General features: G+C 43.6%; 2 protein-coding genes, 1 long non-coding RNA gene and 1 other non-coding gene across 8 annotated transcripts; 2 read left to right on the plus strand and 2 right to left on the minus strand.

Moving 5' to 3' along the window:
* Positions 1-4425: 4425 nt before the first annotated feature.
* Positions 4426-24938, minus strand: SIGLEC5 (sialic acid binding Ig like lectin 5). Of its 5 annotated transcripts, XM_034946811.3 has the most exons (9): positions 23886-24936; positions 23419-23802; positions 22944-23222; positions 22628-22666; positions 21398-21655; positions 21026-21310; positions 20713-20812; positions 19614-19695; positions 4426-6018 (listed from the first exon to the last, which is right to left on the minus strand). In XM_034946811.3, the coding sequence occupies exons 1-9, from the start codon at positions 24070-24072 to the stop codon at positions 5827-5829; spliced, it is 1806 nt and encodes a 601-aa protein (XP_034802702.2). In that variant the 5' UTR covers positions 24073-24936; the 3' UTR covers positions 4426-5826. The 5 variants fall into 5 exon arrangements, with proteins under 5 accessions (XP_034802702.2, XP_054960430.2, XP_054960431.2 ...); XM_055104455.2 differs by lacking the exon at positions 21026-21310 and having other exon boundaries at positions 4428-6018; positions 23886-24933; XM_055104456.2 differs by lacking the exon at positions 19614-19695 and having other exon boundaries at positions 5898-6018.
* LOC117977114 (uncharacterized) lies at positions 6039-20700 on the plus strand. Its single transcript, XR_008622208.3, has 3 exons — positions 6039-6593; positions 7524-7648; positions 19670-20700. It is a non-coding gene; the product is annotated as an uncharacterized LOC117977114 (long non-coding RNA).
* Positions 24939-32990: 8052 nt separating the features above from the next.
* LOC100985404 (sialic acid-binding Ig-like lectin 14) lies at positions 32991-40659 on the minus strand. Its single transcript, XM_008966219.4, has 7 exons — positions 40285-40659; positions 39817-40200; positions 39342-39620; positions 39042-39095; positions 37344-37601; positions 37102-37237; positions 32991-36962 (listed from the first exon to the last, which is right to left on the minus strand). Exons 1-7 carry the CDS (start codon positions 40511-40513, stop codon positions 36920-36922), a joined length of 1383 nt encoding a protein of 460 aa, XP_008964467.4. The 5' UTR covers positions 40514-40659; the 3' UTR covers positions 32991-36919.
* Positions 40660-62784: 22125 nt separating this feature from the next.
* On the plus strand, positions 62785-62888 carry LOC112437917 (small nucleolar RNA U13). The gene has a single exon (XR_003026425.1). It is a non-coding gene; the product is annotated as a small nucleolar RNA U13 (small nucleolar RNA).
* The last annotated feature ends 8178 nt before the right edge of the window (positions 62889-71066 follow it).

A 71066-nucleotide genomic window follows, 5' to 3' on the forward strand; every position in this document is an offset into this window, starting at 1 on the left:
TCTTGGTGTGTCCTCTGCAGCTTTTGACCTGGTCTATTTGTGGAAATAGGAGGATCATGGAAATGGAAATGTTGACCTCTTCCACAAACCAAAAGACATAGGCTCTTCTAGAGTAAACACAAAAATTTCAAGATGAGAGATCAAAGCATGAAGATACAGAGGCAGTTTGTCCTGTACCACATCTTCAAATCTCAGACCTGCAGCTTCTATCCTGCATATTTCTCCAAGCTGTACCCCAAAATGATGACGAAGGACCTTCTGTGAAGTCACATTTCCTGCAATCCTCTTGCCCCTGTACATGCACAGCAGGGGCAACAGCAGCATCTTGGGTTTGGAGGAGGGTGAGTCTGGGACTCCTGACATCGCCTGATGAGTCTCTTCTATCTGGAGATCAAGGCAGCTACAGAAAGAGGACAGCTAGGGACTTTTCCTGGATTGAGCTGCTCCAAGTTCCTCTCTCTGTTAGGAGTCCTCTTCCCTCAAACAACTACCAGGGAAGTGAAAGCTGACCTCCTTTCACCCCAGGCCTACTGATAACCTGTTCAGTGCCCCCTGCCATCTCATTCCTCACTCAGATGTTGCCTCCTCCAGGCATCCATTCCTACCTCTCCTCAGAAAATGAATGGGGCATGCCCCACCTCTTCTCTGTTCACTTGGAACTCGGAGATCTCTCTCAGAGCAGAAGAGTCTAGGATCCCTGAAACTGAATCTTCTGCCCCTCCACCTGGTCCTGATCACACAAGAAGTCACGAGAAGGTGGAACTGAAACTCACCTGCAAGGGGGGCCCTTCATGGTCAGAGACTGACTCAGAACTGAGGCCCTGGCTCCAGCTTCACACTCGACTGTGATGTTTGTGGTTTTTCTGGTGTCAATTTGAGTTCAGAAAGTCACTGAATTTTTGTATGTCTCCTCGCTTATTCTCAGGTTTCTGATAAGCCCTTCACTCACACCTTCAGTGTGAGTTTTGACTTCTTGACAGTTCCTCCAGCCCTATGGGCCTCCCATCTTCACAGTATTTATCAGATCTCTCCCTCCTTAATGCACATCCATTTCACCCTGACATTGCCTTGCCTGTTCTGCCCTTCATGACAACTCTCTCCATCCTGTGGTCCACTGAGGCCCCAGGATCCTTTTCCTAGTCTAAACACTTACCATTCATGTAGAATGAAGGAAAACTTAGAATTTATTTCTGTGACCCCTCAGCTCCAAATATAACTTCACAACTAGCCTTCTAATAGATCCTTCATTCCTTCATTTGAGCTGATTCAGGATTTGGCACAGAGTCAGGTATGGAAAAGGATCACATATCATGTTCTGTTGTTCAGAACACCATGACAGGACAAATAAGGGATTCAAAGCAGGAGCAAATTATCAACTCACTGGAAAAGGAAGGGAGGAAGAGATGGAGCCTGCCACATAGAAGGTTTCCTGGAAGGAGTGAGGGCAGAGTCAGCCCAGAGAGGCAAGGATCCCAGGGGCCTGTGAGAAATGCACCATCTCTCTGAAGTTAAGTCTTCTCTTCCCTAAAATGAGGGGGACTTCAGAAGAAGACTGAGGAGGAGTTTGAATGTCCTCTGACCAGCACCTCTGTCCTGCAGCACAGAATGTAACCAACTCTGCTTTCCAACCTTCTTACCTCTGCATTTGAGACAGGCCAGAGTTCTGCTCCCAGGGGGCGCTCCACCCGCCATGCCCGATTTGGGGAACAACTAGCCCAGGGTTGGCGCTGTCCATGGTTCTGCACCACAACTGTGCTCTGAGTTCAGGAAACTCCCAACTCTGCCATGGACACAAATTTACAAGCACACGGTTCTGAGCTGTAGGCCAGCGGGGCACCTAAGTCAGAGAGGCTTCGAAAAGGCTGGGTCCCTTTTGGGAAGGAGAGGCCAGGGAAAGAGACTTATCGCTGTGCTTTTCCTCTCACTCCTCTTGTTGAGCTAAGGATCATTCTTTTGAATTGTAGTACCGGCCTGGCTAAGGGACAGGGAAGAACAAGGTATTTTTCTGAAGTTCCAGATTATGCTGATGTTGCTGGCTCTTGGACCACGCTTTAAGTAGCAAGTCCGTGCCTGGATCTCCTCTCAGATAAGGGTTTAGGAAAGAGATGGACATTCACTGAAGCTCCCCAAGTTCCAGACTCAGGGCTGTGCTTTTCTATATATGCCTCATTTAATATTCATAACCAACCTAAGAGAGGTTTGGTTAATAATTGTCATTTGACAGAGTGGGAAACAGAGACTGGATGTATAAGCGATTTCATGGGGTCTCACATTATTGGTGCATATATATATATGTGTGTATGTCTGTGTGTGTATATATTTTTTTCTTTTTTTTTTTTTTTTTTTTGAGACAAAGTCTCACTCTGTCACCCATGCTGGACTGCAGTGTCGTGATCTCAGCTCACTGCAGTCTCAACCTCCAGGGCACAAGTGATCCTCCCATCTCAGCCTCCTGAGTAGCTGGGACCACAGGCACCTGCCACCATGCCCAACTCATTTTTGTTTATTTTTTGTAGAGATGGGTTCTTACTATGTTGCCCAGGCTCTTCTTGAACTCCTGGGCTCAAGCGATCATCCCATCTCAGCCTTCCAAGTAGCTAGGACCACAGGTGTGTGCTTCCATGCCCATTAACTTTTTTTTCTTTTTGTAGAGACAGGGTCTCACTACATTGCCAGACTCATTCCAAACACCTGGGCTCAAGTGATCCTCCTGCCTCACTCTCCCAAAGTGCTGGGATTACAGGCATGAGCCACTGAGCCTGGTGATATTTTCCACTGCGATGTTGTCAAATCTATCAAGATTTTTGGTAAGAAGGATGAGTTTTTATTAACTTTTTGTCATAATCTCCTTAAAGAAAATTATTTTTTCTTCAAAAAATTTAAGAAAAGATGACTATCAGAAGATCAGACATTTCCTAGCTTGCAATATTTTTCCATGTTTGTGTTATCAGAAATATACTTACCATTCACAATGTGTGATCATCTGTTATGCTGAGAAATAGAACATGCGGGCACCCCGGGAATCTTAGAACCCCTCTTTGTTTCCCACCCTCCCTGACCTTCTTTATGAGTACCACCTTGCTGATATTTGGGATTATCTTTTTTCCCTGCCTTTGCCCATAAGCATAATACCTGTGTATATATTTTTAAGCAAGAATAATTGCTTTAAACATTCACACAAATGGAACAATGTGTTAATGTGTATTTTGTATGGCCAAATAGGACTGCACCAGCTTTCCTTTTATTAATGTCGGCATAATATACTTTCACTTTTGGCCTTCTCTATCCTTGTACTTTACGTGTATATGTTGTAAAGATGATATACTTGGAATCCATCCAAGTGGACTCTGTTTTTAACTGAAGCATTTATCCAATTATATTTAACATAAATATCCCATGTTATATTTTGTTTTCTGTATGTGTCACCAATTCTACATTACTTTATTTCTCCGTTTTGTTTGTTCGTTTGTTTTGTTTACTAAGTAATTTTGTTGTTGTTTGGCTTTTTGTTTGTTTGTTTTTTGAGACAAGGTCTCACTCTATCACTTGGCTTACTGCAGTCTCCACCTTCCGGGCTCAGGTGATCCTCCTGTCTCGGCCTCCCAAGTAGCTGGGACTACAGGCATATGCTACCATGCCTGGCTACATTTTTTGTATTTTTTTGTAGAGGTGTGTTTTGCCATGTTGCCTAGGCTATTCTCGAACTCCTGGGCTCAAGTGATTCTCCACCCCTCAGCCTCTCGAAGTGCTAGGATTACAGGTGTGAGCCACTGCGCCTGGCTGGTTTACTAAGTTTTTAATAGTATACCTTTAATGATCACTAGGTTGAAAGTTATATATTATGATTCTGTTCTTTTAGCCATCATGAGAAAAATTTACAGCATGCCTTATTAACCTATCAAAGTCTTTAGTAAATGAAAACCTCTCTCTCCTCCTGGATAATATATGGATATTGGGACACGTAAAATACACTTACCTTGGTACTTAACTATTGTGATTGTCAGGAATTCTAAACTATCTTTTGTTTTTATTAAAGCTCCCCCATTTACTTGCTCTGAAAGATCATTATTGCTTTCTCATTTTTGAGTTGACTTTACTGAGTATAGATTGCAAATTGATGTTAGAAATAGTATTTGCCTTCTTCTACTCTCCAGGTTGCTACAGATAATTCAGTTGTCAATTAAATGACTTTTCTTTTGAAGGTGATCCTTTTTCTCTGGTAGCTGTTCAGATTTTTTTCCTTGTCTTCAGTTTTGATTCAGCCTTACCTTGACACAAACCCAATGTAGGGATGGTCTCTTTTGACATTTGCAACCTTTCGCTGGGCCACAGACTTAACCTTCATTTCCAGAGCCACATGCAAGACCAAAGAACCAAAGCTTCCTTTTTCAATATGAGCAAATGCCCCTGGAAATTTTGGCTTAGTGATTCTGCTTACTTCTCTGGGTTCAGCCTTTCCCCAGAATTTTGGCCTAAGTTTCCATTTTCTTTTCAGGCATTCTATACTATTTAAGGGAAGGATTCTTTTTCTACTCATTTTTTCCCCAAAAGATTTTATTATTTTCAACACAAGACTTGATCAAAATTATCTAACCTGTCATAACCAAAACAGTAGTCACAATTCAACTTCTTTACAGTGATGAAAATGAGGTTTGGGTGGTAGATAGTGAGAATCAATGTCCTCCCAGTACTCCACGGGAATTATCCACTCATTTCCTCATGGCCACTTGCTAAAGTTTCTAACATTGTCATTTATCTGGGTTTGGAGATACCCTAGATAAGTAACTGGAGAATTTTTAGCTGCTTTTGGTTTAGCATTTTAAAAAATAAATTAGTTCAATTTTAGAGGAGGGAGAGTATAAGTTCTTTCTTCAGTCCACTCTTCCAACTCAAGACCACCCATTAACTCATGTTTGGAGGAAAAGATAGTGTAAGCCAGATGAAAGCAAGGAGGCATGGCTTCCAGGAGGAGGAATCTCAAATTGCAAAGACAGTGTGGTATGAACCAGCATGAAAGGCTTAAGGAAGGGTTAGGCAAGAGGAAAGTATAAATGAATAGATAGCAGGGAGATCATGAAGGACTTTACGTGTCAGGGGAGATGCTTGTGATATATTGTCTAAGGCCAGGGGGCCATGAATGGGTTTGGGCAGGAAAGAGTTAGACTCAACTCTTTGGCTGTTGGAAGGATTCCTATGGGTCTCATAAATGAAGGACTGGAGCCAATGGAATATGATGCAAGGATTGCAGGTAAAAGTGGGCAAAGATATGACTCTGGCAAGGATATAAGATCCCACATCATGAACCAAGTGCCAGGCTGAGGGGCTGGTCTTTCCTAGGGAGTCTTTGAAGAGTTTTGGGAAGGGGAGTGACACCAACATATTGCTGCCCTGTTTTTTGTGCCTGGTCATCCCCAGCCTTGAGAGAACTTGCCAGCAGGACCTTTCTATTCAAGGAAGAGAGACCAGAAAGCACTGAGCACAACGCCCTGTTCCAGGACCCATGTTGGTTGATTTCCATGTGTTGATTTCTTTAATGTTCACAACAACCTTTGAGGTAACATGCATGATCTCTGATTTACAGAATGGGAAACTGAGGCACAGAGGGATGCAGTGAATTGCTTGATGACAGTGCCAGGGCCTAGATTTGAGCCCACCTCTCTAATTCCGTCATCTGTCTTCTTTCTGCTCTGCTTGGAGCACTTAAACATCAGTTAATGTTAACATTGCCACTAGGGCTCTTCATGCTTCAGCAAGTGGTCCCTGATTTGTCCTTTCCCCCAGACAGGCTGTGGCTCCTCCAGCCAGGACTGAACTCTGGGCAAATCCTCACTTGCTTGTCTTGATCTCCGAGTACTCCGTGGTGCTTGGGGCCTCCTGGTCCTTAGGCTCCCTCGACTTCATCTCAGAAAAACTAAGGGAAGCATAATGGAGCTCCTTTTGTTCTTCCAAGGGAGGGGCATCCCCAGGAGGAGATGCTTGATCTCCGGGGCTGTCTGGCCAGGGCTTCTTCCTGGAACCCTGAGTAAAGGGGAAGGAAAGGTGTCACAGTAGGAATAAAGAGGCAGGTGTAGAATAATGAGTTCTTATATTTATATGTTGCCTTGGGATTTATTTTGAATGTAAGTTGGACTTTCTCATGCCAGAAGCAGGGCTTAGTCACCTGGACACAATTTCCAATTCTCTACCTCCTCCCAGTTCCCCAAGGTGGTTAATCCAAATGTCTGCCTTATACAACCATCTCCTTGTGACCAGCTCCCTATGGGACATACAGTTACAACCTACTTGACTTACCTCTTGACTCCTGTGTCCCTCATAGGCTGCGCAGATATACTGCAGCAACCACCTCTCAGTCACAGCGTGGCTCCACAGAACTCCTGCCTGCTAGCTCTAAAACCCCAGTTAGAACTCCCTGTGGGAAGCCTGCTTGGATTATGCCCTGGACTCTAATTAAGGCTTTGGCTCATGGGTTCTTCTCTCTCTCTCTCTCTCTCTCTCTTGCCCCCTACCCACTGGATGAGCACTTGTGTCCTGGTCAGTTCCCTCCTTTCCATTCGCCCTTCCAGGCTTGCTGTGCTGTCTTCTCTCTGGGACCTGTGAGTAATAAACTGCTTCTGTTATTTCATGTGTTTTGTTGTGCTGTCTCCTCTGTGTGCTACCCGCCCAACAGACCTGAACCTCACTTCTTTTCTGGTCAAGGCTCTCCTAGAGAATAGCTGTCTTGGTGGGAATAAACTGGACACAGGTCATAGGAAAGCTGCAAGGGAATCTGCCAGGATAAACAAGTTTGCTGTGAGAGGGGGTCACAGGCTGGGCACTTAGGCAGTAGGTGGTGTGCCAGGATAAAGGAGTATTCTGTGAAAGTCACACTGTGAACATGATGGCCAGATCTCTGGGGTTCCCACTCAAGGCAGGGCTAGAGTTTATGACCACTCCCCAAAGAGAGACCTCAACACCAAATAAGAGAAAAATACAACAAATGGTTCCCACAGGGAAGTTGGGCTGATGTGACATTTATCAATTCATCCTTTTATAATCCGCTCCTCCTAAGGACGGGCCATAGGCTGCCTAGGTCAGGGTCTATGTCTGATTTCTCACACTGTATGTGCCCAGGACCTGGCACAGGGCAGACAGGGCTGGGTTCAAATCCCGGCCCCACCTGTCCATATACATTTCCTGTGAACTCAACTATTCGCTCATTCTTTCAAAATTTTGTAATACTATGATTGATTAGACCATATTGAGGACTTACTAATCACATTGAATCATCACAAAAAAAAACCCACAACAGTATAAAAGATATTCTAATTATCCCCACCTTACACACAGGGAAACTGAGGTGGAGAGAGGTTAAGTAGCTTGCCCAGGGTTATTCATCTAATACATGGTGAGGCCAGGATTCGAACTCAGCCCTGTCTGCCCTGTTTCAGGTTCTGGGCACATACAGTGTGAGAAATCAGACATAGACCCTGACCTAGGCAGGAGGAGCGGATTATTGATGAAGCAAATGTATACCTTCGGCATAGGTTACAAGGTGTCTCATGTGCAAACCAGAAAAGAGATGGCAATTCTGATCCTGGACCCAGGTTCCATGAAAGAGAAACAAAATGGAGCAGATCCTGTCCCCAGCAAAGATGGTAACCAGATACAAGTAAGCAATTTCTTTCCTCTCCCACCTTCACCCATATCCCTACCCATCACGCTATGGAAAATATGTTGAAAGCAATGTGAGTCTTCAAACAGTAGCTGAGAAGTTTTCTTTTTGAGACAGAGTTTCACTCTGTCATCCAGGCTGGAGGGCAGTGGTGTGATTTCGTCTCACTGCAACCTCCCGTCCCTGGCTCAAGCAATCCTCCCACCTCAGCTTCCTAAGTAGCTGAGACCACAGGCACATGCCACCATGCCCAGCTAATTTTTGTAAAGACAGGGTTTCGCCACATTACCCAGGTTGGTCTCAAACTCCTGGGCTAAGCGACAGGCCCAGTTTAGCCTTCCAGAGTGGTGGGATTACAGGTGTGAGCCACCACACCTGGCCATAAAGTTTTTTAAGAGGACTCCAGAGTTAGGGAAAAATGGCTTCATTGTGTCAGAAAAAAATAGACTTTCTGGAGAGAGCTGCTTATATTAGGCACAAGAAAGATGAAATAAAATGAAAAAGTGGCTATGCACACCAGCATTATGCAGGCAAAGGAAGAAATAAAGACATATGTCTATCAATAGGTTTGCGGTGTATGAAATAAAAAGGGTGAAATTGACAACTGAAAGAAAAGGCACAGCTCAGATTAGTAAATAGGACAATGCAGTATGTTCACCCTTTCACTCAATAGCTCTTTGCTGAGTGCTTTCTTTGGGCTAGATGCCGTTCTTGTAAATGAGGACATAAAGCAGACTGAAACCACCCAAATACCTCCCCGTCATGCAGTTCCTTGTTAGACAGAAGGAAAAGTAATACTGAGTAACAGTTATAAGTGAGCTCCCTGTGAGCTTGCCACTTTACTAAGCACTCCTTGTAACAATCCGAGACGGATACTAGCATATTAATAACCCAATTTCTATAGGAGAAAACAAAAAAACAGAGAGGTTCATTAGCTTATCCAAGGTCACACAGCTTGCAAGTGGGTGAATCTAGAACCTGAATGCAGGACGTCAAACTCCAGGGACCATGCTGTGCCTCGCTTTACCATTCTGCCTATGGTATGAAAGTGTGCAGAACGGTTAAAGGTAAAATAAGGGAGAAAACAAAGCTCTCTCTACCATAGTTCTTGTCAAAAGAGTGAATTCATACACTGGCTCTGTTCTCCAAGACCTACCAATGATGGAACTAAAGATGGAGCTCCTGGGTGAACAAAACTTTACAAATCAATTCATGATCAGTCAATCACACTGATATCCCTAGAGGAAAGTTAAGGCTCATTTGAAGAAAAGGGGTGGGAGAACTGGGCGGGGGGACAGCTGGCTTGTTGAGAGGATGGGTTAGCCCAGACATACTTGAATTCTGCTCCTTTCTCTCCTCTACCCTTCCAGTGGGACAAACATAGTCTGCCCCTTACTGCAGAATTCAGAGTATGGACAGGATTATGATGTGCCAGTGTCCAAGAGGCATGTGTTGGGTAAGCACCAGAGGCCCACTGGGGTGAGGAGAAGGAGAACAGAGGTGGAAGCTCACTGGTCTTTGACATTCCTCTTGCCATTTTCTCCACTCCAAACTCCCAGGGCCGGTGGATCACAATGCAACGAGAGTCCTTGACCAATGTTGCTTCTCCACGAGGGTCTGAAGATGGAGGGATGACTTAAGCTGCCTTACTGGGGTGATAGGAAGTGGGACTGGTTAGGTGTGGTTTGGGTTCTTGAGGGGATCCACCCTGGGGCTTGTCCCAGTCATTTCTCTTTTTTTGAGACGATGCTTCACTGTTGTTGCCCAGGCTGGAATGCAATGGCATTATCTCGGCTCACTGCAACCTCCACCTCCCAGGTTCAAGAGATTCCCCTGCCTCAGCCTCCCGAGTAGCTGGGATTACAGGCATGTGCCACCACACCTGGCTAATTTTGTATTTTTAGTAGAGACGGAGTTTCTCCATGTTGGTTGGGCTGGCCTCAAACTCCCGACCTCAGGTGATCTGCCCGCCTCAGCCTCCCAAAGTGCTGGGATTACAGGCGTGAGCCACCGTGCCTGGTGTCCCTGTCATTTCTTTGGCTCAGTAAGCCTGACACAGGCCAGCATCTGCCCTTCCCTCATTCAAGAAACACTGCCAGAGTAGCCAATAACCCCAGGGGAATATGAGCTCACAGCTCAGAAGGCTGGGCACCTTTGAAGAAAAGCAAACCAACAGAACCTGATAGACCACTAGAAGCACAAGTACTAGGACGCTTTGGTCAAGAAGCTAAACTGAGCATATTACATGCACTAAAAAGATGTGGCAATATTAGCAGCATGAAAACAAGCATAAGAAACTTTGTCAATAACAAAGTGTGCATGCAAAATGAATGTGAAACATAATAAGGAATTATGTAATTGTGTACTTGATGCAAAAAGGGCCATGCGAAAATATCTGAAAAATATCATAGGAAGAGCCCAATGGATGGGATGGAGAATAGAATGACTATAATTGAGGGCAAATTAGTGAGCTAGAAGGGCCGTCAGAAGTATCCCCTAAAAGGAAGCAGGGAAAGATGAAGACTAGAACATATAAGAAAAAGGTTAAGATAGATGGAGGATAGAAATAGAAAACTGGCCAGGCGGGGTGGCTCATGCCTGTAATCCCAGCACTTTGGAAGGCCAAGGCAGGCAGATCACTTGAGGTCAGGAGTTCAAGATCAGCTTGGCCGACATGGCAAAATCCTGTCTCTAAAAAAATACAAAAATTAGCCAGGCGTGATGATGTGCACCTGTAATCCCAGCTACTCAGGAGGCTGAGGCACAAGATTCACTTGAACCCAGGAGGCAGAGATTGCAGTGAGCCGAGATTGTGCCACTGCACTCCAGCCTGGGCAACAGAGTGAGACTGTCAAAAAGAAAAAAAAAAAAAAAAACACTTGAACATTTAGATAATAATAGTTTTCAAATAAGATAAAAAAGAAATAGGCCGGGCGTGGTGGCTGATGCCAGTACTTTGGGAGGCCGAGGCTGGCGGATCACAAGGTCAGGAGATCAAGACCATCCTGGCTAAGACGGTGAAACCCCGTCTCTACTAAAAATACAAAAAATTAGCCGGGCATGGTGGCGGGCGCCTGTAGTCCCAGCTACTTGGAGGGCTGAGGCAGGAGAATGGCGTGAACCTGGGAGGCGGAGCTTGCAGTGAGAGGAGATCGTGCCACTGCACTCCAGCCTGGGCGACAGAACAAGAGTCCACCTTAAAAAAAAAAAAAGTAGAAAAGGAAAAATATTTGAAAAAAATAGTGGGAACAAAATTTCCAGAGTTAAAGAAGATGAAACACCTCAGCTGAAAGGGCCCCACGAGTGCAAGAAAAAAGATGCAGGGAATCCCATGCCTAGATACAGGACAGTGGATCTTAAGAATATCAGAACCAAAGAGAAAATTATAAAAGTTTCCAGGGAAAATGAGTGGATTACCTACAAATATGTGAGATTAAGAATGACATAAGATGTCTTAACAGCAATACTAAATGCAAGAAACAGTGGGGTGGAGTTTAAAGCGCCAAAGGAAAATCACTTTAATTTTAGAATGTATATCCTGCCAAATAAAATTCAAATGTAAGGGGATAAAATATATTTCCAGGCATATAAGTCTTCAGAAGCCTTGAGGAACCCAAATTGAAAACCCACTGGGGGGAAGAATTCAAATAAAAAGAGAGAAAGAGAAAGAAAAACAGAAAATCTGTGATAAGTATGGAATAGAAAGGTAACAAAATACCTCAACACAATGTGTAGCTGTATATTTTTTAAAAAATCAAATAATAGAAAAATGCTAAGTATGTTCATAATAACACAGAACAAAAACTGCACATTTGTAGAAAATATCAATATTGTAAAGAGTTGAAGGAAGAGAGGCCAAGAGATATAAAAGCGCACCAAAATTCTTTTCGTTAGATGTAAGACAGAGATATTAATTTTTTTTTTGAGGCGAGTGTCTTGCTATGTTGCTCATACTAGATTCAAAGTCCTGGGCTCAAGCGATGCTCCTACCTCACCCTCCCAAGTAGCTGGAATTACAGGTATGCATCACTGTGCCCGGCAAGATATTAAGCTTCTAAGTAAGAAAGGAGAAAAATGAAATATTGAAAAAGTGGAACTAAGTGAAAGTAAAAGTTAAAATAGTAGAAAGAAATCCACATATGTCAGTAACCACAATAAATACCAGTAGAGTAAACTCAACAAGGGATGTCAAATTGGATTTTTTAAAACCTGGTTATATACTGTTTACAAAAATCACTGGTAGAGCATAAATACATAAAATGTTGGGAGGATGGGAGAAAATGAAAAAGTATCAGGCATCTAACTAATCAATAAGAAACTAGAGTAGCTATATTAAGATCCACATGCCGCTTCATTCCAGCCCGCGTGAAAGAGTGAGACCCTGCCTCAAAAAAAAAAAAAAAAAAAATCCAGTCGAACAGACTTTAAAGCAAAAAGCATCATTATGAGCCGGGCACAGTGGCTCACACCTGTAATCCCAGCACTTTGGGAGGACGAGCTGGGCAGATCACTTGAGCCCAGGAGTTCAAGACCAGCCCGGTCAACATGATAAAACCCTGTCTCCACTAAAAATACAAAAATTACCTGGGCATGGTGGCGGGCACCTGTAATCCCAGCTACTCGGGAGGCTGAAGCAGGAGAATCGCTTGAACCCAGGAGGTGGAAGTTACAGTGAGCCGAGATCGTACCACTGCACTGCAGCCTGGGTGACAGAGTGAGACTCTGTCTCCAAAAAAAAAAAAAAAAAAAAGCACCACTATGAAGAGAAAGAATTACTATGTTTGATAAAATGTTCAGTTCACTGAGAAGATATAATGCTTTTCTAAAATATATGTTTTTAATTTAAAAGTACATCAAATATAAGAAACACAATTGTTAGAATTACAGTAAGAAATTGACCAATACATTATCATAATGTAAGATTTCAACACACCTCTCTCAAGTATTGACATGTTGGGAAGATCTGTTGACATCTAAAGATTTGGATTCGAACATTACAATTAACACACTGGACTGTTAATTTAAGAAATAAAAAATATACATTGTTGCCCAGGCTGGAGTGCAGTGGCACGATCTTGGCTCACTGCAACCTCCACCTCCTGGGTTCATACGATTCTCCTGCCTCAGCCTCCTGAGTAGCTGGGACTACAGGTGCCTGCCACCACCCAGCATGCCCAGGTAATTTTTATATTTTTAGTAGAGACGGGGTTTCACCATATTGGCCAGGCTGGTCTTGAACTCCTGACCTTGTGATCTGCCCACCTCGGCCTCCCAAAGTGCTGGGATTACAGGTATGAGCCACCGCACCCGGCTAAAAATATACATTATTCTTAAGCACACAGGGAAACATTTACAAAAATTCATTGTATACAGGCCACAGATCAAGTCTCAACAAATTTTAAAAACAGATATTATAAAACCATGTATTCTGACCAAAAAGCATCTACTTAGAATTTAATTATGAAAGATTTTTAAAATCTTCATACCTTTGGAATTTTTAATCACAAATAATTTAAGATTCAAAAAAGAAATCACAATGTTGTTTTAACAATATCCACAGCTGAATGTTATTCAAATAATACATATCAAAATTTGTGGAATGGGAAGAAAATGAAATTCTGAGAGAAATTTATCCCTAACTACGTTTTATAGAGAATGAAAATATATACACTAAGAAGCTAAGTATCCAGCTTAAAAATTTATCAAAGATCATCAGAATAAACCAAAACAAGTAGAAGGAAGGTGCTGAGAAAATGAGAGTAAAAATCAATAAAACAGAAAACAAAGATACAGTGAGAAAATTCTACAATCCCAAAAGTTGGTTCCTTGAAACTGATAATAAAATAGGGAAAGCAATTAACAAGATTTAGCTAGAAAAAAAGAAAGAAGTCACAAATAACCAATGTCAGGAATATTTCTAAAAGGGGAAGTAATCTCGACAAAAACAAATAATATAAAGACAAAAGAATGCCACCCATATCCTTCTGTCAAAATATATATATATATGAAACTTAGGTGAAACGAACACGTCCCTAGAATAAAGCTCGCTGAAGAATACATAAAATGATTAAATTAGGAAGATTGCACATAGCGACGCCACCAGGCCCAGGTAGTTTGATAAGTGACATCTATCAGTCATTCAGGAAACAAGTCATTTCAGTTTTATACACACTCTTCCAGGCAGTAGAAAAAGAGAGACTAGTCCCCACTTTCTCAATCTTATCTTGATGCCCAAACAAAAGAAACAGGAGGAAAAAGGAAAATGACAAGTGTATTTGACCATGCATATAGACGCAAAAGTGCTGAGCAAAAGATGATCAAACAACCTACTGGAGTATTTTAAAAAATGCTATGAACAATATGGTTTTCTCCCAGGAATGCAGGAGTAGTTTCATACTAGAAAAATCTTTAATTGTCATTCCCCATGGTAACAGATTAAGTAGGAAAAAATCCTATCAGTAGATGCATTCAAAAAATACAACAGAAGTTTAGGATAAAAACTTATTTAGTGATAGAAAGGAACTTCCTTAACCTGATGAAAGTTCACAGAACCAAGTGGCAGGATATTGGGTGCATTTCCTTCAAAATCAGCAGTAGCAAAAGATGCCCATGCTCACTATGTCTACTCAACTTTGACCGTAATCTCACCCAGCATATTGAAACAAGAAAAAGGAAAGAAGTGCTTAGGACAAAGGGAAGAGATAGGCTGTTATTATTTTGCAGATGATATAATCATCTAATTTGAAATCCCAAAACATTCTAAATAATACCCAAGACCAATGTGTGATTTTTTTTCCTTTTGTAGAGATGGAGGTCTCACTGTGTTATCCCCTGGCCTTGAACTCCTGGCCTCAAGAGATCCTCCTGCCTCAGCTTCCCAAAGTTCTGGGATTACAGGCATGAGCCACCAAACCTGGCCTAATTTGTGATTTTGTTTTAATTGAAAAAAATTTATTTAAAATACTTCAATTTCTATATACTAGTTATTTGAACTAATAAGGGAGCTTAGCAAGTTGGAAGGAAATGAAATCAATTAAAAATGAGTTTTACTTGCTGCATTTACTGAGAGAATTAAGACAATTCTCTAAATCCAGAGAGCTGACATCCCAGAGGAGGTAGGTGTCACTATGAAGAGATGCACAGTTGTAGTGAATCCCCTCAAGGAACCCAGCCGAGAAATTCAACCCCATCAATGTAGGAAAGAAAAAGGAGAAGTTCTGTGTTGCCAAATGGTGGGGAAATGAAAGGTAACTGGCTATTCTTCAAACCATCCATAGTCACAAACTGCCCACAGTCTGAGGTGTTACACAGACTTCCGTTACCAGATGAGGTTAGGTTTGCGTGTCCTCACTTCCTCATCAAAGTGATTATTCAGGACAGTGGGTCATTTGTTGAAATCTGACATCTGTTAGAAGAAAAATACATCTGCAGAGTATACATGAGGACAGGCATTTCTTGCTCAGTACCTGAAGCCCAAAAGGATGAGTTGATTCTTTAAGAAAATAGCATTACACTTGCATCAAACCCAGCTGCTTTGATTCAGCAAGCCATGACAGTTAAAAATAGGAATATCGCTAATTTTTCAGATGGTATCTATATTTCTGAAAAAGAAGAGATCAGCAGGCTTATAAATAAGATCTAAGAATTCTCCAGCTACCAAAGCAAGAAGATGCTAAAGGACACATGCAAGACCAACTTGTGATTTTTTTAATTACAAAAAAAAACCCCTCTTATATTTTTTAAATACTTTCATTCTGCATTCTGATAAGGAGTCAGAAAATGCACTTTTAAAAAGATAGCATTTACAATAGCAACAAAAACTGGTATTTAGGAAGAAAAATAACAAAAGATGTGTAAGACCTGTGTGAAGAAACTCTACATTATCTCTTTTAAACGCTTAAAAATATTTAAAGGAATAGAGAGAGAAAGACCTACTGTCATGGATAAGAAGGCATGAATTTCTAAACAAATTTTTTCCAGATTGAGCTATAGATTCAAGATTCAATGTATTTTTTGGAATTTGACAACCTGATTCTTTTTTGTTTTGTTTTGTTTTGCTTTTTTGTTTTTTGTTTTGTTTTGTTTTGAGACGGAGTCGTGCTCTGTCACCCAGGCTGGAGTGCACTGGCGCGATCTCTGCTCACTGAAAGCTCTGCCTCCCAGGTTCACGCCATTCTCCTGCCTCAGCCTCCCGAGTAGCTGGGACTACAGGTGCCCACCACCACGCCTGGCTAATTTTTTTTTTTTTTTGTATTTTTAGTAAAGACGGGGTTTCACCGTGTGAGCCAGGATGGTCTCAATCTCCTGACCTCGTGATCCACCCACCTCGGCCTCCCAAAGTGCTGGGATTACAGGCGTGAGCCACCGCGCCCGGCCTTGACAACCTGATTCTAACATTAAAGTGAAAAAAAAAAAAGGACCAAGAATGGTCAAGATACTATTGAAGGAGATTAAGGAAGAGGTTTTGCTGTACTCTATATCAGGACTTATTTTTGAATTTATAGACAGTGATGACTCAGGGACAGTAAAATTGACTATTGGAATAGAATAGAGACCACAGAAAGAGACCCACAAATATATAGAATTTTAATACATGGCAGAATTGGCATGTTGCTCAATGGAGAAGGGAGAAGGACTATTCAGAAATGAAGGAGAAACATATATGGATCAACACTATACACCATACACAAAAGTCAACCCCAGATAGAGTGAGTACTTAAATGTCAAAAGAAAAGCATACTCTCTATGTCCATCAGTTCAATTTTTTTTAATTCTTAGATCCCACAAATATGTGAGAACATGCAATGTTTGTCTTTCTGTGCCTGGCTTATTTCACTTAACATAATGATCTCCAGTTCCATCCATGTTGTTGCAAATGACTGGATCTCATTCTTTTTTATGGCTGAATAGTACTCCATTGTGTATATGCACAACATTTTCTTTATCCATTCATCTATTGATGGACACTTAGGTTGCTTCTGGATTGTTTGCAACGCAACGGATCAATGCTTGAGGGGATGGGTACCCAATTCTTCATGAAGTGTTTATTTCACACTGCATGCCTCTATTAAAACAGTTCATATATCCCATAAATACATACATTTAATATGTACCCACAAAATTAAAAATAAAAGCATAAAACTTTTAGTAGAAACTATATTTGAATATCTTTCTAATCTTAGGATGGGTGAAATTTTTTTTAATGAGATCCAAAAGGTACTCAATAGAAAAGAGAGGATTTGTGAATATGATTATATTACAACTAGGAACTTATGTTCATTGAAGATCACTTTAAGAAGTGAAGACAAGCTATGCATTGGGAGAAGATATTTATATTTACAACACATACAATGAGAAAAATAGTGTAAAAATGTATAAAGCCCTCCAACAAATTCATTAAGAAAAAGTCAAACACCCAATAGGAAAATGGGATCCAGATGTGACCAGGTGTTTTATAGAAGATGAAAGCAGAGAGAGATTTTTCATCTTCACTGGTAACCGAGGAAATGCAAATCAATACCATAGTGAGATAGTAAAATAGCCTCCAAAACTGCGAAAACTGAGAAAAGCAAGTGCTGGAAAGATTACAGAACAACAAGATTTCCTAGGCATAGATGAGAGTATAAACGGATATAATTGCTTTGGAAAGCCATTTTTCATGACCTTGTAAAGATGCCCGTTCACATGCCCAGCAATGCGGCAACTCAATCTTTAGGTAATGCTAAAGAAAATCTCTTGTGTGTTAGTACGGTGAGACAAGGATAAGAATGTTCAGAACGGCTCAAATGGAAACAACTCAAGTTTAGCTTAGGTGATAGATACAATCACAAAATATAATATTATAAGCCGTCACACTTATAATCCCAGCACTTTGGGAGGTCAAAGTGGGTGGATCAAGACCAGACTGGCCAACGTGGTGAAACCCCATCGCTACTAAAAATAAAAAATGAGCCTTGCATGGTGGTACACGCCTGTAATCCCAGCTACTCAGGTGGCTGAGGCAGGAGAGTTGCTTGAACCCGGGAGGTGGAGGTTGCAATGAGCTGAGATTGCACCACTGCACTCCAACCTGGGCAATAGAGTCAGACCCTTTCTCAAAAAATATATATATTATAAGCAGGAAAAATGAATATAACTGCAACTTTATACAACATGGATGAATCATAATACAATGTTGAGTCTACAAAGCAAGTCCAAGAAGTGTGCATGGAACATGATACCCTCTGTAGATTCATAAACAATTAAAACTAAATAGTGGTATAAGTCTACATATATGTGACAACACTGGGAAGACAAGATTCACAACAGTGGTTACTGGGAATGGATCAGGGAGCAACACAGGTGGATATAAGTTATCACCAACGTGTTAGGTCTTAGGTTGGATGGTGGGTTTGCAGTTATTTATCATATTATGAACCAAAGTGAAAAAGTAAAAGTAAATGATGCTTGTTCCAGTCATGATAGCTTGGTCATGAACTAAGCATTTTGGACAATTCATTCGGGGCAACACTAGATCAATTTTGTAAAAGAGGAGAGGAGACACGCTGGACAGAAACAGCATGAGAAAAAACTGCAGGTGCTAAAGAAGGCCCAGCCCCTGTCCTTCAAGAATTCCACAGATATTGGCCAGGCGCAGTGGCTCACACCTGTAATCCCAGCACTTTGGGAGGCTGAGGCAGGCAGATCACCTGAGGTCAGGAGTTCGAGACCACCCTGGCCAACATGGTGAAACCCCGTCTCTACTAAAAATACAAAAATTAGCCAGGTGGTGCATGCCTGTAATCCCAGCTACTTGGGAGGCTGAGGCAGGAGAATTGCTTGAGCCTGGGAGGCAGAGGTTGCAGTGAGCCGAGGTTGCGCCACTGCACTCCAGCCTGGGTGACAGAGCAAGACTCCGTCTCCAAAAAATAAAAATAAAAAAGAATTCCACAGATATGATGAGTGGGTGGAGACAGGTAAAGGCAGTGGTGATGTGTGATGGGGACGGGGATGCATGTAGGGCTGTAAACACAGAAGAGAAGGGGTAGATGTCAACAGGAGGGGAAATGACTAGAGTAGCAGATACTGAGATTAGAGCTGGAAGGATTAGATGAGGTAGTCTGGTGGAAACGGGGAAGGAAGGGTGGAAGAAACTATACTTGCAAGGGCTCAAAGTCGTAGGACAGCAGGTCTGTATGGAGACAGAAGGCCAGCGTGGCCAGGCCACGGGGCAGGATCAGAGGACAGAAACAGGCTGAAGTGGCCACCTGGTGTGGGGCAAGGAATGTGGGCCTGATTCTCTAAGCAACAGGAACAAACAACAACAACATTGAAACTCCAGGCTGCCTGGGAAGTAATAGTTTTGGGGCGATGATTCTGGCAGCCTGAAGTTTGGGATGAGAGATGGAGGCAGGGAGGAGGTGAGGCAGGCTCTGTGGTCGGTAGAGGTGGGGAGGGAAGATGAGCAAAGGACAAGTTAGTTTTACTTTTAGAAAGAAGGTTGGTGGCCGGGCTTACGTGTGTAATCCCAGCACTTTGGGAGGCCGAGGCGGGCGGATCACCTGAGGTCAGGAGTTCAAGAACTGCCTGCCTAACATGGCAAAATCCCGTCTCTACTAAAAATACAAAAATTAGCCGGGCATGGTGGTGTGCGCCTGTAATCCCAGCTACTTGGGAGGCTGAGGCAGGAGAATCGCTTGAACCTAGGAGGTGGAGTTTGCAGTGAGCCAAGATCGCACTATTGCACTCCAGCCTGGGTAACAAGAGTGAAACTCCATCTCAAAAACAAACAAACAAACAAACAAAAAACAAAGAAGGTTGAATGGGACATAATGATTTCCTGGCTCTGGGATATGAAGGGGGAGAACAGGAGAGAAGAGAACTCCCAGGTGATGAGGGAGGAGTGGGTTTGGCAGAATGCTGAAGAGCTCAGCCTGGACTTTCCGAGTGGACATGCACATGAGAAGATCCCCAAACCACTCACCGAGCTGACGGTACCCATAATGGGATCTTCATCATCCATTTTCTCTGTTCTCCCAGCTGCTTGCTTCCTGCGGGCTTTCACTCTAAGGAAAGAAACCAGCACAGTGCAGCTGGGACCACCCAGGCACGGGTTAGCAGGTTGCCCCATCCCATGCTAAGATGGTGAAAATGACAATGAAGCCATCCAGGCCCCGGAACTGAACTCGGAGACCTTCCTGACTTCGGAGTGAGGGCTCCATCCTCCTGGATAACCAGGGATTTGGTCAGGGTGGCCATGGACTGAATTTCCATCATATAGACCTCCTCTTACACACAAAACCGTGGCAGGAATGGTCATAGCAGTGTTATGCATCATAGCCAAGAAGCAGAGGCAACCCAAATACCCGTCAACAGCTGAACCCACAAATTAAATGTGTTCCATTTATATAATGGAATATTATTTGAAAACAAAAAGGAATGAAGTATCGATGCATGCTACTACGTAGATGAATCTTGAAAACATTAGGCCGAGTGAAAGAAGCCAGCCACAAAGGACCACATATCGCGTGATTCCATTCACACAAAGTACAACTGCAACTTCAGGACAGACAAATCCACAGAGACAGGGAATAGGTTAGGGCTGGGGAAAGAAGCAGGAGTGATAGCTAAGGGGTGCAAGGTTTCTTTGTCTTCGTTTTTCACTTTAGGCTAATGAAAATGTTCTAAAATTGATTTTGGTGACAGATGCATAACTCTGTCAATATACTTAAAGCCATTGACTCGTACACTTTCAGTGGATGAATTGTACAAAGCATGTATCTCAATAAAGCTAATAGAAAAGGAAAAAAGAAAGAAGACCTCTCTGGCTTTTTGTTTTGTTTTGTTTTTCTTTTAAGACAGGGTCTCTCGCTCTGAGGCCCAGGATGGAGTGCATTGGCACAATCCTGGCTCACTGCAGCCTCAACCTCCATGATCAAGTGATCCTCCTGCCTCAGACTCCTGAGCATCTGGAACCACAAGCACACATCATCACCTCTGGCCTTAGCTCTGTGTTTCTGAGATTCAGTCTCTCCTACTCCCTACAAACACCACCCTGTACCTTCCCTGGGACCAAGACTTACATTAAAAAGAAGATGAGGCACAGACAGATACAGAGCAGGGCCATGACACCAGCACCACCAAGGGCTGCAGGAACCACTCCTGTCCCGAGGTTCGATCTCCCTGCAGAAAAGAGGGGCGTGCAATAACTCACTCCCAGGACTCAGACTCTTGTCCTCCCACCTGCTGGGCAACTTGCTCCAGGGCCCTGCTCAGACAGGAGATGAAGAACCCTGTCTCCCCACCACCAGTCCAGCCTCTCTCTCCCACCATCCATCACTCTGGGATCCATGCCCCTCCCCTCAGGCCCCTGCCCCCTGCAATACGCCCCCTGACCTTGCAGCAGCAGGACAGAGCCGCTCTGGGACCCATAGCTGTTCCAGGCCTTGCAGCTGACTTTGAGGTCGGAGCTGAGCCCCCCGTGGAGGATCAGGGAGCTGTTGGCCCAGGGCCCAGCTGAGCTGGAGTTGACCTTGAATGAGCCCTGGCTGCTGTTCCCCTCCAGCGGCTTCTCCCCAAGCCACCAGCACAGGGAGGGGGCCGGCCGGGCTCGAAAGGAGCAGCTGCAGTGCAGACCCTCAGCCTCCCAGGAGCAGGAGGGGCCCAGCAACTGTGGGAGGGCTGTGGGGAGGGAGGACAAAACTCAGCAGGGGGCCTCTTCCTTCTTTAATACCATGCAGTTCCTGCTCCAGCTGCCCCCACACTCACAGTAAACTGAGAGATTCAGAAAAATTTGCAGGAAGCCCAGCGGGTGCTGAGCGCGGCAGGTGAAGCCTCCTTCTTCTGCAGACCTTACTCGACGAAGCTCCAAGATCCCGGTATTGGAGATGGGGGTGGCGTTCAGGGCAGGGGAGCCCTGGAACCAGCTGAGGTGTGCAGGGGGGTTGCTGGGAGCATCACAGAGCAGCCGCAGAGCCTGGCCCTCTAGGACCGGAAGGTATGAGGTGTTTTGCAGGATCTCTAGGGCTTTGGGGAGAGAAGGGTGGGGAAAGAGAGATGGGGCCAGGGAGGCTGACAGTCCCTATCCTTCCCTCCTTCCCAGGATCCAGAAGACATCTCCCTCTCCTCCCCTGGCCTATGCTGGCTTGATTGCACCCTGGTTTAAAGGCTGGGCCTTTGCACACTCAGGAAACTGACCAAAGTGTCTGAGTCTCATGCCTCCAGAGGAGGCTCAATATCTCACTGGTACATGCCTGGACTGTGGTGGAGAGAGGACAGAGAGCCCCCGGTGGTGTTGGGAAATACAGTCTGCTAATGTGACAGGAAATAAGACTGAGGATGCAGGAGTGGAAGGGTGAGAAAAGAACCACAGAGCTGGGCTGACTGAGATGAGAGGGGCATGGAGTGGTCCTTGGTGACTGTGGAAAGAACCAGACCACAGGAGGGATGGGAGATGGGTGGGGTCTAAAGTCTGTTCATTGCTTTGAGCAGAGTGCATGAGTGTGCACCTGTGTGCGTGTGTGTGTGCGTGTGCGGGTGTACATACGTGTGTGTGTGGGTGTATCTGCATATGTGTGTGGTGTATGTGCGTGTGTGCATGTGTGTGTATGTGCGTGTGTGTGGTGTATTGCATGTGTATGTGTGTGGTGTATATGCATGTGTGTGCGTGTGTATGTGCGTGTGTGCATGTGTGCGTGTGTATGTGCGTGTGTGCATGTGTGTGTGTGTATGTGTGTGTGGTGTATTGCATGTGTATGTGTGTGGTGTATATGCATGTGTGTGTGTGCGTGTATATGTGCGTGTGTGCATGTGTGCGTGTGTATGTGCGTGTGTGCATGTGTGCCTGCACATGGGGCTCACAGAAGGTGGAAGCCAGAAGGCAGTAATTCTCATTCTTGCTCTTCCCAAATCTGATTCCATTCAAGCTCTGATTCTCTACCTCTGCTCAGAGACAGACCCAGAGGCAGGTCCCAGCTTCAGAGAGGAGGTCTCTCCTACCTATGCCGTTCCTGAAGATGGTGATGGTCTGTGGAGCATCTGGGATAAAAAGATATAACCTTGGCTTCAGCAGTGAGGAGTGAGATGGGCATGGGCCCAGGAGGTACCCAAAGAGGAGCCACAGAAACCCACCAAGTGGGGAAGGCTGTCCTGTCTCACTCCCCCCAGATCCCAAGGCTTAGATCCACACACAAGGTTTCTCAAGTTATTGTTTTGTTTCTCTCTGTCTTCCTTACACACACACACACACACACACACACACACCCCTCACTCCCACTGCCCTTGGGGACTCAGCTGTGTCCCCAGCACCACTCACAGGAGACATTGAGCTGGACAGTTCTCTCCGTGGTCACCTGAGCTCCTTGGCGTTTCACCTGACAGGTGAGGTTGGTGCCATGGTCCTCGGGCCTGGGGGTGAGGGTGAGCTCCGAGGAGCGGGTGGTCTCGGGGTCCAGGGGGCTGAGGGCATTCCCCGTCCAGGAGAATGTGAGAGGTCGTCCCGCTTCACAGGATCCTGGAAGGCTGCAGCTCAGCTTTGTGGGGCGGCCGGACTCCAGAGGCTCCAGAAAGTGGATGTCGGGTTTCTCTATCAGGGCTGAGGAGGAGACAGGGAGATACCTGGGCCCCAGGGGCTTGAGGACGTAAGGTGTGACCCCGAGAGTGGCCAGGCCTCAGGCCCCGACCTACCCCAAGTCCTACACCTCCTCCAGCCGCCCCTGCCCAAGCCCTGTCCCTGTTCTCATACGGGGTTCTCCACGTCCCAGGGTCCTCTCCTAGGGCCTCTGCCATACCTGTCACCTCCAAGTTCAGCTTATTCTGTTGGTAGCTATGTTTTACATCCCTTCCTCTCTCCACGTGGAAGAAATAGCTTCCCATGTCCTCCATTCTGGCATCTCCGATGCTCAGGGAGCAGTTCTTCTTCTGGACATCCCCAAGGAGGCGGAATCGGCCCCGGGTCCCTGGCTTCACTCTTCTGTCTGGGTTGTTTGTGGCCACAGCCTCAGCGTAGTATGGGCTCTCCCCGTCCCGGAACCAGTAGACGTAGAGTGGGGGAGAGGAATACCAGGATCTCCAGGGGTAAGAGAAGGAGCAGGACACAAGGACGCACAGGCCCTCCTGCACCGTCACCGACTTCTGCACTTGCAGCTCGTAGCCTGGCTCCTCCTGCGGGGACCCTAGGGGGGCACAGAGGCTCAGCTGCAGCTCCAGCCCCCCCTTCTCACCCCCGTGCCTGTCCCTCCTCCCTCAGCTCACTCACCCCCCCACAGCAGGGGCAGCAGCAGCAGGGGCAGCATGTCTCCATCCGCCAGGGCCCCAGCCCAGTCCCAGGTCCCGCTGTCAGGGAAGGAAATGCCCCAAATGTGGGGTGGGGCTGAGAAAGCCCCGAGAGGAAGCCGGTGGGTGAGTGAGAGCTGTCGCCTCGCACAGAAGGAGAACTTGGGCATCACGTGCTGTTGGGGTGAGGCGGGGGCTGGGAAGCCATTCTGCTCCCACCCCCACTGGACGCCGCTGGTGAAGATACTGAGGCCCCCAGACGATGTGAGGCTTGTCCAGCTGAGGATCTGGAGGTGATCACCCCTCAAATGATGTTTCAGTCATGAGTGAGATCCTCAGGGGGCTGAATGCAGAAAGAAAAGAGAAACAAGGGCTTGTCCTGGTGATGAGGTGAGATGTCAGAACCACCCTCCACCTAAAAACCATGAAACATTCTGGAAATACATAATTTTAAATTTGATTTTAAATGTTCAAAGTGACCAGGCATGGTAGCTCATGCCTGTAATCCCAGCACTTTGGGAGGCTGAGGTGGGAGGGTTGTTTGAGCCCAGGAGTCTGAGACCAGCCTGGGCAACATAGCAAGGCACCATCTCTACAAAAAATAAAAACTATTAGCTGGTGTGGTGGCACACCTATAGTCTCAGCTCCTCCGGGGCACTGAAATAGGAGGATTCCTTGAGCCCAGGAGTTTGAGGTTGCTGTGAGTCATGATCGCACTACGGCATTCCAGCCTGGGCAACAGAGTGAAACCCTGCCTTAAAAAAAAAAAAAGTTCAAAAGGGCTGAAAAAAAATTTTTTTGACCCAAATTTAGTGGAGGGTCAGAACATGAGAGAGCTGAAGCACTCTTATGTTAAGAAGATTCTTGGGACACAGCACAGTCCAGTTTGGGTCTCGATGGACCTGAGGGTCTTGTGGGACAGCAGTGAAACACAAGCCCCTGCTAAAGCCTCATCCTATTAAGGAGCTACAGAAGCAAATCTGCCACTGTGAGGCTGATGAAGCTCAATCTTCAATGCCCTCCCTTGCAGGATCCACTTTTCAGATGCCCAGGAGGGGCCCACGCAATGTGTGGAAGTAACCTGCATTGTTACTGCTCTTTTATGAAAGAAATTTCATAATAGTTTCCCAAAATTTAACAACATATTAAAAAATGTTACACATTCCGATTAATGTGTTGTGAGAATAAAGACAGTTTCTTAAACTATCAATGATCAAAGCAAACGTCAACCACCCATGCCAGAAGAAATACCGACTTCTCTTTCTATTCTATCTATAAAAATTATATTATAAAATTATTCTCCAATATTGGCCAGGTATGGTGGCTCACATGTGTAATCCCAAGCACTTTGGGAGGCGGAGGCGGGTGGACCACCTGAGATCAGGAGTTCGAGACCAGCCTGGCCAACATGGTGAAACCTCATCTCTACTAAAAGTACAAAAATTAGCCAGGCATAATGGCGCACACCTATAGTCCCAGCTACTCCAGAGGCTGAGGCAGGAGAATCACTTGAACCCAGGAGGCAGAGGTTGCAGTGAGCCAAGATCACGCGGTACTGCACTCCAGCCTGGGTGACCAAGTGAGACTCTGTCTCAAAAAAAAAAAAATTATCACCATTATGAAGGCAATCAAAGAATATCAGTCAAAAATATAAGGAAAAAGTATGCAGGTGTAGCAGACAGGTAGACTATACTATTAATAAAAATAGTATGCCATTTTTCTGAGTTGTCTCATATTTTGACATTTTAGATTTTGTGATTTGATGTGTTTTCTCAGTCCAAAAATCATCCTATGTGTGCCAAATTTCGTATTTTTGTATTTTTTTTCTAAAGAGTCACAAAGACTCTCTTCTTAACCAAACTTATGAAAGCTCCTCTGAACCCTTTTTTCAACTAGGCTTTGTCCTTGGGACTGCCTTGTCCAGCTGTAGCAAGAATCCTGCTAAGTCGGTTTTGCAAGACTCTTGATATCTGATCACCTTCACTATCTGATCAAATTCCCTAGCCCTCACCCTTGGTATCTGATCATGCTGGCCTGCTTTCAGCAAGAATCCTGTTAAGTCAGTTTAGAAAGAATCCCGGTATCTTCAGTGTCTCCTCTTAGTAGTTTTCCATCCACTGACACACACAGCCAGCCTCCCTCACCTGCTGCACTATGCTTCTTGCCCATAAACCCCCCTTGTCTTTGCTGTATTCCGAGTTGAGCCTGACCTATCTCCATTATTGCACTAGTCTTTTTTTTTTTAATTGACTTCTGTTTTGTTTTTTTTTTCTGAGACAGGGTCTCACTGTGTTGTCCCAGCTGGAGTACAGTGGTGCAACCTTAGCTCACTGCAACCTCCCCCTCCCAGGTACAAGCGATTCTCCTATCTCAGCTTCCTGAGTAGCTGGGAGTACAGGTGCATGCCACCATGCCCAGCTTATTTTTGTATTTTTAGTAAAGATGGGGGTTTCACCATGTTGGCCAGGCTGGTCTCGAATGCCTGACCTCAGGTCATTTTCCCACCTTGCCTCCCAAAGTGCTGGGATTACAGGCATGAGCCACTGTGCCTGGCCTGCACTAGTCTTGATACCTGTCTCAGTCATCCTGAATAGTCAATGTTAACAGGTGTCAGAATAATTTTTTCTTTTTTCTTTTTCTTATTGCAAATTCTGAACTTTATTCCTCATTTGAACTGTGAAAGTAATTCATCATACCGGCTAGTAGGATCTAAAGATAAAGACTCGATTGTGTAGGAAAATGGCATTTTTATCTTTACATTAAAATCTTTATATTAAATTCCCTCTCCTAAAATACATAGTATGGCTTCTGTTTTCACATCAGCCTTAACTAATTAAATCTCAAGAGATGAATAAATGAGCATTGGGTGATTTCAGATCCCTTTATGATATAATTCATAGCCAACTAGAAATTCTCTTTAGAGAATTTCCCAAACAAGATAAAGGGTGTCTTCAGCAAACATCATATACCTAATGAAGTAGCTTCAGGTCCTAGCATAATAAGGCAATAGAAATAAGCAAAAGGTACAGCAATTACAATGAAATTTTAACAGAGGTCTTTATCAATGACATGATTGCACATATAGAAAAATCCAGGCTAAGCGCGGTAGCTCACGCCTGTAATCCCAGCACTTTGGGAGGCTGAGGCAGGCGGATCACGAGATCAGGAGATCAAGACCATCCTGGGTAACATGGTGAAACCCCATCTCTACTAAAAATACAAAAAATTAGCCGGGCGTGGTGGTGGGCGCCTGTAGTCCCAGCTACTCGGGAGGCTGAGGCAGGAGAATGGTGTGAACCTGGGAGGCGGAGCTTGCAGTGAGCGGAGATCACACCACTGCACTCCAGGCTGGGTGACAGAGCGAGACTTCGTCTCAAAAAAAAAAAAGAAAAATCCAAAAGTATATACAGATACATTTGAAGCCTTAATAAAATATTTGCAAGACAGCCAGAGATTAATCAAATTACAAAATCAGTTGTCTTTCCACATCACAGTAATAAAAACGGAATTTTATAAAAGATGCCATTGACAAAAGCTTCAAAAATTATGATATAATTTATCAATATCAAAAATTATGATATAATTTTTGAATATATAGAATATATCTAACTATTAGAGATGTATCTAACAAAAATATGTATATGTCACCTCTATGGAGGAAATTATAAATCTGTATTCAAGGACATTAAAGATGTAAATAGGCTGGGCGCAGTGGCTCATGCCTGTAATGCCAACACTTTGGGAGGCCGAGGCATGTGGATCACCTGAGGTCAGGAGTTCAAGACCACCCTGGCCAACCTGGTGAAACCCCATCTCTACTAAAAATACAAAAATTAGCTGGGTGTGGTGGCAGGCACCTGTAGTCCCAGCTACTCAGTAGGCCAAGGCAGGAGAATCACTTGAACCTGAGAGATGGAGGTTGCAGTGAGTCGAGATTGCACTATTGCACTCCAGCCTGGGCGACAGACCAAGACTCCATCTCAAAAAAATAAATAAATAAAAAATAAATAAATCAAGATGTAAATAAACTGAAAAAGAGGCCATGTTGATGAGTTTGAGGACAATATTGTATGAATGCCAATTTTACCCAACAATCTACAGCATCAAAGGAATATGTCATACAATCTCCCGGGTGATTTTTGTGCAATTTGGTAACTCTATTGTAAAATTTATACTGAAGTAGAAATGTTCAAGTATGGTCAAGGCAACCATGAAGAACAATGAATGGCTTTGCAAGATAAAAAGATGTATCATAACATTACAGAAAATATGACCATTTCAGACGGGGCGCAGTGGCTCACATCTGTAATCCCCGCACTTTAGGAGGCCGAGGAAGATGGATCACTTAAGGTCAGGAGTTTGAAAGCAGCCTGACCAACATGGTGAAACCCTGTCTCTACTAAAAAATAACAAAAATTAGCTGGGCATCATGGCATGTGCCTGTAATCTCAGCTGCTCAGGAGGCTGAGGCACAAGAATTGCTTGAACCCAGGAGGTGGAGGTTGCAGTGAGCTAAGATTGTGCCACTGCATTCCACCCAGGGTGACAGAGTGAGACTGTCTCAAATTTTTAAAAATGTGAGAAAATAGGCCCATTTCAATGGTTCACACCTGTAATACCAGTGCTATGGGAGACCGAGGCAGAAGGATTACTTGAGCCCAGGAATTCAAGACCAGCCTGGTCAACATGGTGACACCCCATCTGTACAAAAAAACACAAAAATTAGCTGGGCATGGGTGGCTCATGCCTGTAGTCTCAGCTACTTGGGAGGCTGAGGTGGGAGGATCACTTGAGCCCAGGAGGTGGAGGTTGCAGTGAGCCAAGATGGCAGCACTGCACTCCATCCAAGGTGACAAAGTGACACAGTGAGACCTCATCTGAAAAAAAAAGTGACAATTATGTATTGACCAAGTGGAACAAAATTGAGTGCCTGGAAATAGACCTCAACCACAGGAAACATCAAGTGTGATAGAGGAAGTGGCAAATGATAAATTTTTCTTTTTATTTATTTGGGGTTTTTATTTATTTAATTTTTTTTGAAACAGTGTCTCTGTCACCTAGGATGGAGTATAATGGTGTGATCAGGGCTCACCACAGTCTCTATTTCTCTGGGCTCAGGCACTCCTCTCATCTCAGCCTCCCAAATAGCTGGGACTACAGGAATGCACCATTATGCTTGGCTAATTTTTTAATTTTTTGTAGAGACAGGTTCTCACTATGTTGCCCAGGCTGGTCTCAAACTTCTGGGCTCAAGCGGTCCTCCCACCTCAACCTCCCAAAGTGTTGGGATTACAGGCATGAGCCACTGGGCCCGGCCAACTTTTCAAAAAATATCTGTGGGCAAAACTTAATGCAATCAAGTTTGCAGTAAGTTTGCAATGAAATTTGACTCCCAGCTCATGCATAAAAGTCAAGTACAGGTAGCTTGAAGGTCTAAATATGATAAAGAAAACAATAGAGCTGTTAGAAAATAATATAGCAGGAAATCGCCATGAATTTGAGGTAGGAAAGGATTTCTGAGCAAAACATAAATTACACTATTTATTTATTTGTTTATTTTTATTTTTATTTTTATTTTTGAGACAGAGTCTTGCTCTGTCACCCAGGCTGGAGTGCAGTGGCGTGATTTTGGCTCACTGCAACCTCTGCCTCCCAGGTTCAAGCGATTCTCCTGCCTCAGCCTCCGGAGTAGCTGGGACTACAAGCACACCCCACCACGCCCAGCTAATTTTCAAATTTTTAGTAGAGACGGGGTTTTATCATGTTGGTCAGGATGGTCTCGATCTCCTGACCTCGTGATCCACCCACCTTGGCCTCCCAAAGTGCTGGGATTACAGGTGTGAGCCACCACGCCCAGCCAATAACACTATTTATAAAGAGAAAGATTGAAAACTTGACCCCTGGCCCAGACACTGAGCTCTACCTCTCTGAGGTCTTGCCTCCACAGGACCTGCACATCCAAAGGTCTTTTCTCCCCAGGACCCTGACATCCTACTCCAGCTCCCATAAGCCATGCTAAGGAGGCTGATTCTCTCCATGTTTCTCTGGCTTCCAAAGGGGAAAACTGAAGGGCACCTGCAGAGCACCTGAAGCCCAGAAGTAAAGGTGACCACTGAGACAAGGAGTGAGGTAGCAGTCATGGGTCTCAGGTCCCTGAAAGGAGAAGGCAGCACCTTTTTGAGAGAAGGTAATGGGTGTTTCCTCTCCATTTGGCTCCAGGGTCCCTTCGGAGTGATGAGTAACTCCATGTGTGGTCCCACCCTCATCTCCACCTCTTGTTGCTCACTCTTGGAGAACTTGTGCCCCTGTCACTCTCACAGTGACTCCTTAGGTAAAAGGTTTATGTTATACCACATCCTCTTAAGATATATCTCCCACTAACTCCCATCTGGAATCCCCCAGTACTCAGAGAAGAGTTATTGTCCTGGGAGCAACTGAGGAGGTGACATTGATCTTGGGAATTATATTTTTTATTTTCACCCTCTCTTTGTGATCACTAGAGAACAGTTACCACGTGCCTGGCTGCAGTGAGTTTTAGGATTCCAGGATCCCAGGTGTAGGAGAATGTACAAAACATTAGGTCACTTGTTTCCTTGGGTGAGAGACAGAGATACCTGTAGGGCCAGCCCCAAACCCCACCTGGTCCTCTCAAGCATTTGTCCCACTCAACACTAGAGGCATCTCTCAAGCTGGAGATCCCAGATCTTGCCCTGGGACAGCTTCATTCCCCCAACCCCCATCCTCTGTGCTGTCTATTAAGTGCAAGAAACAGATGAGGTGAGAGAAGAGGAAATTGCAACCAGAAGCCACAAGATATAGACAGAAGGGCAGAAAAGGAAATTTCCCCACAGCCTCTACCAGGAAATCTGGGCCCCCCAAGGGCAAGGAAGAGGCCAGGCTGGCCCACCTCGGGGGCACAATGCCCATTCTAATAAAAGTAAAGTAACACAAAATACAGAATTGGATGAAAGAAGGAAAAAAAGATTTGAGGTAAAGAAATTACCATTTTCACATTCAAGAAGGGCTACAGAGTTTGCCTCAAGAGAGAAGTGTGTATATAGTTTATCACTACTTTGTTTTCAAATTAAACTGGTGATAATATTTTTTATTGAGATGAAACTCAGACGAAAAAATTACTAGTGGTAATTTTGGATGTATAAACTTTTGAAGGATGAGGTGAAGAGGAAGCTAAAATGATGCTGGATAAAAAAAGGAAGATGAACGTTAAGGCTCCCCCTTGTGGAGGATAGAGAAAGCATTTTTAAAAGTTCTGGATTCAGTGGCAATGAGATGAGGATTTGGGGGATGATCTCTTGGACTTAACAACGTGGTACTAGGACACAAAATCCAGTGAAAGACTTTCTGTGGTGGGGATGAATGGTGAATTTTTGCAACACGATGTCTAGCATCCAATTTAACCTACTTCTTATCCTGAAGAGCCATTCCTTTCTGCTGCTCCCAAACCTTGAATGAAGAGTGCTACCCAAAATATACTTGTACAAAGTGCTGGGAAAGGCAGGAAAGAAGTCTTTGTTCTCACGTTTGGGGAAGGGATACCAGCTTGCATATGTCAATCACCCATCACCCTCAGGAACTCTCCCACATATTGTGGTAAGTTGGCAGCTTTGGGTTCTCTGTGATTATTAAGCATGAGAGATCCAGTTACTTTCTGGGGATCTTAAAATCTGAACAGGATGCAAGATTTGGGAATTACTGGTTTGTACCATCAAAACTTAAATCTGCTCTTAAACTCTTGGAATATATCAGCCTGGTGCAGTACAATTTTACCAAATTCAAAGCAGGAGAGGAGGAGCTGAGAACAAAGTTACAACCTGTGACTGAGTTGATGGTATGATAAATTGAGGCAGGAATTATGTGGAGGCAATTATGAAGGACTCCAACTAGGAGAGGTGTGGACTGAGAGAACACTCTGGTAGCTATGAAGTCTTTACTTTTGATTGGGCATCCATTGGATAGATATATTCAGCTTACATTTCTATTATATTTGATTGAAAGTGTTGACAAAAAAAGTTTTATTTTGGTAAAATAATGCATAACACAAATTTTAACATTTTAACCACTTTTAAATGTATGGTTCAGTGGCACTGAATATATTCATCTTGTTTTACAACTGTCACAACCATCCATTTCCAGAACTTTTTCATCTTTCCAAACTGAATCTGTGTACTCATTAAACACTGACTCTCCATTTCCTTCTCATCCCAGCCCTTAGCAAGCGTCATTCCACTTTCTGTATCTATGCATTTGACTATCTAAGTATCTCATATAAGTAGACTCTTATGACATTTGTGCTTTTCTGTCTGGTTTATTTCACCTAGCATAATGTCTTCAAAGTCATACACATTAAAGCATTTGTTAGAACTTCATTCCGTTTTAAAGCTGAATAAGATTTTATTTGATGCATACTACATTTTGTTTCTCCATTTATCCACTGATAGACATTTATGTTGCTTCCATGTTTTGGCTATTGTAAATAATGCTGCTGTGAACATTGGGGTACAAATATCAGACTCCCTGCTTTCAATTCTTTGGGGTACCTACTCAGAAGTGGAACTGTGGAATTGCTGAATTACATAGTAATTACATGCTTTGTTTTTCGAGGAATTTTCATACCATCTTCCATAGTGACTGCACCATTTTACATCCCACCAGCAATGCACAAGGGTTCCAATTTCTCCAAATCTTCACCAATATTTGTTATTATCTGGTTTTGTTTTGTTTTTTAATAGTGGTCATTCTAACGTGTATGAAGTGGTATCTCATAATGGTTTTGATTTGCATTCCTGTAATTATTACTGTTTATAAAATTGTATAAGTATTTATGTGTTGGAAATTATAAATTAGTTTTCAATATTTCAATATTGAGAAGTGTTAAAATAATATGAACTTACTCAACGTACCTTTCAAAATTGGAAGATCTAGCACTCCCCTTATGACAGTGATTAACTGGGGATGAACAAGAACTGCCTCTTTTACTTTGCCACACTTTCTATTCTGTACTGTGGTGGTTCAAGCTATCTCTTCCAACGAAAATTACCCAAACAATAAAGAGGGCAAAAACATAGGATGGAAAAGATAAATTGTTTTAGTCCATTTGGGCTGCTATAACAAAATACCTTAGGCTGGGTGATTTATAAACAACAGAAATTTATTTCTCATAGTTCTGGAGGTCAGGAAGTCCAAGATCAAGGTGCCAGCGGATTCAGTGTCTGGAGAGAATTATTTGCTTCCCAGATAGTATCTTTTCGTGGTATCCTCACATGGCAGAAGAGGAAAACACACTTCCTTCTGTTTCTTTTATGAGAACACTAATCCCATTCATGAAGGATGGCACCATTATGGGTTAATCACTTTCCAAAAAGCCCCAACCTTTTAATACCATCACCTTGAGGTTTAAGATTTCAACATATAAATTTTGGGAAGACACACATTTCTATTATAGCATAAATAAAGTATATCAAGAGTTAAAGCATATAGAAAAAAAGCAAATATTGCACTCTCTTTGCTACATGCACTTAGGGAAATTAAAAGAAAAACACCTGAAGTTTATAAAAGTTAAATTCATGAAAAAGAATGAAGAAATTATAAAAGCAGCAAGACATAAACAGATATTGCCTTAAATGGAACCACAATAAGAAAATGATGACTGAATTGTCATGAGAAACTCACCCGCCCTCCAAAGTGGAATGACATCTCCAAAAGGTTAAAAGAAAAATGCAAAGCTAGAATTCTACATTTTGGAAAATTATCCTTCAAAACGAAAGAGAAGGAGTCGTGCTTTTATTATGAAGGAGTAAGCTCCTAGCAGAGTGAACTCACCACAACACAACAAAACAAACAAACAAAAAATCCTTACAAGTTATAAGCTTTGAATGGGGGAAAAAAACTACTTGGGAAATGGGATAAAAGAAAATAGATTCTGGAACGGGAGTCAATATTTGGGGAAAGGCACCAACAAGGAATAAATAGCTTTATTCCAATGGTAGGTCAGAGCTACAGTGCAGAAAGTGGCTGCTAAAATTCTAATACAACTCCTTCCATCTGTCTGGACTGAGAAACAAGGGACGAAGCCCAGGGCAACTAGGAACACTGAAACAACAGGTAACAATTCTGGAAAGGGAAGAGCTAGGGAAAAGGAACTCCAGCTTCTGAGTATAAATGCTTTCCATTTCAAATATAATGAGGTGAGGCTAGGACTTAAAGGATGTGAAAATGCATACTATGCAAATACTAGTCAAAAGAAAACTGGAATGGCTATGTTAATAGCAGACAAAGTACACTTAAGAGCAAAGAAAATCACAGGAACAAAAAGTGATGTTACATAATGTAAGACAGTTGATTCAGCCAACTGCGGTGGCTCACGCCTATAATCCCAGCACTTTGGAGGCTGAGGCGGGTGGATCACCTGAAGTCAGGAGTTCATGACCAGCCTGACTTACATGGTGAAACCTTGTCTCTACTAAATACAAAAAAAACTAGCCAGGCGTGATGGTGCGTGCCTGTAATCCAAGCTATTTGGGAGGCTGAGGCAGGAGAATCACTTGTACCTGGGAGGCGGAGGTTGCAGTGAGCCAAGATCGCGCCATTGCACTCCAGCCTGGGCAAAAAGAGCGAAACGCTGTCTCAAAAAAAAATTTTTTTAAGCTGATTCTTTAAGAAGACATGAGAATTCTTAATATGTATGCACCTAACGACAGAGTTTAAAAATACATGCAGCAAAAACTGATGAAACTGAGAGGAGAAACTGACAAATCCAACATTAGGATCAGAGACTTCAACATTCCTCTCTCAGTAATAGACTGAGCTAGTAGACAAAAAAGTTACCAGCTATAAAAGTGAACACCATTGAACAACTATGTCTAATTGCCATTTAATATTCGTCCCATAACAGGGCAATACACATTCTAAGCACACATGGAGCATTCACCAAGATAGACCAGTGTCATCAAGCAAACTTAACCAATATAAAAGACTCTCACGGTTGGTGAAAGTGAAAGTTAGTTCAGCCATTGTGGAAGACAGTGTGGCGATTCCTCAAAGACCTAAACACAGAAATACCATTCGACTCAGCAATCCCATTCCTGGGCATATACCCAAAGGAATACAAATCATTCTATTACAAAGACACATGCATGCATACGTTCACTGCAGCACTATTCACAATAGCAACGACATGGAATCAACCTAACTGCCTATCAGTGGTAGACTGGATAGAGAAAATGTGGTACATATACACCATGGAATACTAAGCAGCCATAAAAAAGAATGAGATTATGTCCTTTGCAGGGACATGAGTGGAGCTGGAGACCATTATCCTCAGCAAACTAACACAAGAAGAGAAAACCAAATACCACATGTTCTCACTTGTAAGTGGGAGCTAAATGATGAGAACACATGGATACATAGAGGTGAGCAACACACACTGGGGCCTTTCAAAGGGTGGAAGGCGGGAGGAGGGAGAGGATGAGGAAAATAACTAATGGGTACTAGGCTTAATATCTGGGTGATGCAATAATCTGTACAACAAACTCCCATGACACTTTACCTATGTAACAAACCTGCACTTGTACCCCCTGAACTTAAAAGTTAAAAAAAAAATCATATCAAGCATGTGTATTTATTAAAATGGAACTTAAAAAGAAAGTAGTAACAATTTGTTTAAAAATAAAAAACCAGTAAAATCTGCAATCACTTAGAAATTAAACAACACACTTCTAAGCAATCCGTGAATTCAAAGGAAATCTCAGGGGAAAGAAGGAAATATTTTGAACTAATATAAAAATACAACATAACAAAATTTTTGTGGTGCAGCGAAAGTGATTAAAGGGAAAATGCAGAACCAGTGGATACAGAAGGCTGACTGTACGATATTAAAAGCAAAAAAAAACCCACCAAAACCGAGAATGAGCTATTGATATGTGTAACAACATGGATAAACTGGGAAAACCACACTGAAGAAATGAAAGCAGACCCTAAAGCAAATATGTTTGGTTCCAGTTATACGATGCACAGAACCTGACAATACAGGTATTGCCTTCTCATATATGGAGAGAAGGAGAATCACTTGAACCTGGGAGGCAGAAGTTGCAGTGAGCTGAGATTTTGCCATTGCACTCCAGCCTGGGCAACAAGATAGAAACTCTGTCTCAAAGAAAAAAAAAGACATAATTTTTGTCTACAAACTCTCACAGAGGCATTAAAGAGTAAAATCAGTTATGTTGTATTGTTTCATAAAAGTTTTACTTATTTTATAACAATTGTATTGGATAATAATCACAATGAGGTAGAGTTTTAACTGGAAAACAAATGCTGCCTCTCTGTGCCTATATGGATAGGGAAGCTGAGGAGACCAGAAATTCAAGTGTTAAGAAGGTAACTTTTGGCAGCCAGGCACGGTGGCTCATACCTGTAATCCCAGCACTTTGGGAGGCCAATGCAGTGGATTGCTTGAGGTCAGGAGTTCGAGACCTGGCCAACATGGTAAAACCCCATCTCTACTAACATACAAAAAAAAAAATTAACTGGGTGTGGTGGCAGGCACCTGTAATCCCAGCTACTAGGGAGGCTGAGGCAGGAGAATTGCTTGAACCCCAGAGGTGGAGGTTGCAGTGAACGGAGATTGTGCCACTGAACTCCAGCCTGGGCAACAGAGTGAGACTCTGTCTCAAAAAAAAAAAAAAAAAAAAAGGTAACTTTTGGATAATGGGTAATGGGGGTATAAGACCGAAAGTACATTCCCTTCACAGGGCTGGAGATGGAGGATGGAGAGGGAAGAGAAGGGCAGGTGGAGAGGGGATGGGGTGCAGATGGGGATGCAGGTGTGGTGGGGCAAGACTCACAAGCAGAGGGGAATAAGTAGAAGGGGTATGGGGCAGGAAGGAAAAGAGGGGTAGTCAGTGGGATGTGAGCTTCCAGAAAGAAGCTGACAGTGATGTCCTGCATGTGTCCCACAGGGCTGAGTGTCCACACCTCAGATCTGTCTTGAGCGGGAGGGGCTCAGCCAGGCCTCTCAGCCCTGCTCTGCTGGGGGCCTCCACACCTGCAGAGCCAACATGGGCCTCAGATCAGCACCAGCCACTTCAGTTCTAATTCCAGGTGGGACTGAGCTGTCCTGCCCCAGGACAGCTCAGCCCCACCTGGAACTCAGGAGCTTCCTGGAGACAGGCAGTCCGGCTCACCTGGTATAGTAGATCCAGGTGAGGCCATAGGTGAGGAGGAAGCCAGCCCCCATGAGAGCCCCCCTGATCAGGGTGAGGACGAGGGGCCAGGAGCCCTGCTGTTTCTCAGTTACACATATGCAGGAAGAGGAGCTTCCTGGGAGAAAGGAGAAGGTAAGGTGCTGTTACCAGGCCTCAGTCCCTCCCACCAACCTGAATACCTCACTGGGCTGTCTACCCTCAGCACCTGTCCTGCAACTCACTCTGCACAGAAAGGATGAAGGACAGGTGCTGGGAGCCCAGCGGATGCTGAACCCGGCAGGTGAATTCCCCTCCCTCTCTAGCTCCTATGTTAGGCAGCTCCAGGGTCCCAGACATTGAGGTCTGGGAAGGATTGAGGGCTTTTCCCTCCCGGAACCAGCTCAGTGAGGCAGGGGGGTTGCTGTCAACTGTGCAGGCGAGGAACAGGGACTGGCCCTCCTGGATGGGCACCGACATGCCATTGCTCAGGATCCGCAGGGCTGGGAAAGAGAAGCACAGCCAGGTGAGTGGAGCCGGGAGGCCCAATTCTCCCTCACTCCTCCCACTGAGCTGCAAGAAGAAAGACAAGACTGTGTGGTGAGTGCTGAGAATGGACTAGTCATGGGTGAAAGGATGAGGACTTGGTGATCAGGTCAGGCTACCAGAAAGAAGGTGGCTGAGCTGAGAAAAGACAGATGAGGAGGAGTTCTCACATTAAGGAGAAGTGGATGGGCAGCTCAGGTGCAGACGTGCCAAGAACTGAGACAGGCAGACGAGGAAAGAGGCTCCTAGATGCGCAACCTGGCAGGGAGGACCCAGAGCTCCCAAGACACGATAATGGAGGTAGAAGCAGGCTCAGATCTTTTGGAGCATTGGGTGCCAGATTAAGGGCCTTGGGCTTTATCCTGGAAAGCAAGAGGGGGCTATAAGCAAGGGAAACAGAGTTAGCACTGGATCTAGAAAGATCCTGCTGGAGCCAAGTAGGTCCCGGACTGGAGAGAAGTGGGATGGGAGGCAGGGAGGCTGGGAGGAGGCTGGGGCAATGGGCCAGGGTTGAGCACGAGACTTGAGCTGGGTCTGGAACCAAGGGGATGAGGAGGGAAGTGATGATTGGTGAAGTAAAGGTGTTAAGACTTGCGGACTCACGGAACAGCGGATGAGAAAGGGTGCTGTCTACAGCGATGTCCAGAACAGCCCTGGGATCAACAGGGAAGGAGGAGCCGAGAAGCATCCGAGGGAGGCGGCTAAATGTGCAGATCTGTGCCTCAGAGAAAGGGCTGGATATAAAGTTGTGGGAGGCATCAGGACAGGGTCAAGGAGAGATCGGATTACTCAGGAATGTGGAGGGGAAGAACTGGGTTCTGGGACAGAGCTGTGGGAGGTGGGAAAGTCGAAGGCTCCCAAAAAGGACGATCAGTTAGAGATGAAGCAGGGCATGCATCAGAGGACATGGGAGCAGGCAGAAATTCAAGAAAAGGGAACAGCGTGTCCTGAGTACTCAAACTCACAGAGACAGAAAAGTAGAATGGTGACTGCTTGGTGGCAGGAGGGGGAAGTGGAAAGTCGCTGTTCAGTGGGTACAAAGTTTCAGTTTTGCCAGATAAAAGGAGCTCTGCAGTTTGGTTTCGCAACAATGTGAACACATTTAACACTGCTGAACTGTACTCTTTAAAATGGCTAAGATGACAAATTTTGTGCTATGTGTATTTTCTCACAATGAAAAAATAAATCTGAAAAAGAGAGCAGAGAAAAGGGAGAAGCCAAAAGAAATACTAGGTCTGTTCGTGCAAGATCTTAGTGACTGGGATTGGGGGGTTGGGAGCAGGAGGGACCCAGACCCAGGGGCTGAGGGGTGAGGGAGGGTCTCCTCTCCCAATGCTGAACCCTGAGCTAATAGAAGGCTCCCATCACAGCCCCAGAGGGAAGAGGGTCTTTCCTACCTGTGCCTGTGCCATTTCTGAAGAAGATGCTGATGGCGAGGTTCTGTGGAGCATCTGGGATAGAAAGATACAGCCCCAGCTTCAGAGGTGACAAGAGGGATGGGCGTGGTCCTGGGAGGGACCCAAGGAGGGGCCACAGAAACCCACCAGGTGGGGACGGCTGTCCTTCCTGCCCACACACGGGTTTTCCCTGGTTATCATTCTCTTTCTCTCTCTCTCTTCTACACACACACCACACACACACACACCCCTCACTCCCACTGCCCTTGGGGACTCAGCTGTGTCCCCAGCACCACTCACAGGAGACATTGAGCTGGACAGTTCTCTCCGTGGTCACCTGAGCTCCTTGGCGTTTCACCTGACAGGTGAGGTTGGTGCCATGGTCCTCGGGCCTGGGGGTGAGGGTGAGCTCCGAGGAGTGGGTGGTCTCGGGGTCCAGGGGGCTGAGGGCATTCCCCGTCCAGGAGAATGTGAGAGGTCGTCCCGCTTCACAGGATCCTGGAAGGCTGCAGCTCAGCCTTGTGGGGCGGCCGGACTCCAGAGGCTCCAGAAAGTGGATGTCGGGTTTCTCTATCAGGGCTGAGGAGGAGACAGGGAGATACCTGGGCCCCAGGGGCTTGAGGATGTAAGGTGTGACCCCGAGAGTGGCCAGGCCTCAGGCCCCGACCTACCCCAAGTCCTACACCTCCTCCAGCCGCCCCTGCCCAAGCCCTGTCCCTGTTCTCATACGGGGTTCTCCACGTCCCAGGGTCCTCTCCTAGGGCCTCTGCCATACCTGTCACCTCCAAGTTCAGCTTATTCTGTTGGTAGCTATGTTTTACATCCCTTCCTCTCTCCACGTGGAAGAAATAGCTTCCCGTGTCCTCCATTCTGGCATCTCCGATGCTCAGGGAGCAGTTCTTCTTCTGGACATCCCCAAGGAGGCGGAATCGGCCCCGGGTCCCTGGCTTCACTCTTTTGTCTGGGTTGTTTGTGGCCACAGCCTCAGCGTAGTATGGGCTCTCCCCGTCCCGGAACCAGTAGACGTAGAGTGGGGGAGAGGAATACCAGGATCTCCAGGGGTAAGAGAAGGAGCAGGACACAAGGACGCACAGGCCCTCCTGCACCGTCACCGACTTCTGCACTTGCAGCTCGTAGCCTGGCTCCTCCTGCAGGGACCCTGGGGGGGGGCACAGACGCTCAGCTGCAGCTCCAGCCCCCCTTCTCACCCCTGTTCCTGTCCCTCCTCCCTCAGCTCACTCACCCCCCCACAGCAGGGGCAGCAGCAGCAGGGGCAGCATGTCTCCATCCGCCAGGGCCCCAGCCCAGTCCCAGGTCCCGCTGTCAGGGAAGGAAATGCCCCAAATGTGGGGTGGGGCTGAGAAAGCCCCGACAGGAAGCCGGAGAGTGAGTGAGAGCTGTGGACGCGCACAGAAGGGGAACTTGAGCATCACGTGCTGTCTGTCGGGGTGAGGCGGGAGCTGGGAAGCCATCCTGCTCCCACCCCCACTGGACGCCGCTGGTGAAGATACTGAGGCCCCCAGAGGGGCTTGTCCAGACTTGTAAGTCTAGACTCCTGAGGTCACCAGGTCCCATAGCTGCAGCACTTTCCTTATGCACCTTTGTCTACATAGGAAGGAGAACACCACTTGGCCAGCTCCCTGGGAGTCAGGGCCTCGGGACCCTCAGCGAGATGGGAGAATAAATCCTTTATGACATGATAGGAGCTGTGGTGAGGGAAGCGCACGCTGGGGGTTTCAGGTGGGGAAGACTTTCCTCTTTCCAGAGGGAAGGCAAGTTGTCAGGGACAAACACATCAGGTGGACATGACCGGGTCCTTAGCAGTCAAGAGAGATGTGGTCCCCACCACCAGTTGGATTTGGGTCCCTCATCTCATCCTTGTCCTTGTCCCAGGCAGCGTCAGACCCCAGCCCTGATGTTGACAGCCAGGTGAGGCTTGAGAGCCGGGCATTTGAAATGTGGACGTTGAGGACATGGAATACCAAGTGTGAACCCAGACCCCTCACCTACCGGCTGTTGAACTTTACAAAAGTTACCTACCCTCTCTGTGCCTCAGTTTGCTCAGCTGAAAAATACAGACAATAATAGAATTGCTGTGTGGGGATTCAGTGAGGTCTCATGTGTAAAGTGCTTAGGACGGTGTCTGGCCCCGAGAATTCGTTCATTCAACTGATGCTTCATGGGCACCTATGGTGCACCAGGCCCCCTGTTTTAGGAGCTGGAGATACAGCAAAGGATAAACTCTTAGGATGAGAAGGTAAGTCAAAAATCCTAGTGGGGGCTCCTCTGGGCACACTGCTTATGCATACCCCTGCTCCACGAAGAACAGTAAAAAAAGAACGCCGGGCGCAGTGGCTCACGCCTGTAATCCCAGCACTTTGGGAGGCCAAGGCGGGCAGATCACGAGGTCAGGAGATCAAGACCGTCCTGGCTAACATGGTGAAACCCCGTCTCTACTAAAAATACAAAAAATTAGCCGGGCGTGGTGGCGGGCACCTGTAGTCCCAGCTACTGGGGGGGCTGAGGCAGGAGAATGGCGTGACCCGGGAGGTGGAGCTTGTAGTGAGCCGAGATCACACCACTGCACTCCAGCCTGGGCGACAGAGCGAGATTCCATCTCAAAAAAAAAAAAAAAGAAAAGAAAAGAAAAAGAGAAAATAAAATAAAAATCCTAGAGGGAAGACAAACATTTAATATGAAATTAAAATACAGTCTGCTAAAGAATAATATATTCTAATAAAAAATAAAAACAGGAACACAGAAGAGGAATCAGTGAGGACTGATAATTTTTTTTTTTTTTTTGAGACGGAGTTTCGCTCTTGTTGCCCAGGCTGGAGTGCAATGGTGTGATCTCAGCTCACTGCAACCTCTGCCTCCCAGGTTCAAGCGATTCTCCTGCCTCAGCCTCTCAAGTAGCTGGGATTACAGGCATGTGCCACCACACCTGGCTAATTTTGTATTTTTAGTAGAGATGGGGTTTCTCCATGTTGGTCAGGCTGGGCTCCAACTCCCGACCTCAGGTGATCCGCCTGTCTCAGCCTCCCACAGTGTTGGTATGACAGGCATGATGATAAAATTTTTTACAACATGGCTTGGGGGGCCACTTGGAGGAGATGACATTTGAGTAAAGATGCGAAGGGCGTGTGGGAATGAGTCCACTGGTATCCATTCCAAGGGAACCGCACATTTAAAAGTCCCAAGGTAGGAACACACGTGGTGTGCTTGGAAAATAGCCATATGCCAGCATTGAGGGGTGATCAGTGGGGAAGATGGTAGGAGGGTAGGTCTGGGAGGTGTCCTGGGTCCGATCATGAAGAGATTTGGGAGCTCTCATAAGAAGTTCACTTTTTTCTTGTCCAGCTGGAACCATGGAGGATGTCAAAGAGAGGAAGAAGAAAAAGAAGGTTCCTGCTGTGCCAGAAACCCTTAAGAAAAAGTGAAGCAATTTCACAGAGCTGAAGATCGAGCGCCTGAGAAGGAATTTTGCCCAAAAGATGCTTCGAAAGACAAGGAAGAAGCTTTTCTAGGAAAAAGCAAAGCACTATCACAAGGAATATAGGCAGATGGACAGAACTGAAATTTGAATGCAAGGAAGGCAAGAAAAGCTGGCAACTTCTATGCAACTGCAGAACCCAAATTGGCCTTTGTCATCAGGATCTGAGGGGTCAATGGTGGGAGCCCAAAGGTCCAAAAGGTGTTGCAGCTTCTTCGCCATTGTCAACTCTCCAATGGAAGCTTTGTGAAGCTCAATAAAGCATCAATTAACAGGCTGAGGATTCAGAACCACATATCGCATGGGGGCACCCAAACCTGAAGTCAGTAAATGAACTAACCTACAAGCGTGGTTATGACAAAATCAATAAGAAGCAAATTGCTTTGACAGATAACACTTTGATTGCTTGATAAATATGTAAATATAGCATCATCTGCTATATGAGGATCCAATTCATGGAACCTGTACTGCTGGAAAATGATTTGAAGAAATAACTTCTCGTAGCCCTTCAAATTATCCTCTCCACAAGGTAGAATGAGGAAAGAGACAACCCATTTTGTAGAAGGTGGAGATGCTGGCAACAAGGAGCACCAGATCAACAGGCTTCTTAGAAGAATGAACTAAGGTGTCTACCATGATTTATTTTTCTAATCTGGTCAGTTAATTAACAGTACCCACTTTCAAACTGAAAACAAAAACCTGACTTTTGCTGAGTGTATTAGCCAGGGTTCTCCAGAGAAACAGAATCAACGGGATGTGTCTGTGTGTCTGTGTGTGTGTGTGTGTGTTTATTATAAGGAATTGACTCACACAATTATGGAAGCAGAAAAGTCCCAAGATCCTCAGTCGGCAAGCTGGAGACCTGGGAGAACTGACGGTGTAGCTCCAGTCCACAAGCTTCCAGGCTGGAGATCCAGGAAGAGCCAAAGTTTCAGCTCTAGTCCAAAGGCAGGAGGAAACTCAGGTCCCAGCTTGCAGGTAGTCAGGCAAAAGGAGTTCCCCTTACTCATAGGAGCGCCAGGCTTTTTGCTCTATCCAGGCCTTCAACCAACTGGTCAAGGCTCACCCACCCTGGGGAGGGCAATCCACTTTACTCAAAGTCTACTGATTTAAATGTTAATCTCATCCCAAAACACCCTCACAGGAACACCCAGAATAGTATTTGAGCAAATACCAGGGCACTCTATGGCCCTGTCAAGTGGAGACCTAAAATTAACCATCACACTGAGCAAATTGTGAAGACAGGGGTTGAACAGAGAAGGGGCAGGATTTTATTTGTTTTTACCTGATCACTCTGCTTGCTTTCCTGAGACTAGACTCTGCTGAGCCATTGCAATGCTTGGGAGGTGAGAGGAGGGTGCTCAGGTCTGCAAGGACACAGTGGATGTGGTGAGAAGAGGGGGAGTTAACAGTATTTGTCAACAGATTGGACACACATGGGAAGAGAAAGGAAAGGGCCACAGATAATGCTTGTTTTTGACCTGAGATGTTGCAGGCTTGAAGCTGCCATTGAGAGAAGAGGAAAAGACTTCAAGAGAAGAATCGGGAGCTCAGCTTGGGACACGTTGGGTTAGATGTGCTTATTAGACATACAAGTGGAAGGAAAAGGAAAGGGGTTAGATCTGCGGGTCTGGAATTTAGGAAAAATAGGAAAAAGTTCTGGCTGGAGACAAAAGTGGGGTCATTCATGTTCAAAGAGTGTCTGTAGTCATGAGCCTGAGTGATATCACAAAGAGCATGAGTTAATTTATTTATTTATTTAAGACATGGTCTAGCTGTCACCCAGGCTGGAGTGCAGTGATACAGTCATAGCTCACTGCAGCCTCAACTTCCCAGGCTCAAGCAATCCTCTCACCTCAGCCACTTGAGTAGCTGGGACTACATGTGCACATCACCACGCCTAACTAATTTTTTTTTTTAAGTAGAGATGAAGGTTCCACTATGTGCCCCACGCTGGTCTTGAACTCCTGGGCTCCAGTGGTCCTCCGGCCTTGGCCTCCCAAAGTGCTGGGATTATAGGTGTGAGCCACCATGCCTGGCCAAGGCATGAGTTCAAATGAAAAAGGGACAGAGACCATCTCCAGGGCTTCCATGATCTGGATATCACACCCACTTTCCCACTGAAAATAACTAAAAATACAGGGAAGATAATTAATGCAAATCTTCTTAAAACCATGGAAGGGCTGACAAGAGAGAAAAGAATTTACAGTCAAAACTGTAGGAGATGGCGGGAACCAAGAGAGGGAAGCAGAGCACCAAAGTCACACGTGCCCTCCGGGAATTTTGAATGTGGGGAACTTGAATTTGGGGTTTCCTAGACCTGAGGATGAGAGTCAGACTATGCACCAGGTGTAGGGGAAGTGCAGGGTTCCTGGTCACTCTCTCTTTCTGCACACCCCCAGGCTCTGTCTAGGGAAATGAAACTCAAGTGCAGCCAACCCCACTCTCCGCCCCCATCCACCCTCTGACTGCTGCCCCATTCAATGGCAGGGAGGCTAGAAGCATCTCTAGGCTGGAGGAGACCCAAGTCCCTGCCCTGGAATCACCTGATTCTCTAACCCCATACTCTGATTCATCTACTAGGAGCGGGAACGCAGAAGAGATAAGTGAGCAGGAAGGAAGTTGCATTCAGAAGATACAACACATAGACATAAGCACTCTGATTCAGTAGAAGAGGAAGTTTCCCCATGATGTCTCCAGCCTGGGTCCCCAGCCACCCTTCTGAGAGTATCTGAGTTGATGTGGAAATATGAACACAACGCCACGCTCTTGGTGTCAGATCTCCAGCTCCAATGCTGAGTCCAATGTACAAATCTTGTAACCCTTGGCAGACTTGCCCTCATCTTCACTTCCTCCTCTACACTTATGGGTTTTCAAAGTTCGAGGGAAAGGCAGAGGTCTCCGATGGCTCTGATCTCCTATGCAGTGGTGTTATTATTTGTTTGCTTGCTTATTTGTTGACTGCCCACAACCCAGTTCTTCACCCATAGCCCTATTTTATTTTCCTTTGGAGAACTACCACTATCAGCCCCATCCCTCACTTCAGTGGGGAGTCTGTGAATTGTGCAGGGAGCACTGTCCAATCGACATAGCTCATCACCAACAATGCTGCGGCCAATTTTAAGAACAAGCCCGTGTCCAATTGCCTCTAAAGATCCAAGTTCCAGGATTTTTGCCACACCTTCAGGAAAAATAGCTGTTCAGTTTCTCCCGGCATCCCTGGGTGGAAGAAATGTAAGCCTGCAGCTGCCTGAGAGCAAAGTCAACAGAGGAAGGAAGAACTCTAGGGTTAACAAACGAAAAAAAAGGATTTTAGAGACATCAACCAATTCTGGAACCTGCTGTGCCTGAAGCCGGTGTACTTCAGAACTTTTCGGCTAAGTGGGCCAATGCTTGGCTTTTATTTCCCAATAGGCCCATTTGAGCTAGATTGATCTTGCTTGCACCCCAAAGAGTTCTGCCTGATATAACCTCTCCCCTAACCACTGTGTTCCACATCCCCTCACCTACTCTGCGTCAGACCCTGAAGCTGCCAAAAGCCTCCCTGTGAGACTTGACCTCAATTTCAGAGTTCACAACCCTTCCATGACTTCTGGGAAAGATCCTGACATGTGCCCCTCCCTTTTAACAAGACCCTCTGTGACATCCATCAACATAAAGTCAATTACCAGGCCTGGTGGCATGTGCCTATAGTCCTAGCTGTTCTGAAGGCTAAGGTGGGAGGATTGCTTGAGCCTAGGAGTTCAAGATCAGCCTGGGCAACGTAATGAGACCCTGTCTCTACAAAAAATTTACAAATGAGGATTAATAACTTGAATATGTAAGGAGCTCAAACAACTCTAGGACAAAATCTAATAATCCAACCAAAAACTGGGCAAAAGATCTCAACAGATATTTCTCAATAGAAGACATACAAATGGCAAACAGGTATATGAAAAGGTACTTGGCATCATTGATAATCAGAGAGATACATATCAAAATTAAAATGAGATATCATCTCATCCCAGTTAAAATGGCTTATATCCAAAAGACAGGCAATAACAAATTCTGGTGAGGGTGTAGAGAAAAGGGAATCCTTGTACACTGTTGGCGGGAATGTAAGTTAATATAGCCACTGTGAAGAACAATTTTGAAATTCCTCAAAAAATTAAAAATAGAGCTACCATAAGATCTAGCAATCCCACTGCTGGGCATATACCCAAAAGGAAGGAAATCAGTATACGGAAGAGATATCTGCACTCCCAAGTTTATTGTAGCACTGTTCACAAAAGCCAAGACTTGAAAGCAACCTAAATATCCGCCAACAGATGAATGGATAAAGAAAATGTGGTGCTTATACACAAGGGAGTACTATTCAGCCATGAAAAAGAATAAGATCCTGTCATTTGCAATAACCATGGATGGAACTGGAAGTCACTATGTTAAGTGAAATAAACCAAGCACTGAAAGACAAACTTTGCATAGTCTCACTTATTGAAAGAAACTAAGAATTAAAACAATTGAACTCATGGAGATAGAGAGTGGAAGGACGGGTTACCAGAGACTGGGGAGGATAGAGGGCATGGGGGAGGGGAGAAGGTGGGGATGGTTAATGGGTACAAAAAAATTGGAAAGATGAAATGAGACCTCGTATTTGATAGCACCACAGGGTGATTATAGTCAAAAATAATTTAATTGTATATTTTAAAATAACTTAAAAAGTATAATTGGATTGTTTATAACACAAAGGATAAATGCATGAGGTGATGGATACTTCATTTACCTTGATGTGATTGTTACATGTTGCATGCCTATATCAAAATATCTTGTGTAACCCAGAAATATATACAACTACTATGTATCCACAAAAATTTAAAAACTTAAAAATTAAACTAAAAATTAAAATTAAAAAATACAAAATTAGCCAGGTGTAGTGGTGCATGCCTGTAGTTGCAGCTACTCAGGAGGCTGAGGCAGGAGGATTGCTTGAGGCCAGAGGTCAAGGCTGCAGTGAGCTATGATCGTGCCACTACATTCCAGCCTGGACGACAGAGAGAGATGCAACCCTGTCTCCAAAATTAATTAATTTATTAATTAATAATTAAAATAATCAAAACCAGTTGTAAAAATAAACAAAGACCAACTACATGAGAACAAGGAAAGGCTATGTATTCAGGTCTTGCTATGACAAGGGAGTCAGCCACCATTATTTGTGTTTTGGCAGAGACTCACAGGCAGGCAGTGGAGTGGGAGAGCTTCATAGTGGGGAAAAGAGAAAACTTCAGGTGTGTCCTGATTGGAGGCTATTGGCCTGGGGAAGCTGTAGGTGAGCCAGCTAGAAGCAGGTAATCCTACATGATTGGGTTAAGAAACCATATCCACTTTCTCTGATTTGGTCCTAAGTAGAAAGTGGGGACAGAAATTAGGGAAGCTGTCAGTTATTAATCAAGTCCCAGCCATTTAGGGCCAATTGTTACAGGGATTATTGTTTAGCTTCCTGGACAGGTTACCAGAGACAAGTCTGGCTTATAGAGAGTAGCCTAGCTGCCTGAGCTGGTGACTGTGGATGATGGGCTGGTTTTTCAGGGCTGGTTGCTGCAAATTAGGGGTCAGAGTTCTAGTTTTATATATTATCTGGCCATTTCTGCATGTATATTCAGGCTCTCACAGGGTAGGAGAGCAATTTTCCACATTCGAAAAGAGATACAAAATTTATTTCAGGGAGAAGACCTATATACTTGTTTTTCAAAACAAATTGATCACCTTTTTGGGTGTCTAAACAGTAAGCCCAGGACTAGCCTGGAGGGTGAGCTGAAGAACAGGCTAAATTTTCTCTGCATAATAGAATAATGTGAATCCTAAGATTGTGGCTGAGAGAGAAAAGACAGCAAATGTCCTGGTCTTGATGGCAATGGAAGTGGTGGGGACAGGAGCTGGTGTTCTCTTTTGATAGATGGGACCCCAGCAGCCTGGTGACAGCAGACATACAGCCGGTACCAGGTTCTGTGGCGTGGAGATGGATGGTGGAGATTAATGTCCCATGTAGGTTGCTCCGTTAGGGCTCCCCCTGCTGGACCTGGTGAACTCAGCATTTTTGACACGTCTTTTGGGACCATTCACTACTGCTTTCCCCAAACTTTCTGTATGTTTTACACAATATCACTGGATTAAGAGGACCGAGGAATGCAAGAAGGAAGCGTTTGTTCCCATGTCAGGAGGAAAGAACATCACTGTGCAAATGACAATTAGGAGAATACCGTTATCTACCGTAATCTTCCCAAATAATGTACAGGGTGGGAAGTTTGGGATTCACTGTACTTCTGCGGCTTGGGTTCCATTTATTTCCTTTAGACTTTAAAATCCTGGAAGGGTGCAGCATTGGGGGATCTCTGGTTTGCACCCTGCACAATGCAAAATTCCTTGAGGATATCAGTTTGGTATCACCATCATGTGGACATCATTGAAGGTAGGGAAGGGGAACAGAGAACAAAGGCAGAGCCTCCCCACCCCCCTCCCCAGGCCCGCGTCTGAGAATGTGAAACAATGTTGTGAAGCTGAAGTATGGACAGGAAATGATGAAGGACTCCAACAAGCATGGGTATAGACCACAGGAAGGATGGGATACATGTTTGAACAGTGGTGGCATCAAGGCTGAAGAAGACACCAGGCACTTGTAAAGAGTCTCTCTCCTGAGGCAGGTGGATCACTTGAGGACAGGAGTTCGAGACCAGCCTGACCAACATGGTGAAACCCTGTCTCTGCTTAAAATACAAAATTACACTTTGGGAGGCCAAGGCGGGCAGATCATGAGGTCAGGAGATCGAGACCATCCTGGCTAACATGGTGAAACTCCGTCTCTACTAAAAATACAAAAAATTAGCCGGCCGTGGTGGCGGGTGCCTGTAGTCCCAGCTACGCGGGAGGCTGAGGCAGGAGAATGGCATGAACCCCGGAGGCAGAGCTTACAGTGAGCCGAGACCGCGCCACTGCACTCTAGCCCGGGTGACAGAGCGAGACTCCGTCTCAAAAAAAAAAAAAAAAATTAGCCAGGCGTGGTGGTGCATGCCTATAATCCCAGCTACTTGGGAGGCTGAGGCAGAAGAATTGCTTGAACCTGGGAGACAGAGGTTGCAGTGAGCCAAGATCGCACCATTGCAGTCCAGCCTGGGCAACAAGAGTGAAATTCCATCTCAAAAAAAAAAAGAAAAGGAAGGTCCCTCTCCCCTTGACTGGGCTTCCAGTGAGCAGGCAGTGTCTGGCTCCTCTTCGCATTTTGTTTGACTGGGATGGTTTGGAAATATTTAACTAATTTACACCACTAAAATATTGGTCCAGGCACGGTGGCTCATGCCTGTAATCCCAGCACTTTGGGAGCCGAGGTGAGCGGATCACCTGAGGTCAGCAGTTCAAGACCAGTCTGGCCCACATGGCGAAAATAGCCGTGTGTGGTGGCACACGCCTGTAAATCCAGCTATTTGGTAGGCTGAGGCAGGAGAAGTACTTGAGCCTGGAAGGTGGAGGTTGCAGTGAGCATGCCACTGCATTCCAGCCTGGGAGACAGAGCGACACTTTGTCTCAAAAAAAAAAAAAGAAAAAGAAAAGAAAAGAAAAAGAAAAAGAAAAAATTGGAAGATAATCTCACACTGACATGAAAGCCCCGACTTTCTTGGAAAATAGGAAGATGTGGTATCCTCACATGTAGCAATCAGCCGAGGCTGAGCAAGAACCAATCACCTTTACTTTGCCGCACTCCCCACCATGGGCTATCATCTCCCTCTGCTAAAGCCAAAGTCCAGGTGCGATTTGTCGGAATACTTGCCCAGTTGTTTTCCTTACACAAATCCACTTCCCTCATTTGCCGTAACTGCCTTGACCATGTAGAGGTTTGATTCAGGGGCACTGGACCTACCAAACAAAAGATATCGGATGTCTCTCTTTTTGGCTCATCAGCAGAGGTCAAGCTCCCTTGAGAAAGAAAAGGAAACCAAAGCCCAAGGGCTCCCCCTGCTGGACGCAGTGAGCTCAGCATTTTTGGCACATTACAGACGTTAAACTTGAAGAGACACATTCCCAAAGCATTAATGCGCAAGGCCAAGCCTCCAACGGAAATGTACAACAAAAAAAAAAAAAGAAGAAGAAGAAGAAGGAAAATAAAATAGAATAAGACTTCTTGTCTCTGCTCGGACATAAGAAGAACTTCGAAGTTGTCACTTTTGTTCTTACAACAAGAAAAGGCTGAACAAACTGAGAATCAACAGCTTTTCTTAGACACGTCTAAAGAACTGCAGTAACACAGTGAATTACCATCCCCAAGTCTGGAGACACTGGCAAATCCAGAGAGTTACTAATGAGATCCATTCACACAGGGCGGAAGCTGCTGGAGTCACTAACTTGGTGAAGACATTTGCATGGTAATTCTGACAAGTTGCTGCAGGCTGGGTAACAATTAGCTCAAGAATGATAAATTTCTACAGGTGTCAGTCTTAGGAGTCCCCACACTTTCGTGGATTTTACCTCCAGTAACTCTACCAGTGAAGAGCCCAGAAAGGCCCCCTAGCCCATAGCCCTGGTAGGGAGAAGGAAGAGTAACTGTTGTTAAGTATACCCAGAGCATTCTCCCCAACACAGGCCTATTCTCCAGGGATAAAGAATTTATTGGTACCTTCTCCCACCTGGAAGAAGGGATTTCTCCTGGCCGGGCATGGTGGCTCGTGCCTGTAATCCTAGCACTTTGGGAGGCTGAGTTGAGAGGATCACTTGAGGCCAGGAGTTCAAGACCAGCCTGGTCAGCATGGCAAGAAACCCCATCTCAAAAAAAGAAGAAGGAGAAGGAGGAAGGAGGAAGGAGGAGGAGGAGATTTTCTCCTGAATCCAGCACAGCACATTCTAGACTTCCTGTCTCACCTGAAATGAATGGAGAGAAGCTGAGAATCACTTGTGAATGCCATAACCCAGAGGCACAGGTCCCCTAAAAGACGGATATTTAATCGCAGCGTGTTTAATAATGACTTGCAAAGCTATACAGACCCTAATTCCTAGAACCTGTGAGTGTGACCTGTGGCAAGAGAGACTTTGATGGTGTGATTAAGATTCTCAAGATGGGGAGATCATTTTGAATTACCTAAGTGGACCTTCAATGTAATTGCAAGGGTCCTTAAAAGACAGGCAGCAGGGCCAGGCGCGGTGGCTCATACCTGTAATCCCAGCACTTTGAGAGGCTGAGGCGGGAGGATCACGAGGTCTAGAGATCGAGACCATCCTGACCAACATGGTGAAATCCTGTCTCTACTAAAAATACAAAAATTAGCTGGGCATGGTGGCACGCACCTGTAGTCCCAGCTACTCAGGAGGCTGAGGCTGAGGAATCGTTTGAACCTGGGAGGCAGAGGTTGCAGTGAGCCTAGACTGTGCCACTGCACTCCAGCCTGGCGACAGAGTGAGACTCCGTCTCAAAAAAAAAAAAAAGAAAAAGAAAATATTCATCCCTTCCCAAGACAAAGCACGAATATTCCTCCCCTTGCTCTTAACGTCCAGCCCCTTCAAGAATGATACCCTATATCTGTAACTTCCCAGTTCTCAGGAGCTGAGAAGTTGATTTGTAAGCCCAGCTCCCACTTCCCCAGTCCTGTAGCTGTTGAATGAAGCCTGCACTGCTCAATACTCACTGTCGGTTTCACATATTAGCTTCATGACTTGGAACAGGAAACATTCCCCTTTCTAGGGTGACCAGGACCCCCAGTAACAAGATGGGTCTAGGAAGGAAAAGCACTGTGCACTCCCAGGCCCCAGCACCTGGGCTCCTGATTTGGGGAAGAATTGACTTCTTTAAATTATCAAATGTTCTGATCAGGCACGGTGGCTCACGCCTGTAATCCCAGCACTTTGGGAGGCCAAGGCGGGTGGATCACTTGAGGTCAAGAGTTCGAGACCAGCCTGGCCAACATGGTGAAACCCTGTTTCTACTAAAAATACAAAAATTAGCTAAGCGTGGTGGCACCTGCCTGTAGTCCCAGCTACTCGGGAGGCTGAAGCAGGAGGATTGCTTGAACCTGGAAGGTGGAGGTTGCAGTCAGCCGAGATCATGCCACTGCACTCCAGCCTGGCAACGGAGCAAGGCTCCGTCTCAAAAAATAAAAAATTAAATAAAAATTTTAAAAAATTATCAAATGTTCTAACTCATCAGCATGGTGTAGCTTGCCATTATTCAGGACGTTAATTTCTCTCAACAATGTGCTCCAGCTTTCAGTGTAGTGGTCTTGGAACCATTTTGTTAGTTTCACTTTTAAGAATACTGTGATTTGAGGTGCTATTGTAAAAGATACTGTATCTTAAGTTTAATTTTCCGATAGTTGCTACCAGAGATATAGAAATGATTTCTGTATGTTGACTTTGGATGCAGCTGCTCCGCTAAATTCTCATAGTTATATCCAATTGGAGGATATTTTGGATTTTCTATGTATGTTATCTTGTCATTGAAAACAATGATGTTTTGCTTCTTCCTTCCCAATCACTGTGCCTCTTATTCTTCCTGCTTCATTGATACCGCTGGTAGTTTTATGACAATGTTGCATAAAGTGGTAATAACAGATATCCTTGTTTTTCTTGATCTTAGGGGAAAAGTGTTCAATTTTCACTATTCAGTATAACTGGAAGTCCATGCCACATAAATACAGTAACTTCAGTGCCATTCACCAATAAAATTCTAGTTCATAGTTGTATTCAATGTATATATAGTGTTTTAATTTTTTTATTTTAAGAAACAGTCTCGCTCTGTTGCCCAGGCTGTAGTGCAGTGGCACGATCACAGCTCATTGCAGTTAACTCCTGGACTCAAGCGATCCTCCTGCCTTAGCCTCCCAAAGAGCTGGAATTACAGGTGGGAGCCACCAGAGCACCCAGCCATTTAAAAAATATTTTTAATTCATGGATCACAGTTTAAAATTTGGAGCTCTCTCCCAGTAATCTGAATGCCTAACTTCTCTTGAAATAACTGACTATCTTGCATGCCCATGTAACAGCAATTAGCCCAGGGAAGCAGGAGCTTCCCCTCTTTACTATGCTGCATTCCCCACCAAGGGCTATGGTCTCCCCTGAGCTGAGGCCAAAACAAGTAGACTGACAAAGCTTTGTCAATATCTTGCCCCATTGTTTATCTTTTTGTTGTTGTTGTTGTCATTTGAGACAAGGTCTTGCTCTTGTCTCCCAGGCTGGAGTGCGGTGGCACGATCATAGCTCACTATAGTCTCCAACTCCTGGGCTCAAGTGATCCTTCCGCCTCAGCCTCTTGAGTAGTTGGGACCACTGGTGTGTGCCACCATGCCTGGCTAATTTTTTTATTTTTTGTAGAAGTGGGGTCTCACTGTATTGCCCAGGCAGGTCTCAAACTCCTGGGCTCAAGTGATCCTCCCGCCTCGGTCTCCCAAAGCCCTGGGATTACAGGTAGAAGCTACCATGTCCCACCCCCATTATTTATCTTACCCCAGTCCTACTTATTTTCTATACCTGCTTTTCTCTTGTAGAGACTCGACTGTGTAATTCCTGGGAAAACAGATGCACTGAGCCGTTAAATAAAAATTCCTCTAGCTGAAATCGCTTGAACCTGGGAGGCAGAGGTTGCAGTGAGCCGAGATCGCACCACTGCACTCCAGCCTGGGCCACAGAGCGAGACCCTGTCTCAATATATATATGTATATGTGTGTGTGTGTGTGTATGTATATGTATATGTATATGTATATGTATATGTATATGTATATGTATATATTCCTCTAGCCAGGCTGGGTGCAGTGGCTCAAGCCTGTAATCCCAGCGCTTTGGGAGGCCGAGGCAGCAGGATCGCTTCAGCCTAGGAGTTCGAGACCAGCCTTGACAATATAGTGAGACCCCCCCCCGCCCCCCCACCCCTCTCAAGAAAAAAACAGTTCCTCTAGCCAAGGGTTTACTCTCTGACTTCATTTCTCACGGTGGATCCCGCTCAAGCAGAGTCCGGGAGCCAATCCATGTCCAATTGTGCCCCCTGCTGGACAAGGTCCACTTGTTCAGAGGAAACTTGCGGAGAGATGGAGAGCTCCAGTTGAGATGCTCCAGCTCCCTCTGCCAACACAGTTTAATAACAAGTAATAAAGTAGAAAAACAATATAGCATAAAAATAATTGAAAAATTATTTTAATTAATAGTATGAAACAAAAGAGATGGTAGATTAGCAGCTTGCTGCTAATAAGGAAATTAAATTTTCTGGTAAAATTATAATAAGCAATGGTAAGAGAACAGAATAAAAATAAAATGAGAAAATCTAGCAGAAATAATTAAGGAGAAGATGATGACGATGAAAAAATAAAATTGAATTAGAGGCGTGAAATATAATACTTGGCACACAGAAAACAAAAGCCAGTGGTTCAGAGTCCAAGTTCAGGAAAATCGCACAGGATGAAAGGGAAAGAATCAAAGAATGAAGTAATGAAAGGGAAGGTTCTCCGAAGGAGTCAGATTATCAGGAGAATTCTTCATTTAACTTCTTGCTAATAACTAGAAAACTCGGGATAAATTGATGATTTTTCAGGAACATGTAAATTACAAAAAATATTCTCAAGGAGAGACGTATTAAATCAATTGACAATTTTAATATACACAGACAGGATCATATTAAATTATTTCAAGCTATCAACAGACAATTCTGATATAATGTAAACGAAAGAGAAAAATAAAGAGCTTCACAGTTGTTTGTACAGAGCGAGCATCACATAACATGAAAACCTAACAAGGTAATACAGTTAAAAGGAAAAGTATATAGACAAATCTCCCTATGAATATTGACATGGAAATTCCAAATATTTGGAATTTAGCGATAAAAACCTCCAGTAATTTTTTTTTAAATACCAGCTGAATGTGGAGGCACAGCCTACAGTCCCAGCTACTCGGGAGGCTAAGGCGAGAGGATTGCTTGAGCCCAGGAGTTCTAGGCTTCAGTGAGCTATGCTGGGGCCACTGCACTCCAGCCTGGGTGACACAGCAAGACCACATGTCTTTCTGAGGTCTTGGAGGCTAAAACGCACACACACACAAAAACTCATATCCCTTTAAAAATAAATAAACAAATAAATAAGCCATGTTAAAATGGATATTACCTAAGAATAATGAGATGATTGGATATTAGAAAATCTATTAAAATAAATTGTGTATAGATTAAAAGAGACTATGATATCATTTTGTTAGATGTCGAAAGGGCATATCATAAAATATAGTACCTTTTCCCCCAAAATTCCCTTATATAAGATTATTTGCTTAATCTAAGATTACATATTTATAATCTTAGATTTATATATATTATATTTAATCTTAGATTTATATATATAATCTTAGATTTATATATATTATATTTACCTACCTGTCTACCTAATCTACAAAGCCAAAAGCAGTTAAATGCTTCTGTGTAAAACATTATGTTGCCCGCCACCCCAGGACGTAGTGCTACGATCACTTCTCTTTGGCATCTTCACTCATTCCCAAAGCAATCTCATCCAGTCCAAAGGTTTTAAATACTGTCAAACATTGATAAGTCCCAAATATACATCATTCTAGTCTTCAGTTTGCAGCTTTAGATCCATACATTTAATTGCCTGTTTGGATATGTACTCTGCGTCTCAAATTCATCGTGTCCAAACCTTACTCTGGACGCCCACTCCAAGCCTGCTCCTCCTACATTCTTCCTCATCTCAGTAAATGTTAACTCCATTTTCCAGCTGCTCAGACCAAGGATCTTGGAGTCTTTTTTATCACTCTTCCTTCTCTTACACCCTGCATCCAGTCAGAAATCCTCTCAGTTCTACATTCAAAATATACCCAGAGGCTGGGCACAGTGGCTCACGCCTGTAATCCCAGCATTTTGGGGAGCCAAAGTGGGTGGATCACTTGAGGCCAGAAGTTCGAGACCAGCCTAGACAATACGGTGAGACATTATCTCAAAAAAAATTATGTACATCTATATCTATAATCCAAATATATATATATATATTCAAAACTACTTCTTCTCTTCCTCCTCCTGCTCGTTCTTCTTCTTCCTCTTCTTCTCCTCCTCCTCATTCTTCTTCTTCTTGTTTTTTTGAGATGGAGTCTCACTCTGTCACCCAAGCTGGAATGCAGTGGCATGATCTTGGCTCACTGCAACCTCCGCCTCTCAGGTTCAGCGATTCTCCTGCCTCAGCCTCCCAAGTAGCTGGGATTACAGGCATGTGCCACCACGCCCAGCTAATTTTGTATTTTTAGTAGAGACAGGGTTTCACCATGTTGGCCAAGCTAGTCTTGAACTCCTGACCTTGTGATCCGCCTGCCTTGAACTCCCAAAGTGCTGGGATTGCAAGCATGAGCCACCGCGCCCGGCCTCATTCTTCTTTTCTCCTCCTCCTCCTCCTTGTTCTTGTCCTTCTTCTTCTCCTCTTTCATCATCTCCATCCTCCTCTTCTTCTTTCCTCACCTCTTCCTTTCTTTTTCCTCCTCACCACTTCTTTTCCTTTTCTGATCAATAGAACCCTGAAGCCAACAGGTGGGGCAGAGCAAGACAGATAGCTGCGCAGAGGTCATCTGGAATGGGGAGCTCCAAGCAGATTGAGGAGGGTATCTACCCAGGGATGTCAGAGGGGAGTGTCAGAACCTGCGGAGGGAGGGCACTTACATGTGTTTGCACACAGGGATGGCCCCTTATGGGTGTCAGAGCTTGAACAGGGTGAGTGGAGTCCTTTTCCAGAGGGCACCCCAGTAGTGGGAAGTGGGACCAAGCAGGATGAGGAGCCAGTCATGCTGGAGAGGAGCAGTGGCTGAGATGAGGGACTAGTTACACTCAGGAGACTGACTGAACAAATGAGTAAATATATCATGATTAATGGGAAACGAGTTTCTCATTCTCAGAGAAGGGATTTACACATATGGGAAGGCAGAAAACTACAAAGACCCATGTAGTACTGGATTGCAACTAGAGGTAAAGGAGTGAATTCATAGATTTCAATCTGTTTCATGAATGAAATAACACGTGAATGCAAATGAGAGACCAATTCCAACAAAGTCAGGATCAAGACAATGGCACCCAACAATCACAATGATTATTTAACATTCTAACAGTGGGGTTCTTGGTTGCAAAGGAAACCAATTTGGGTTAACTTAAGCAACAAAAAAGAATTCAGTCATAAGACCTTGGGCAGCTGACAGATTCGATGAAAAGGCTAAAGTACCAAGTTTAGAAAGTGGGTCAGAACCCAAGGAAACAATGAAAGAAGAACTATCTCCAAGTTTCCCTAGGGACAGCCCAGTTCAGTGCCATCAAAATGAGTACTGAGCCCTTCTTTATGTCTTTATAAAGTCTCAGTGTAAGTTTAGTCAGATACCTGCATGCTAGCCACTAGGTTTCCAGGAAAGTATGTATCTAGATTTTAGGTCCTTAGAGGTGGGAAGGAGGACTTCCTATCATGATGGAACCCCCTAATAGAGAAATGTAGTTCAGCTGTGCACTGCAAACAATGCTCCGAGAGTGCTAGCCCAATGCAATTACAAAACAGAACCATATAAATGGTATCAACCCTGGAAACGATATATCTTTATTATTTGCAATTAGCAGGATTATATGTCTGGGAAATTCAAAATTAACTGGGAAAAGGATTACAGGCAACACAGTAACTCATTAAAGTATCAGTTACAAAAGGGTTTTACAATTTGTTACTATTGACATTCTGAACTGGATAAGCCTTGGTTGTGGGAGGACAGAAGAGATGTTCAGTGCATTGTAGGATGTTTAGCAGCATCCTTGGCCTCTATTCACTAGATACCAGTAGCACTCCCTCCCCTACCAAGTTGTGACAAATAAAAATGTCTTCAGACCTTGCCAAATGTCCCCTGGGGGGAAGGCAAAATCACCCCCATTTAAATTGGGTTCTGCAATTAATTTATAAGAATCAATAACTTTCTTACATTAAAAAACTAACTAATTAAAAGTTATAATGAGGCCAGGCAAGGTGACTCATGCCTGTAGTCCCAGCACTTTGGGAGGCAGGAGGAGTGTTTGAGCCTGGGAGGCAGAGGTTGCAGTAAGCCAAGATTATGCCACTGCACTCCAGCAGGGGCGACAGAGCGAGACTCTGTCTCAAAAAAAAAAATTATAATGAAAAAATCATTCTCGTTCATATTTAAATCACCTCAAAATCAGATTAAATCCATCTGAAATGGCTTTGTGTATGGTATGAGGTAGGGATCTAACTTTACTTGTTGATTCTTTACAAGATCCTGATTAGTGTATTTATCTTATATCTTGCCAAATCAAATAACTTGATTATTTTTCTAAATTTAATTTTGTTTTAAGTTCCAGGATACATGTGCAGGACATGCAGGTTTGTTACATAGCTAAACATGTGCCATGGTGGTTTGCTGCACCTATCAACCCATCACCTAGATATTAAGCCCTGCATACATTAGCGATTTATCCTGATGCTCTCCCTCCCCTGGCGCCTCCGACAGGCCCCAGTGTGTGTTGTTCCCCTGCCTCTGTCCATATGTTCTCATGGTTCAGTTTCCACTTCTAAGTGAGAACATATGGTGTTTGGTTTTCTGTTCCTGTGTTAATTTGCTGAGGATAATAGCTTCCAGCACCATCCATGTGTCTGCAAAAGACACAATCTCATTCCTTTGTATGGCTGCATAGTATTCCACGGTGTATATTTACCACATTTTCTTTATCCAGTCTATCATTGATGGGAATTTTGGTTGACTCCATGTCTTTGCTATTGTGATTAGTGCTGCAATGAACATACACATGTATGTATCTTTATAATAGAATGATTTATATTTTTTGGTATATACCCAGTAATGGGATTGCTGGGTCAAATGGTATTTCTGAGAACTTGATTATTAGTTCTAAGGTTTTTCTGTAAATTCTCATGTGGTTTTTTTAGGTAGATGTTCATGTTGTCTACAAAAATGACAATCTTATCTTTTCATTTCTCACATTTATACCTTATTTCAACTTTCTCTCTGGCTATCTTTCCTAACACCACAAATGCAATGATAATTGTGGTAATAGTGGGACTCTGCCTCATTCCTAGCTTTAGAGTTTCATCATTATGACCAATGAGTGCCTGAGTACGGCTAGTGTGACCAAGTAACTTAATTTTCAATGTTGTTTCACTGTAATTAATTTAAACTTAAATGGGCTTGGCAACCTGGCCCATCTAAAAATAAATAAAATTGAACTTCTATCTCATTTCAGAGTATATACAAAAATACATGCCAGGCTTAAATATACAAAAAGAAAAGACATGAAAGAATTTGAAGAAAATGTAGGAAAGAGGCCAGGTGTGGTGGCTTATGTCTGTAATCCTAGCAATTTGGGAGCCTAAGGTAGGAGGACTACCTGATCCCAGACGTTCAAAAGCAGCCTGGGCAATATAGGGAGACCCTGTCTCTACACAGAAGAGAGAGAGAGAGAGAGAGAAAGAAAGAAAAAGAGAGAGAAAGAGAGAGAGGGAGGGAGAAAGAGAGGAAGGAAGGAAGGAGGGAAGGAAGGAAGGGAGGGAGGAAGGATGGAAGGAAGGAAGGGGCAGGGAAGGGAAGGGAAAGAGAAAGAAAGAGAAAGGAAAGGAAGGAAGAAAAGGAGGAAACGAGGGAGGGAAGGAAGGAAGGAAGGGAGGGAGGAAGGGAGACGATGTGGCTGTGATGGTAACTTTCTGAGCCAAGAGAAGAAACCCAGAAGCTGTGGAGAAAAAGAGTGGTCATAAATGATTATGTGAATATAAAAAAATTTTGTATGGTAAAATGTACCAAAAACAAAATCAGTGCACTAAGGGGTCAGGGATGGTAAATTTTTCAATATATATGGCAGATAAAAGCCAAGATCTATATTCCAGCAAGAACTCTTACAAATTGAATTTGTTTTAAAAAAGACAAACATTCCAATAGAAAACAAGCAAAGAATGTGATTAGAGAATTCACAGAAAAGCCAATCCAAAAGGCTGAACATGAAACAACTGCTCAAATTAACCAGCGGTTTGAAAAGTGCTTATTTGAGTCAAAATAAAATGTCATCTTACACCTATGAACTGGAAAAATTATAACACCCTTAAGCTGGCATGGATTTGAGGAAATGTGAGCACCTTTAAGTTGGCATGGGGGTGACGAAAAGAGTACCCTTACATGTAGAAGCAATTTGGGATCATCCATTAGCAATACTCCCACACATTCACTTTATCTCAAAATCCACCTCCTAAGAATCTACCTTATTGAAACAAAAGCAGCACTACAGAAGGTAAATATACAAGTAGGTTAGTTGTTGCATTATTCGTGGCAGCAAAACTGGAAATAACGTTAATGCCCATCAGTCTGATAATGGCTGAGTAACTTTGGTTTGCCAACACCACTGAGTACAGGACAAATGTTTAAAAATCACAACAAATTGAACAAAGATGCAGCTAGGTAAAATCAATTTCCCTTAAGCCAGATATGAAAGAGATTTGCAAAAAATGTAAAACAATGTCAGTCTTTACATTGATTTTCATTTTTGAAAATGTAGGCATTTTTCTTTAAATATATTAATTGTGTTAACAATTAACATATAACATGCATTGGGGCCGGATGTGGTGGCTCACGCCTATAATCCCAGCACTTTGGGAGACTGAGATGAGCAGATCGCTTGAGCTCAGGAGTTGGAGACTTGCCTGGGCACATGGTGAAACTCCGTCTCCATGAAAAATTTAAAAAGTAGCCAGGTGTGGTGGCACACACCTGTAGTCCCAGCTACTAGGGAGTCTGAGGTAGGAGAATCGCTTGAGCCCAGGATGTGGAGGCTGCAATGAGCCGAGATCTCGCCACTGTACTCCAGCCTAGGCGACAGGGTGAGACTCTGTCTCAAAAAAAAAGGTCGGGGAGGGGTTTATCATTGTTATTTAAAATAAATATATAAATATTTTGAAAATAATTCTCATTGAATGAAGATTATAAGGGAACTATAAATGTAACTAGAAAAATATTAGACAATTCAATAGAAAAATTCACTAATGATCTGAGTTTATACCTTAGTCCATTCAGGCTGCTGTTAAGAAAGTAGCACAAATAAACAAAATACCACTTTGAAACAAGAGAAATTTATTTCTCACTATTCTGGAGGCTGGGAAGTCCAAGATCAAGTCACTGGCAGATTAGGTGTCTGGTAAGGGCCCACTTCCTGGTTTGTAGAAATGAGGACTTCTGGCTGTGTCCTCACATGTTGAAGGGGAACTCTGGGGCCTTTTTCTTAAAGGTCCCAGTCCCATTCATGAGGGCTTTACTGTCACTGCTTCATCACCTCTGAAATGCCTCATCTCCTAATATCATCACATTGGTGATTCAATTTCAACATATGAGTAGAGAGGGACACACACATTAATAGCAGCAAACTTCACAAAAAGAAAATCCGAATGACCACGAATTATATAAAAGGATTCTGAATAATTTATTATTTTTAAAACATGGTGAAATTAGCAGTATTGCACCAATATTCATCTCCTGGTTTTGAACATTATGCTGTGGTTATATAAGAGAGTAACTTTAGGGAAGTTCAGTGAAGGGTTTGCAGGAATTTGCTGTACCATTTTTACAACTTTTCAAAACACTAAAATTAGCTCGGCATAAACAGTTAAAAATGTGGAGGAGTCAAATTTTAACATTTTACATTAGAGTATGGGAACAATGATTTCTCAGTACTTTTAGCTGTTACTTTTTTCTCTGTTCACCTTACTGCGCAGTTCTGGTATTAAATAGATGCTCACTTTGCCAGCAAAAGGTCCTAGTGTTGGCTGGGTGCGGTGGCTCACGCCTGTGATCCCAGCACTTTGGGAGGCTGAGGCAGGCAGATCACGAGGTCAGGAGTTTGAGACCAGCCTGGCCAATATGGTGAAACCCTGTCTCTATTAAAAATACAAAAATTAGCCAGGCGTGGTGGCGTGTGCCTGTAGTCCCAGCTACTCAGGAGGCTGAGGCAGAAGAATCGCTTGAACCCGGGAGGTGGAGGTTGCAGTGAGCCGAGATCATGCCACACTATACTCCAGCCTGGGCAACAGAGCAAGACTCTGACTCAAGAAAAAAAAAAGGTCCTAGTTTTAGTGATGTTGCCAAGTTATTAAGGTTCCTTCCTCACTAATCGAAACTAATACAAGGAAAGGATTACTTCCTCTTTGGGAAATCTGGTCAAGCTGATGATCCAATTTAATTAAAACAATACCACAAATTGAATCTTTGTTTACTGCTTGAAAAGCTACTTTCTAGATCCTTTTGTAGTTCATAAGTGTGAGGACTGGGTTTTCAGGCTCGTGTATAAGATGTGCCTCCCTCACTCCTTGTTACAACATCGGCATATTACTCATCTGAATGGAAAAAAAAAAGCTTCTGAATAGTTTCAGAAGTAGATGTTAAGATTCATCTTAAAGTAGTCATATAGGTCAAGAAATGAAACATACACAATATTTCAGAATCCCCTGCATGTGGCTTCCCCAGTAATAATCCATGCCTCCCTCCAGAAGTCAGTAACATTCTAATTCTAACTTTTTGATAATTTTGCGCTCACTTTTCTTTTTATTGCTGTTAGTTATGTAGTTTTCTTTTTCTTTTCTTTTTTTTTTTTGAGATGGAGTTTCACTTTTGTTGCCCAGGCTGGAGTGCAATAGTGCGATCTTGGCTCACCGCAATCTCCGCCTCTTGGGTTCAAATGATTCTCCTGCTTCAGCCTCCTGAGTAGCTGGGATTACAGGCATGCACCACCATGACCAGCTAATTTTGTATTTTTAGTAGAGAAGGGGTTTCTCCATGTTGGTCAGGCTGGTCTCCAACTCCTGACCTCAGGTGATCTGCCTGCCTTGTGCCTCCCAAAGTTCTGGGATTACAGGCATGAGCCACTGTGCCCAGCATAATAGTTTTCTTTTAGCTATTTTTAAGATTACACATTTACATGTATGGAACAAGATTCCATGTATTCATTTGGTTTTGCAAATTTTTATAATATCACATTGATGACAATATTCTATGTACTCATATAGCTGTATTTCATTTTTTTCATTGCTGAATAGTATTCCATTATGTGGATATACCACACTTCATCGATCCACTTGCCTTATAAGTGGGAGCTAAATGATGAGAACACATAGAGGGGAACAACACGCACTGGGGCCTACTGGAGGGTGGAGGGTGGGAGGAGGGAGAGGATCAGGAAACATAACTAACGAATACTAGGTTTAATACTTGGGTGATGAAGTAATCTGTACAACAAACCACCAGGACACAAGTTTGCCTATGCAACAAACCTGCACATATACCCCAAACTTAAAATAAAAGTTTTTAAAAAGTGTATTCAAGAGTTGAGATTTAGCACAATTAATAGCTTTTACTGTTTCATCAAGTGCAATCTTAAATGAAGCTGGAATTTTCCTTAACAGTGAGTGCGAAGTGATAAAGAGTACAACTTCTAGCACAATTTAGTGCTATTACCTTGCTTCCTGCTAAGGTTACAGCCCTTTTATGTACCATTGCTTTTGCACCAGCAATGTAATGTCAACACAGAGAAAAAAGCAAATAACATCTGTGTATTATTACTAACATAGTTTTGACCTTGAAGATGCCCCCTGAAAGAATCTTGGTATCTCCTAGTAGAACCCTGTCTCTAGAGGATGCATCTTAGAGGAACTTCTGTATATATGTCTGTATGCCTGTATACAGATGCTCCTTAACTTATGGTGGAGTTTCATCCTGATAAATCTGTCATAAATTGAAAATATAGTAAGTCAGAAGTAATTTTCTACTTAATATTTTCCATGTATGATGGGATTATACTGAATGTGTACTCAGTATACTGAGTACTGAATGTGTATGGCTTTTGCACTATCATAAAGATGAAAAATTATAAGTTGAATCATCATAAGTCAGGGATGGTCTGTATGTAAGTGTGTGTATATATCTCCTACTTCAGTAGATAATGCTAAAAAATTTTCCCAAACAATTGCATGAATTTACACTCCCAAAAGTGTACAATATGAGAGTTACCACTGCCCCACATCCTTGCCAACCCTTGGTACTTTCCATTTTTAGCAATCTGATGAGTATGTAATGGTATCCACTATGATACTGATTGGTTTCTACCCCTAAAGAGGTCAAGGACCTTTTCTTATACAATTGGAGTTCATTGGATTTTCTTCTTATAAAGTCACTTTTGAAGTGATTGGCCAATTTTGCTATTGGATTGCCTGATTTTTTTTTCTAATTGGATTTGTATATTCCTCAGTTGATGAGAATTGTTATGGATAAAGGTAGAATTTCATCAGACTCATTTCCACCTTCCATGGGATGGTCATATTATGTTTTTTTCTTGTATTTGAGCTTGTGATAAATACACTAAATGAGTTTCTAATGTTAAACCACCCTTGCATTCCTGACATAAACACATCTTGGCTATGATGCATTATCATATTTATATCTAGCTCTATTTAATTTGCAAACTTTGGCTTAATATTTGTGCCACTATATGCCTAATTAAGATTTGCCTATACTTTTATTTTTTTATATTGTTGAGTTTGGGTATTAATTTTATAATTAGCCACAGAAAATGAGCAAGAGTTTGAATAGGAATAGAGTAATTTCTTCCTTAAGTTTTGGTACAATTTGCTGGTATACTTAAAGTTTAGCCATCTTGACCTAAAGTTTGCTTTGTGGGATGATTTTTACTACTGATTCTTCCGAATAGTTTTAGAACTACTCAGGTTTTCTACCTGTTTTCTGAGGCTATTATACTAAATTACATATTTTTATTAATTTATCCATTAATCTAAATGTCAAAGTATGTGAAATTGTTCAAAATATTATCGTATATTCTCAATGTCTGCAACATCAGTGGTTATGTCCTTTATTTTATTTCTGACATTAGTTACATGTGCCTTCTCTCTTTTCATTGTATTTAGACTCCCCAGAGGCTTATCAATTTTATTACTTTTTCACCAAACAAGTTAGGGCTTTGTTGATTCTGTTGTATGCATTTTAAAACATGTATTATTTAGTACTTATTTTATTATTTTCTTATGTCTACTTTCTTGAGTTTTTTTATCTCTTGAGAAGAAAGATTGAATTCAGTTTATCTTATTTCAATTCCAGTAATATGATTTTAAGCTATTCATATCTGTCTTAGTCCATTTAGTCTTGCTAAAAAAGCAATACCTGATGCTGGGTAATTTATACAGAAAAGAGGTTTATTTGGCTCACAGTTCTGCAGGCTGTATAGAAAGCATGGAACCAGCATCTGCTTCTGGTGAGGCCTCAGGCCGCTTCTACTCATGGCAGAAGGTAAAGGGGAGCCACCACGTGCAAAGATCACATGAGGAGAGAGAAAGCAAGAGATAGGGACAGTGGAGGTGGCAGGTTCTTTTTAACGACAGCTCTTGTAAGAATTAATAGAGCAAGAACTCACTCATTACCAAGAGGACAGCACCAAGCCATTCATGAGGCACCCACTCCCATAACCCAAACATCTCCCATTAGGTTCCATCTCTAATACTGGACAAAATTTCTTAATTTTCAACCTTTCAAGAGTTCAATAATATTTTTGTTTCAGATCTCCATCTTAACAACAAAGTGATCAGAAAATATACTTTTTGTGATATAAATCCCTTAAACTGTGTTGAGATTTTCTTAATGGCTCAGTCTCTGATCAAGTTGTACAAATATTCTGTGTGTGCTTTAATAATGCATGTATTGTTGCTGTTGTGAGTGTACTGTTTTGTCTTTTGTTTAAGTCAATTTGTTAATGATGTGTAGATTTTCTACATCTTCACTGACTTTTTTCATCTGTTTAATTTACTCATTAATGAAAGAGATATGTTAAAAAATTTCCCACTATGATTATGAATTTGGACATTTTCTGTAGTTCTGACAACTTTGGATTTATATATTTTGAGGCTGCATTATTTAGTGTATACTAATTAGGTTTTTAAATGTTCTGATGAAATTATTATCATTGTGATATGATCATCATTACTGGTAAGTATTTTGCCTAAATAAATTTTACTTTAGCTGATGTCAATATATCTACCCAGGTTTATTTTGGTTAGTATTTGCTGCATTATATATAAATTTTCATCTTTTTTCTTTGACATTCCTGTATCACTATGTTTTAGATGTGTCTCTCGTAAATGGCATACAGTTGGATTTCTTTTGGCCCAGTCTAGCAAACTGATTTTAACTGAAACCTTACATTACATTTAATGCAATTACTAATATATTTGAATTTAAATCTATTATTTTTGTACCTGCTTTGTGTTCTGCGTTTTTTTTGTTGTTGTTGTTATTGTTGTTTTTTGCCTTTTCAATGATTCCTTTTTTCCTCTTTCTGGCCTACATTTGGACTGCTGGAGTAATTTCTATTCTTCTTAGTTCATTTCTTTCCCACAAGTTTAGAAGTTTTGCACTCTATTGCTAAGTTTATTAGTTATTCTTTAAAAAATATATAATACACAGTTAATAAAGTCTAAAGTTAGTGACCTTTTAAAGCTTCTCCAATATAAGATAGGACATTAGAACCCTTTACTCAATTTGCACATTCCAATATATTACTATTTTCTTATTTTACATGTGTCTTATACTTAAGCCTCTTACTCATTTTTATTGTTATGATTACTCAAATTATTACTAATGGTGAAATAACAGAGAGTGAAGGTGGAGGGCAAAGCATTGGGAAATTAAGTGGCACTCAGCCACCTTGGTGATAAAGGTTATTATGAAGACTGTGTGGCAGACAGGCTGCCTCTGACCAACTTGAAGACCAAACAAAAAGGAAAAGATAGCTGGGCACGGTGGCTCACGCCTGTAATCACAGCACTTTGGGAGGCCGAGGCAGGTGGATCACGAGGTCAGGAGTTCAAGACCAGCCTGACCTACATGGTGAAACCCTGTCTCTACTAAAAATACAAAATTTAGCCAGGTGTGGTGGCGCACACCTGTAATCCCAGCTACTCAGGAGGCTGAGGCAGGAGAATTGCTTGTGAACCAGGAGGCAGAGGTTGCAGTGAGCCAAGATCGCACCACTGCACTCCAGCCTGGGCAACAGAGTGAGACTCCTTCTCAAAAAAAAAAAAAAAGAAAGAAAGAAAGATAAATGAGTCCTTGCATGCCCAATTTAAGAGATATGTTAGAAACATCAGAAAGCATCTATGGCTACCTTAAAAGAATCCCTTATCTTTTTTACCATGCCAGCTAAATGCACAACCCCTCCAGTTCCCACACATTAAACAAGAAAATAATTTTAAGGCCTATAAAGTACAACTGTGGGCCTCATTACCCAGAAGCAGGTGACTTGATGTATTGATGAAATGACCTACCGAAGGCAAGTTATAGTGCCATCTGGCGGTGAATATTTGGTGAGGTTGGGTGAGGTGCTATCGAACAGTATTTGCCTTAAACCAGCACCAATATACAGTGCCATTTCTCCCAGAGCCAGAATACACAATGTGAAAACCAAGAAGTGGAGGTAGTGAGAGGTGAAGCCAGCTGGGCTTCTGGGTCAGGTGCGGACTTGGAGAACTTTTCTGTCTAGCTAGAGGATTGTAAACACACCAATCAGCACTCTGTAAAAACGCACTAAGCAGCATTCTGTGTCTAGCTAAAGGTTTGTGAATGCACCAATCAGCAATCTGTAAAAACGCACCAATCAGCATTCTGTGTCTAGCTAAAGGTTTGTAAATGCACCAATCAGCACTCTGTAAAAAACACACCAATCAGCGCTCTGTGTCTAGCTAAAGGTTTGTAAATGTGCCAGTCAGCACTCTGTAAAAATGCACCAATCAGCACTCTGTAAAATGGACCAATCAGTGCTCTGTAAAATGGACCAATCAGCAGGATGTGGGTGGAGCCAAAGAAGGGAATAAAAGCTGGCCACCCACGGCAGCCCGGCAACCTGCTCCGGTCCCACTCCATGCTGTGGCAGATTTGTTCTTTTGCCTTTCACAGTAAATCTTACTGCTGCTCTCTCTTCAGTCTGCACTACCTTTATGAGCTGTAACACTCAGTGTGAAGGTCTGCGGCTTCACTCCTGAAGTCAGTGAGACCACGAACCCACCGGGAGGAACAAAACAACTCCAGACGTGCCACTTTTAAGAGTTGTAACACTCACTGGGAAGGTCTGTGGCTTCACTCCTGAAGTCAAGTGAGACCACAAACCCACCGGAAGCAAGAAACTCTGGACACATCTGAACATGTGAAGGAACAAACTCTAGACACGCTATTTTTAAGAACTGTAACTAACACTTACTGCGAGAGTTCGCGGCTTCATTCTTGAAATCAGCAAGACCAAGAACCCACTGGAAGGAACCAATTCCGGACGCAGTAGAACTGGTCCCTCGTCCTTATTCCACCTAATCACACACTTATGCAATTTTTTGCCTCCTAAACTTGCAACTTTGGAGTGGGTGGCTTTGAGAGTCCTAGTGTCTCAAGGAGAAACACTTCCACTAAAGGACCCAGTTATGGTTTGAAGTGGAAGCAGAGGCTGCCTCTTGGCCATTTTGGGCAAGTCATGATGCTAAACCATCAGGCAGAGAAGGAGGTACCTTTACTAAGCTAGTAAAGGTACCAATTGATCCAATTATTGGGAGAAAAATATGTTGTTGCTATACAGTGCAATCAAGGAGAATTAGGAGCGGAACCGAGACTATTCAGTCGGGAGGGTTTTTATACTCTGTCCAGAATAATGGTCAATGGATAACTGCAGCAATGCAATAAAGAGGAAGCATTAATGACTTGGATCCTTTGGGTCACTCGACCAGATAAAAAATTCCAAGGAAACGAAGTGCTAGAAGAAGGTAAGAGAGACACAAAATGGTTATCAATTTAGGCTTTATGACCAGCTATAGAAGCACGAACTGCAGCTATTATGATTTATGGTAACTAATTGTTTCTTTCCCACCTCAATTTCACTCTGATATCTTACATGAAGAGCACTTTTCATGGCTGTTGTTACAAGTTCAGTTTCAGAAGTATAGCAGGAATGACTTCCCTCTGCAGTAATAGTAGAACTAATACTGGGCATCTCTGTGTTAAGGATGTGAGCTTGTTCATCCAAACAAAAGAACATAATGGATGTTCAGTGACAACAAGGATGACCTGTGCCTCTTCAGATCCATCATTCACTTGTCTCTGCTCATTTCTGTGCACTGACAGGCTGACCTCTCAGGACCGCATCATCAGCTTCCCCTTGCCAGTGGGAGGCACTGTCCAGAGATGGAAGGGTGGGAGGAAAGAAGTCAGGGTTTTTATTCCTCCTGTTCTCTCCCCACAGTTCTGGCAGTGGCTGCATTCCTCTGTGCTACAAGTACTATAAGGCAGCCCATCCTCCAAGGCTACTGCCCTTGCCCCATCAGGTCTAGGCTGGTACCCGTTTCCCACTGCTGCTTGTCCTTGGATGCTGCACCATCTCTTTTTGGACCTCTTAATCCTGCCTACATCTCTATTTAGTCCCTTCATTGGCCTATGTTTATTATTTATTTATTTATTTATTTTGAGACGGAGTCTTGATCTGTCACCCAGGCTGGAGTGCAGTGACGCGATCTCGACTCACTGCAACCTCCATCTCCCGGATTCAAGCAATTCTCCTGCCTCAGCCTCCTGAGTAGCTGGGACTACAGGCGTAAGCCACCGCTCCTGGCTACTTTTTGTATTTTTAGTAGAGACAGAGTTTCACCATGTTGGCCAGGCTGGTCTGGAACTCCTGATCTGAAGTGATCTGCCTGCCTTGGCCTCCCAAAGTGCTAGGATTACAGACGTGAGCCACCGTGTCCGGCCAAGTCTATGTTTAATTAAGCTCTTGAATGAGCCATCAGCTTCCTATTCGAATCCTGATGGATACATCCATATATTTACCACCTGTTTCCTCCTCGTACCTCAGACCTTCTACCTGGGATCATTTTCATTCTATGATCAAAGTACCATCCATGAAGGAGGGTTTCAGTTTGCTTTTACCATATGCCATAGTACCAGTTTGGTGCCACTTTTACTTTTGTTCCTTTCATCTCAGGAGACTGTTGAAAACTACAGCTCATTTTTACAATCAGAATAAGCCTATGCTCATCAGTCAAAAGCAGGTTTGAATGCTCTGCTTACTTCTTGGAGTTCTCACTTTCTAAATTTTAGCTAGGAAATTCCTCACTAGATTGTCTTTCCATTATTTTATAAAGATTGTTTTGAGTATTTTATCCGCCACTTTTAATGACTTTCAGCAGAGGAGTTGATCCATATAGCCTAGATTGCCATTCTCAAAAATGAGAAAGTTCTGCCCTCTCTTACGTTTTTTTGTTTTCCCATAAGATTTTTGCATTTGCTTGCAATTTCACGTAGGCTGTTGGGAAGAATCTCTCCTTAAATCTTGGATGAGAAATATGACAATAGAGAAAGACAATTCACTTTCAAGATATCAAAATACTATTCATATAACAGAAAAACAAAAAAGTATTAATATTAGCCATCTATTGTTACCTAGGGAATTATTCCAAAACTGAGCATCTTAATACACACTTATCTTA

This window comes from Pan paniscus, chromosome 20, assembly GCF_029289425.2.
Source record: "Pan paniscus chromosome 20, NHGRI_mPanPan1-v2.0_pri, whole genome shotgun sequence".
In the NCBI taxonomy this organism is placed as follows: domain Eukaryota; kingdom Metazoa; phylum Chordata; class Mammalia; order Primates; family Hominidae; genus Pan; species Pan paniscus.

What these genes read in the sequence shown, in the direction of transcription:
- SIGLEC5 (XM_063600553.1), bottom strand. Translation starts at nt 24,072, where the DNA reads ATGCCCAAGTTCTCCTTCTGTGCGAGGCGACAGCTCTCACTCACCCAC. An exon ending in GCTGCCCCTGCTGTGGGGGG is followed by an intron (nt 23,803 to 23,885) that starts GTGAGTGAGCTG and finishes GTGCCCCCCTAG; the next exon opens with GGTCCCCGCAGGAGGAGCCA. An exon ending in TGCCTCATCTTCTTTTTAAT is followed by an intron (nt 19,696 to 20,712) that starts GTAAGTCTTGGT and finishes TTCTTTCCTTAG; the next exon opens with AGTGAAAGCCCGCAGGAAGC.
- LOC100985404 (XM_008966219.4), bottom strand. Translation starts at nt 40,513, where the DNA reads ATGGCTTCCCAGCTCCCGCCTCACCCCGACAGACAGCACGTGATGCTC. An exon ending in GCTGAACTTGGAGGTGACAG is followed by an intron (nt 39,621 to 39,816) that starts GTATGGCAGAGG and finishes TCTCCTCCTCAG; the next exon opens with CCCTGATAGAGAAACCCGAC. An exon ending in CTTCATCCTTTCTGTGCAGA is followed by an intron (nt 37,238 to 37,343) that starts GTGAGTTGCAGG and finishes CCTTTCTCCCAG; the next exon opens with GAAGCTCCTCTTCCTGCATA.